Source organism: Melanotaenia boesemani, chromosome 5 (genome assembly GCF_017639745.1).
Source record: "Melanotaenia boesemani isolate fMelBoe1 chromosome 5, fMelBoe1.pri, whole genome shotgun sequence".
NCBI lineage: Eukaryota > Metazoa > Chordata > Actinopteri > Atheriniformes > Melanotaeniidae > Melanotaenia > Melanotaenia boesemani.
In genome coordinates this window covers 27,824,771-27,896,859 of record NC_055686.1, presented here as the reverse complement: position 1 = coordinate 27,896,859, position 72,089 = coordinate 27,824,771, and the positions used below count along the sequence as shown (strand labels likewise).

General features: G+C 38.0%; 2 protein-coding genes across 3 annotated transcripts; one reads left to right on the top strand and one right to left on the bottom strand.

The window, feature by feature from the left end:
* Positions 1-12,467: 12,467 nt before the first annotated feature.
* On the top strand, positions 12,468-17,255 carry LOC121639988 (protein translocase subunit SecA-like). Of its 2 annotated transcripts, XM_041985611.1 has the most exons (3): positions 12,468-12,519; positions 12,792-15,301; positions 15,392-17,255. In XM_041985611.1, exons 2-3 carry the CDS (start codon positions 12,809-12,811, stop codon positions 15,806-15,808), a joined length of 2,910 nt encoding a protein of 969 aa, XP_041841545.1. In that variant the 5' UTR covers positions 12,468-12,519; positions 12,792-12,808; the 3' UTR covers positions 15,809-17,255. The 2 variants fall into 2 exon arrangements, with proteins under 2 accessions (XP_041841545.1, XP_041841544.1); XM_041985610.1 differs by having other exon boundaries at positions 12,792-17,255.
* Positions 17,256-17,979: 724 nt separating this feature from the next.
* On the bottom strand, positions 17,980-62,966 carry ndrg2 (NDRG family member 2). The gene is made up of 16 exons (XM_041985709.1): positions 62,558-62,966; positions 30,701-30,787; positions 27,766-27,810; positions 26,768-26,873; positions 26,566-26,686; positions 25,952-26,014; positions 25,732-25,792; positions 24,094-24,180; positions 23,750-23,806; positions 23,564-23,667; positions 23,439-23,477; positions 23,301-23,352; positions 23,150-23,197; positions 23,026-23,061; positions 22,721-22,772; positions 17,980-20,959 (listed from the first exon to the last, which is right to left on the bottom strand). The coding sequence occupies exons 2-16, from the start codon at positions 30,773-30,775 to the stop codon at positions 20,796-20,798; spliced, it is 1,110 nt and encodes a 369-aa protein (XP_041841643.1). The 5' UTR covers positions 30,776-30,787; positions 62,558-62,966; the 3' UTR covers positions 17,980-20,795.
* Between the last annotated feature and the right edge of the window lie 9,123 nt (positions 62,967-72,089).

Genomic DNA, 72,089 nt, shown 5'->3' with positions numbered 1-72,089 from the left:
ATATGTCCTGGAGGGACATGGAATAGTTCCTGTGGATTACAGCTGCACAGGGGTTGTTGAAAACTTCAGGCAATGGACAGATGGTCTGCACCAGTTTCTGGAAATGAAACACGGGTCTAAGCTGAGTGATATGACAGCCATCACCAACTACATGTCCAGTGTTGGCTTGCTTCAGAAGTATGGAAGTCAGATCTACGGCATGTCTGGAACTCTTGGTCAACAAGCAGAGACCGAAACTTTGCAGAAAATCTATGAGGGAATCACAACCTGTCAGATACCTTCTTTCAAACGTAGAAAGCTGTTTGAGGTTAAAGGAATGATTGTGGAGAATGAAAATAAATGGATTGAGAAAATCTGTGATGTTGTTGTTGAACAAACAACACCAGCACCATATAGGGGTCAACGAGCTGTGCTGATCATCTGTGAGACAATCAAATGGGCAAAAACGTTGAACAGAGCTCTGGGAGATAAGGTCCCACACAAAAAGCTTTACATAAATAACAACATGGACAACAAAGAAATCTTTTCCAAACTTGAAGCAGGAGACATCATCATAGCCACAAACCTGGCAGGTCGTGGAACAGACCTTCAGATTTCCGACTCGGTAAAGGAAGCTGGAGGTTTGTTCGTTGTGCAGACCTTCCTACCCAGGAACGCTCGTGTGGAGGCTCAGGCCTTTGGTCGCGCTGCTAGACAAGGTTCTCCTGGGTCTGCTCAGCTCATTGTTTGTTCCAGGCATCTGTCAGAGCCATTTCAACTGCTGGTTTTAACAAGGAGACTTCAGTCTTTATTGGAAGATGTTACAGATGTCAGTTCATTTTTTAAAAATTTATTCATGATGCACTTGAGGCTGTACCAGAAAGGCTACAGTGATGAGCACAAAGAGGTGTCTTCGATGCTGTCGCTTATTTTGACTGAAAAGTCAGATTTAGCTATAACGATGGTGAAAACATTAAGAGATGACTCAGTGGCTGAAGATTTATCTAGGTACCTTGAGTGTCACATCCCAAACAAAAAGAAGCAGGAGCTCTTCTGTCAGTATTTGCAAATACTAAATAATCTGTACAAAGACTGCAGCAACAAGCCAGCAGAATCATATGTGGCTGCACTTAATGAATTTTGGGGAATGTGGCTGCTCACTAAATTCAATGAGAACGATTCCATCCAACGACTGAAAGAGATGCTGAAAGAAGACCTGAACAAAGCCATGCAAAAACTCAAGAAGGGAGAATCCCCTTCATCAAACCTGCACCACTACACTGCTTTTGGCAGTGAGCTACGAAAAAAGGGAAAGCTTTCAGAGAGCATCACCATGTACACCAAAGCAATAAAAGAAGACCACTGTTGGGCTGCAGCTGCATACTACAACCGAGCTTTTGTGATTTTAATCCAGCAAAACAGTCATCAAGATCCTGACTGCCTCAATCGAGCTCTGGAGGATTTGCAAAATGCCCTCAAGTCTGTTCAGCTCTACCTCGAACAGCTTGACATCACTTTCAGATGCGCCACACTTCAAACCAGTGATGTGACGAGATTTGACGCACACATTGCAGCTAGATATACAGTTTTGGAGTTTTTCAAAGCAAATATTCTGGAAGCAACACAGAAGGTACAGAGGTCTATAAACAGAGGTGGATTTGTGAAAGTGGAGGAGAGGTTGGTCTACTTCCTTGTTTCACTGGAGTATTTCTTGCCTTCGGCTTTACTTTCCCTGGAATCAGCAAGGGTCACTTTCTCCAGAGACCCTTTGAAGAGCCGCCAGCTCATTAGCCATCCATCCTTTGATGTTTTTACTGAACTCAGGAGTCTAGAAGCCATGGGCCTGACTCATATCTATGTGTTAGATACCATGTTCTCTCTGGCTGGCTTTATTTCAAGAATCGTGCGTTAATGTTGGAACGCAATGGCCTTTTACACCTGTGCAGAACAGTTCAGCAAGAAATTGTGCAAAAAGTAGAGTCATTATTAATTCACAGTCAACCACAGGTTTTTAACAACTGAAACTCTTTTAAAGACCCTTTTGCCTCCAAAGTTATTGTTAATGCAGTGTTTGAATATGTACATTTTCTTCATGTTTCAGTAAAATGTGCATTCCCCTATGAGGACAAATCTAGTTTGTCAGTTTATGAAACACTTTTACCACTTTGTTTGAATGATTATGTTCTTAATGTGTTTGCTTTGACTTACTGTATCTGATTTTTATACATATAGATCACCCATTTCATTGATATGCATACATGAATCATGCATACATTAATCATACATGTTTTCCTCAGACTTCAGACACAATGGTAAAGCATGGATTTTATGTTTCTTATGTATTCATTTATTGCTTTTTAATCTTGAGCAACAAAGAGGAATCATATCTTTGATTTTAATTTAATAATAATAATAGAATTTAATATTGTTTTGAAATAACATTTACTGGTGTATATGTGACACGGGTGGAGAGCGAGCAAGGTGTACAGAGGGAAACAACATCAAGTAGGGATTGAAAGAATTTGAATTCTTTCAACCCAATAAAATGATAAGGTCAATAATTAAACTACATTAAAAGAATGTTTGGCTTAGCATGACAAAAAGAAAACAAATAAAATCAAGACGGTCCAAATGAAGCAGCACTGTCCATAAAGTTCCTGCAAGTGCACCGTGGACTTCTAAAAAAGAAGAGAGTTCTGCCAGTACTCTGCGTCAGTGCACTCAACCACAACCGGCTTCTCTTGACAGGTGTTGCTAAAGATCCAATCAATACTTATGCAACAAACAGAGCCTCCTGCTCTGCCCCTGCATGTCTTTGACATAGCAACACTTTTCTTCTGCTGTGCAACTGCTTCTCTGCTGAACTCCAGTCCCTCATCCACACCTGGGTCTGCTGAAGACTACCACCACCCTCTTTTTCCCCGCTGTCGTATGTGCTCGCTCACAGGTTCCTCTTTATTTCCAGGTGCTGCCTTCTGGCTGGCTCTCTCTGGCTGCTGATAGTCCTATCACTTTGTCCCAGGTGTGAGTCATTTTTCTCAATCAGTCTGTAGGCTCAAAGTGAGTGAACCTGCATACAATTAAAACCAGGTGAAAACTAAACAAAAACCCATGCAATAAATAAAACCAAACCAGATAAAAACATGCAATTAACACAAATGAAAACTATATAAAAAAACACAATGCTCACTTCAACCCTGTCACATATATACTGGTTTATATTTGAATCTTTTTGTCCATTAGAACAGTATCATTTATATATGTATTGATTAAATATCCAGGGTGAATATTTTATTAAATCTCAACTTAATTTGATTTTGTGAAATAAAATAAAAATATAGGTTTCATTTTCAGACTGGTTGTTATTGACTGCTGATTTTAAATATAAGTGACTTGAATATATTAACTACATGCAGCGATAATATGATGAAGTTGTCAAATACCTTCATATTTATGAACAATGGATAAAAATTATGTGGGAATAATGGAAATAATATTTAAATCCAAGCTCATTCAATTATTTTAATTTACATAGCACTATTTTGAGAAAATTGCAAATCAAAGTGCTTACTGTAATGAAGCAAATCAACTCCAAGAAGAAATGGAACACAGAATAAATACATAATAAAAATAAGTGATCATAAAGACAAGTTGCGGATAATAGTAAAATAATAATAACCATTAATAAAATGATGAAACATAATTAAAACCAGCTTGATAGCAATTACTTTTAAACATCTACAATTAGTTTTTCTCAGTCACTTTGCTGCATTTCTCAGATCAGAATTGAAATTCTCAAAACTACCTGTTCAATCTTAACATCACTGTGTCACTTATCAAACTCAACAATAGATCTTCTCTCAACAACCCAGTTTCCACACGTGTATTCAGCTTGTTATAATTCTAGGCAGAGAGGAGTAGCAACTCTTTTAATAGAAGGTTAAATTTTGACATAGATAATACAATCATAGATCCAGACGGCAGATTTATAATAGTTACATTATCTATTAAAAATGTTAAGTTATGTATTGCAAATATATATGGTCCAAATGTAGATGATCCCTCCTTCTTTCACTCCCTCTTTGCCTCACTCTATGGTCACTCAGATAACACATTAATTGTAGGAGGTGATTTTAACATTATACTGGACAAACAAAGTACCACAGGAGCTCATCGAGTCTGGAAATCCTCAGAAACTGTAAAACAGTACATGAAGGATTTTGGTCTCTGTGATGTTTGGCGCTCTCACCATCCCACACTAAGAGAATACACCTTCTTCTCTTCAGTTCACCATTCCTATTCTAGATTAGATTATTTCTTAACTAGCAGCTCGCTGATGAATGACATGTCAGAAATCAGAATCCATCCTATTAGCATTAGTGATCACGCACCAGTATCATTCACTCTGAGAAGTAAGAGCAATAAACCAGCAACTAGAAACTGGAGATTTAATACGTCATTACTAAAAGATCCTGAGTTTATCAGCTACTTTAAAAGAGAATGGTCCTTATATCTAGAAAACAACGACTTGCCAGAAACTTCAGCATGTGTTCTTTGGGAAGCAGGAAAAGCAGTAATGAGAGGGAAAATAATTTCCTTCTCTTCTCATAAGAAAAAGAAGGAAACTTTGAGAATTTCAGAGTTAGAACTCAGAATTAAATCCTTAGAGGACACTTACCATGTGTCCCCAGAAGAACACACACTAAAGGCTATAAGGAAAGCTAAACTTGAACTTAATGAAATAATAGATAAAAATACGCAATTCTTGGTGCAAAGACTTCGCTTGGAGAATTTTGAGCATGACAACAAATCTGGAAGGTTCCTGGCTAATCAGTTAAAAACAAACAAGGAGAAAACAACCATCTCCTCTGTCAGAGAGCCAGAAGGAAACATCAGCCACGACCCTGACAAGATAAATAACACTTTCAAAGAATTCTATAAAACATTATATACATCACAACTAACTACAACGGATGACAATATTGATAAATTTCTTAGTAACATCAATCTTCCAAAATTAAAGCATGAAAATAAAATGGTCTTGGATTCCCCCCTTTCAGTCGGCGAACTCCATGAAGCTCTCCAGCATATGCCCAACAATAAAGTTCCAGGTCCAGATGGTTACCCAGCAGAATTCTACAAAGAATTCTGGACAATGCTGGAACCCACTTTCTACAATATGATATTAGAAATAAAGGAAAAACAAGAAATACCTTCAAATATGAACCTAGCCAATATTACTCTACTATTAAAACCAGGTAAAGACCCGACACTTCCATCCAGTTACCATCCAATTTCATTAATAAATGTAGATCTTAAGATAATCAGCAAAGCTTTGGCCAGAAGGATAGAAAAAATAACCCCTCTAATAATACATCCTGACCAAACAGACTTTATTAAAGGTAGACATTCCTCTACTAACATGCGTAGATTAATTAACATCATAGATTATTCTACTCTACATAATCTGGAATCCACAGTAATTTCTTTAGACGCAGAAAAAGCATTTGACCGAGTAAACTGAAAATTGTTATTTGCAACGTTAAACAAATTTGGGTTTGGGTCATCTTTCATAGACTGGATAAAAATATTATATAACAACCCAAATGCATGTGTGAAGACCAATGATCAAACTTCTCCAAGCTTCTGTTTGCAGAGAGGAACCAGACAGGGCTGCCCGCTTTCTCCATCACTCTTTGCTATTTTTATTGAACCCCTAGCTGCTGCCATAAGACAAAATAAAGAGATTAAAGGAATCCATGCCAAAAATATAGAACATAAGATAAGTCTTTATGCTGATGATGTATTACTTTTCCTCCAGAACTCACCAACATCTCTCCCCCAGACAGTCACACTTATTAACACATTCTCATCAATATCTGACTACTCTATTAACTGGTCCAAGATCATTGTTATGCCCATTAACTGTGACCTACAAAACACACACAATACTATAATACAGTCTGGAAACATTAGATATTTAGGCATAAACATTTCCCCCAGGTTATCAGAACTAACAAAGCTAAATTATGTCCAGCTACTTAAAGCAATAGAGGATGAGGCACTTACCCATATCACTCATAGGAAGGGTTACCACAGTTAAAATGATGGTTCTATCTAAAGTAAACCACCTGTTTTTAATGATACCCACTAAACCATCCTCCAGCTGGTTTAAATCACTGGACTCACATATATCAAAATATTTATGGAAAAACAAGCCATCATGTATCAGTCTAAAAACTTTACAACAGACTAAAGATACAGGCAGATTGGAGCTACCAACTTTAATCATGTTTTCTTAGCTAACAAGCTGCAGTATATCTCCAAATGGCTTAAACCTAGCAGTCTGGATGAACTATGGTTAGATGTAGAGCAAGCATTGTGTGAGGATCTGTTTATCTCTGACCTGCCATTCATCAGCTCAACCATCAAAACACATAAGTGTTTTAAAAGCATCGATATCAGTTCCTCTTTAGTGGCTTGGTGGGATTTTCTAAAAATAACCAAATCCTCACTTTTTCCATGTAAGTTTACACCCCTCTGGAACAACCCTGACATCCTGCAAAACAAAAAGCTTATCAATTTTACTCAATGGAAAAATAAAGGAATAAAACAGTTAGAACATATAATAGAAAATGGAAACTTCTTCTCATTTAATATTCTCACTTCACAATATGGAATCAGTAGCAAAAATCTTTTAGAATATGACCAGCTTAAATCTATTATATGTAAAAAATATACCATTAATCAATTAAACTTACAGCTACCTATTAGGGTGGCAGAATTCGTGAATCTCAATGCCCCAAAGCTATTATCAAAAACATATAGACTGTTATCTAAACTAGAAGACTCAATCTGTCTTCCAACTTCAAAATGGGAGGGTGACTTATCCAGTAACTTTAATAAAGATAAATGGTCACAAATATGTTTAAACACCTTTAAAATGACTAAGAATTCAAATATGCAACTGATACAATTCAAAATTCTGCACAGAACTCATTATACAGGACAAAGGATGTTCAGGATGGGTCTGTCACAATCAAACATCTGCCTGCACTGCAATGAAAACACACCTGACAACTATTTCCATGCCTTGTGGTCCTGCACACCTGTCCGCAGGTTCTGGCTTCAGGTATGTGTGGACATGTCAACATGGTTTAAATGTAATATGCTGCAAACCCCGCACTATGTCTACTAGGTGACTTGGGTGACATTAATATGGCAATTAACTCTGCACACATGATACGCACAGCATTATGCATCGCAAAAAAAACTATCCTTGTGAACTGGAAAACCAAAAATAATCTGTGTATTCAGCAGTTTAGGAATCTCTTAGTAGGCCACATCAGTAATGAGACAATGTCTGCCACCTCATAGAACCATGTAGCTGAATCTTGCTCCCTCTGGTCCCCTGTCCCCTTAGTTCCATCACTTCCTCATTGCTTTGGGGGTTGGAAAATGGCCAGGAGTGTTTGGTGGTTGCGGGAGATAAAGAATGCTATTATAGAGACCAAAACATCTTTGAAAACATTTAAAAAATTAGCATCTGAACCATTGACAGGGTGCTGAAAAGACACCAAATGAATATGAAGCAGCCGTAAACTGGTCCATTTGAAAGAAATGCTGAAGGAGCTGTGCTACCAGTATGTACAAGTTAAACAGAAATGAGCATGTAGTAACTGTACTTCACACTAAACAGTACTACATTGTAAAGTAATATACAGTATAGTAAAGACCCATTTATGCTTAATTAGCGATGTCCGCTTCATATGTTGTCATGCGTAGCTGTCCTCATACTTCCGTGCATGTTTTGCAAGTCAATTCCTCCCCTAGCAATCAGTGCTAAGTTTAGAGTTCATCCTGCGAGCCGATGTCAGTTTCAGACACTGTTTGGCAGCGATAATACACAGATGTGAAGTTGTTTCCAACCACCCAACACGCCCTAAACATAAAGTCTTTCTTCAACAGCTCGTGCAATTTCTACAGTTGTTCTCATTTTCATTCTTCTTTTGCTTTTTTTTTGTTCCCTTCCTGATCCTCTTCTTCTTCTGTGGTCTGTTTCTTTCGCTGGTCAAATGTCAGCTACATCACTTAGCGCTTCCCCTGCAAAATCTGGTGGTATTACTCCACCTTCTGCGTCAAGCGACAGTTAGCTAAGCTGAAAACCTGAAAATGGACCAAATTATGTCTGTAATTGACACAGGAGATGGACAAAGCTGTCCGTCCATCTGTATAATCGTCTTCTGCGTTTAGCTGGCTGTAGAAAAGAAGATGCAAAAAGTGCTGTTTATTTTGTATGTAACTCTATCTTTATGTAACTCTATCTTGTCCAAAATTACACAATAATGTATGTAATTTATAAAAATTCATTTAGTGTCTTCTGGATATATCTTAAAATAAAACTGGAAGCAAGTGAACCACCACACAACTTCATCTACATGGATAAAGCTGGCTTCAACCTAATGAAATGCAGAAAACCTGGTAGAGATTTTTGACATAGAGATACATTTGAAGTGCCAGGCCAATGGGAACATAACCATGGGTGCTGCCGTCTCTGAGAATGTACTTACATGGATTCCCATTATTGGGCCATACAAGATGGAACGTTTTGTTACCTTTTAGATAATCTCTACAGGGATCTCATCCCTGAAAAAGAGAGGCGTCAGATTGGATATGACATGCCAAAGTACCTGATAGTTGGGACAGCATCTGTTTTCATCACTTCAACATCATTAGGCAATAGTTTAGGACCCACAACAGGAAGCTAACCCTATTCCCCATTTCTTAGCCCCATCAAGGATTTTTTTCAGCATGGAGATGGAAAGTATATGATCACCACACAGTTGACCCTTCTGGGGAATCTGTGGCCCAACAGGAACATCAGGAGGTGTAAGACTGTAATTCCTGCAACACTACATGTACAGCTTTCCCTAAGAAATTTGTCCTATGTTCACATTTCTATTTTTGTTTTTTGTTGTTTTTTTGTTTTCCTTTGTGCTACACAGTGCTGTCTGTTTCTTTTTGTATTGCAATGACATGGTCGGTCAACAAATTGCATTACAAACAGTAAAAATCTTTTCTAGTCTCTTGCAATCAATCTCCCACACACATTAAGTTGTAACTTTTGATTTACAATAATTCAGCCCTCTAGAATATGCTGTTGTATTGACAACATGACTAAGCAATTTGGCGGTCTTATCCCAACACAATGACACAAGGACTTGTCATTCTGATGGCACAGACATGTTCATGAACACAGTTATTTACTTTTGAGAAATAAACTAAGGATTTTGAGTAAGAAACTGGATTTTGCAGGCAATTCAGTGTTTTGCTATTTGTACGAATCATTTTAAGAAATGCAATTTTGAAATGTAGAGGATGATTCAAGAAATGTACCAAAATGACTGAGAAAAACTGTATTAAATCATCTGGGCCACTACTTTGTTATATTCCATTTGATTTTATTTGCTATTAAATATTTAATTAATATATTAAATATTAATAAGTTCCTGACTGAAGATGTAAATGTTATCTACTGAATTATGAATAAATCACTTGTCACATGTTCAGAACACAAATATGAACAGCTAAGTCCAAAATGACCTTTAACAAGATAGATAAATATATACTGTAGATCAGTGGTAGGAGCTCTGGCATAAACACTGGCAAACAGCCCGATAATCCTTATGTGTGTACCAGGCTTAAGACAACTCTGGATAATTCACTAGGAAGTGATCATGTGTGTATTATCATTGCTCAGTGTTTTTTAAGTAGATGCTTTGTGACCAATTAAATTAAAATCACAAGGCTTTAGGAAAAAGAAAAAAAAGGCCTGTGCAAAACACACAATGACCAAGAAGTGCTAAAAATGTATAAAGAAAAGCTGACATTATGTTTAATTCTGCTCATCAGGAGACCAAATTTTAGGCTTCATTGTCTACCTACAGTGGTACTGTACTGTTAACAAGCTGTAGGATTTTCAAGAAAAGAAAAGCAAAACCAAACTGAAACAGCTGATTCTTGTCGGGGATTTCCGCAGGAAACAAAGTTTGCCATGATGCGGCACAATGTTTGCAAACAACCACGGCTGTGTCAAAATATCAAACATCAAAAGAAACGAAAGTAAGGGATGGCTGAGGACTTTATAATGACACAGGCTGCAATGTGTTGCACTTCAGTTAAAGGTTTGATTCTTAGTTTTTTTGTAGCCTAATTATTTTACTGTAACCTGCAACGTATATATTTCTCACATTTAAGTCAGCAATCTAGCAACAGATATTAAATATTCAAGTGATATGGGAAGAATGCTACAAGCTCTAATATATAGTACATGAGTCATTGTTTTTAATTGTTCTTATTAATAAAATATTAGGTTAATAAATAATAATTATAATAGTAATAATAATAATAATTTAGAATGTATTTCACATGTGCTACAGACCTAGAAATAAAAATAAAAAACAAAACAACAAAAACAAATAAAACACAAAACAAAAGTTAAATAAATTTAAAATGAATTAAAAAGGAGATTTAAAGATGATCTATGTAACATTCCAATTTCATTTCTGCATTCGTGACTTGTTTGGCTCAGAGAAATTTATTCTGGAGCTGTTGTTACCCAGCAGCATCTCAAGGTGGAGAAACTTCACTTCACAACTTTTTTCATCCAGGACGCCGTGTGACGTTACAGCTGAGTTGGCTTTACACATCGCGTCACATGCCAGCAATCGGATATAAACACAGCAGCCATTTTGGACGTGCACTGTGTCAAAGAAATGCAATAAGATTTGTCAGAGGAAAAGAGAAAAGGAAAGAGACAGAGCAAAAAATAAAGCCAGAATCAAGATGAGACTGTCTTTTACTGGCTGGAGAAAGCTCACAGTGCAGGTAGGATGCAAGATAGATGCCAAATTAGCCATCAATAGGGGCATGTCACTGAGAAAATCTACCAAAGTACCTCTGTAAACCAGACCTATACGAAAGTACTCTAAAAATCAAAGGTTCTGCTAAAAGAAAAGTCCTAAGTCCTTTCTTCAAATCAAATTATTTTTATTTATAAAGCACTTTTCCTGCCAAAGTCAACACAAAGTGCTTTACATGGTAAAAATATTTTTAAAGTAAAAACAAGCCTCCACACACCAAAGTAACATAACAATTAAAAACAAACAAGCAAAAAAAGAACACATTCGTTATTATCTCTCTCACCCCAGTCACACAGACATTCACACACATGCATAAACAGAGCAGTTAACCCCCCCGTTCCACACAAACTTACACAAACATTTCTTTAATCTCTCTGTGGATTGTGGAGCCCAAAGGGTGTCTGTGAGGGCATCTCATAGACGCAGGGAAAAAACACACATGCCCTGTGGTACTCAGCTTTGTCCAAGGAGTAAAGATGAGGTTTAAGTGAGAGGAGCGGGGCAGAGCAAATTGGAGTTTTGGGGATGAGTAGTTCCTTGAGGTATAGAAGGCTTCCATTTAGCCACTTGTGGGATTTAAAAGTGAGGTGTGGGTCCAAATTTTTTTACCAAGGTAGGAAACAGGGGGTATTATGACCTTATGGTGTCCTGTAACAGATGCTTTCAGTATATAAATTATTGGGTCATTTTTTACAGGCCGTTTGGTCCCGATGACAGCATGTCAGACCAGTCTATGCTGGGTGTTGAGCTTTGCCAGGCAGCACTATCATCGATTCTATTACCTTTACTGGCAAAGTCTAAAGATAAAACCAAGGGATGAAGGGTTTCCAAACTGGTCTACATAGGAAAGCATCTTTACTTTTTGCAGATGATGTGGTCTTGTTGGGCTTATAAAGTGAAGATCCAGTTGAGGTGGATCAGGCTTTTACTCAGAATGACTTCCAGATGGTGTCCAGTTGCAGAAAAAGGCCTTGAAGCAAACCCAGGACTCAATGGAGAATTTATATCTCTCATTTGGTTTGGGAACGCCTCAGTTTCCCCCCTAGAAGCAACAGAGGAGCTGGTTTGGGAGGGCATGATCTGGATTCTCTGCTCAGACTGCTAAATAATTGGACTCAGACCTTAAAAAGCAATAGAAAATTCTTCTATTATTAGAATATGTTGTAAAATAATTTAGAAATGAAGAAGTATGGATTTAAAATACTTCATGACCTTTTTGACAGCTGCTTATATTAAACTAGATAAAGCCTACAAAGGTGTTTGTTCTATTATTAGAAACAGGAGTAGGTAATAAAATATGTTTACATTAATAACGTTATCATTTTAAGAGATTGACAGAAGAATAAAATAAAAAAAAAATGCAGTACAGACTAGAACTGACATTAGATGGTTACCTAACATGTTTGATTGGCCCTTACATACAGTAAATAACTCCATTTATAATAAGTTAATATCGAAAGAAAGGAAAATCCCTTCAGGCGGTGCACAGGTACAGCTGGTGAAAGAGAAACTAAAACAAATGTTATATGAAAGGGAAAGGCACAGCGCAGGGGTGGCAGATGATCTCAGATATGGTAAAGGCATGCAACGTCTTTTACTTTTCTCATCCTCACATCAGGTAAGATGCACAATTTATGTAATATAAAAATAAGAAATAGGAAGCAACAAATGAAAACCTTTTTTGTTTTGTTTTGGAATTTTAATTTATTTTTGATTTTATTTTATTTTGATTGATTGATTAAATAAAAAAAAATAAATGCTGCTTGTTTTCTTAGATTTCAGTGCTGTAGCTAATTCTCATTCCCATTTCTAATATAGAGTTTTTTAAACGTGTAAAATTTCTTTCAAATGAACAATCCTAAAACCATTTTCCACTTGTTTTTTAACCAGTGACAGTTTTCTGCAAAATGGATGACTCAAACCCAAATCCTGGAGTCAAGCACATATTCAGATTTACATATTTACATACTTCTCTCAGGTTATTGTCTCCAAATGATGTGAAAAAGCTTCTCCAGAAGCTTCAAGCACTGGTTACAAATATCAAGTGGAGCCCAGAGGACGTGTCAGACTTGTTTGATGCTCTTTTGATCCGATTTGAATTGACGTCAACAAATGACAGATCCCATCTAATCAACTGGCTCATGCAAACGTTGCACTGCATTGAAGTAAACTTTATTACTTCCAGCTGGAGATCAAAATCAAGACAGACACTTCTTGAGCTGGTCCAAGACAAGACTGTAACAGATGAAGAGCTCAAGAATCACTTATCAAAAGATGAACAAAAGACACTGGACGAGATTATTCAGGAAATCCGACATGAAAAGTTAAACCAAGTTGATGAAAAGCTTTTAGATGATATAAAAGATATTGTGTCATCGGTTCATAAAAAGCTGACTGTACACAAGGATGGATCAAAGAAGAGTGAACTGAAACTAATCTTGCAGACGATCTGTGATGCAGTGGAAAAAACAGCCAAATACAGACCACGACTGACTCAGATGGTGAGCTGGTGTCTCATGGCTCTTTCCACAACGGGGCGGTTACTTCAGGTTGGCACAGGAGAAGGGAAGTCATGCATTGTGGCAATGTTTGCAGCATTCCGAGCTATGAAAGGAGAAAAAGTAGATATCATGTCGAGCTCACCAGTTCTAGCAGAGAGGGATTTGGATGACTGGAAAGAATTTTATAAGTTATTGAATATCAGCGTGGACTGCAACATCAACAAACTAGATGATGACTTAAAAAAGTGCTACCAGTGTCAAGTTGTTTATGGTACCGTGGAAGAGTTTGCTGGAGACTGGCTTAGACACCACTTCCAAAGGATGGGCATCCTGGGAAATAGGACGTACCAGTGTGCTATAGTGGATGAGGTGGATTCCTTGATGTTAGATAAAGGTCATCATGTTGTGTACATAAGCAGTGACATGCCTGCTTTGCAGCATCTCAACCCACTGCTGGCATTCATATGGGCCACAGTTAATCAGTACAGTAAGATCAACAGACAGACAACTGTAGGACGAAAATACCCATTTCATCAAGTTGTATCTAAACAGATTAAAGATGAAGGTATCGATGAGTTTTCAGTTCTTCAGATAGCAGAGGAAGCTGGTGTACTGGCCAAAGGATCAGTTAGGGAAATAAGAAGGAACCCAAGTCTTTTAATGGAAAAAATAGCAAACGTTCCTGCAGACAAGCTGGTTGAGTTCTTCAAAACAGTTGAGAGAAAATTCCCATCCTGCCACTTTGCTCTGCACTGCAAAAGCACAGATGGAGAAATAAAAGAACTGCACAAAAAACCACAAGGAGGAAATGAGCAGAGACAAGTATCCCTGCTGTTGGTCAACGGAGGTTTCTGCCAGTACATGTACACCGACAAAAACAGTGTGCTGAGAGCTGCAGAAGAAGAAATAAGAGGGGCTCTGCATTTTACACCATGCCAACTGAAGGACTCTGAAAGTAGCTGCTTCATCCCAGGATTCCTCTCAGATTTGGTTGAATCTAAACTAAAGGTTTGGATTGAAAATGCATTCCATGCACAAACCATGCAAATGGATCATGAATATGTCCTGGAGAGACATGGAATAGTTCCTGTGGATTACAGCTGCACAGGGGTTGTTGAAAACTTCATGCAGTGGACAGATGGTCTGCACCAGTTTCTGGAAATGAAACATGGGTTTAAGCTGAGTGTTATGACAGCCATCACCAACTACATGTCCAGTGTTGGCTTGCTTCAGAAGTATGGAAGTCAGATCTACGGCATGTCTGGAACTCTTGGTCAACAAGCAGAGACCGAAACTTTGCAGAAAATCTATGAGGGAATCACAACCTGTCAGATACCTTCTTTCAAACGTAGAAAGCTGTTTGAGGTTGAAGGAATGATTGTGGAGAATGAAAATAAATGGATTGAGAAAATCTGTGATGTTGTTGTTGAACAAACCAAACCAGCACCATATAGGGGTCAACGAGCTGTGCTGATCATCTGTGAGACAATCAAATGGGCAAAAACTGTCCACAGAGCTCTGGGAGATAAGGTCCCACACAAAAAGCTTTATATAAATAACAACATGGACAACAAAGCAATCTTTTCCAAGCATCTTGAAGCAGGAGACATCATCATAGCCACAAACCTGGCAGGTCGTGGAACAGACCTTCAGATTTCTGACTCGGTAAAGAAAGCTGGAGGTTTGTTCGTTGTGCAGACCTTCCTACCCAGGAACGCTCGTGTGGAGGCTCAGGCCTTTGGTCGCGCTGCTAGACAAGGTTCTCCTGGGTCTGCTCAGCTCATTGTTTGTTCCAGGCATCTGTCAGAGCTACATCAACTGCTGGTTTTAACAAGGAGACTTCAGTCTTTATTGGAAGATGTTACAGATGTCAGTTCATCTTTTCATAGTCTGTTCATGATGCACTTGAGGCTGTACCAGAAAGGCTACAGTGATGAGCACAAAGAGGTGTCTTCGATGCTGCCACTTATTTTGACTGAAAAGTCAGATTCAGCTATAATGATGGTGAAAACATTAAGAGATGACTCGGTGGCCAAAGAACTATCTACATACTTGGAGTGTATCCAAAATATAAAGAAGAAGGAGGAGCTCTTTGGTCTGTATTTGCAAATACTCAATGATCTGTACAAAGACTGCAGCAACAAGCCAGCAGAATCATATGTGGCTGCACTCAATGAATTTTGGGGAATGTGGCTCCTCACCAAATTTAACAAAGATTCCATCAGTCTACTAAAAATCAGGCTGAAAGACGACCTGAACAAAGCCATGCAAAAACTCAAGAAGGGAGAATCCCCCTTATCAAACCTGCACCACTACACTGCTTTGGGAAATGAGCTACGAAAAAAGGGAAAGCTTTCAGAGAGCATCACCATGTACACCAAAGCAATAAAAGAAGACCACTGTTAGGCTGCAGTTGCATACTACAACCGAGCTTTTGCAACATTAACCCAGCAAAACAGGCATCAGGATCCTGACTGCCTCAATCGAGCTCTGGAGGATTTGCAAAATGCCCTCAAGTCTGTTCAGCTCTACCTCGAACAGCTTGACATCACTTACAGAAACGTCACACAGCAAACGAATGGTTTGACAAGGTTTGACAAACATGTCATGGCCAGACACACAGTTCTGGTGTCTTTCAAAGCAAACATTTTTGAAGCTATACAAAGAACACAGAAGGCCATAGACAGAGGCGGATATGTAAAAGTGGAGGAACTATTAGTCTATTTCCTTGTCTCACTGGAGCATTTTCTGCCAGTGGCGGTCCTCTCAATGGAATCAGTGAGTGATATTTTGTCCAGAGACCCTTTGATAAGCTGCCAACTCATTAGCCACCCGTCCTTTGATGTGTTCATTGAAATCATGAGTCTCAAAGCTATGGGCCTGACTCATATCTACGTGTTAGATACCTCGTTCTCTCTGGCTGGTGTGTTTTCAAGAATAGCCAGGATTGTGCGTTAAGGTTTGAATTATGTGCCAGTTTAGCAAGAAATTGTGCAAGTAGAGTTAATATTCAGCAGTTTTCAAGTTTTTTTTTACACTTAAGGTCATTTTTAATGCAGCTTTTGAAGTAGTTTTTATTTTTTTAAATAAAACATGTAATCTTAAGTAGACTTAACCATTTATATCATCTGTTATAAAAATATTTATTACAATTACTCAGTTGAAATACTAATGTTACAGGACAAACAGCATTTTCTTTTTGTTCACATTTTTTTATTTGGTATGAGCACACACACAGACACGGACACTGTGTCCGATTTTAATACATTAAAAACTAGAGCTTCCATTTTTATTCATATGTAAACACAACTGTTTAAGTCATGCATACATGTTTATTACATTTTTATTGTATATCATGATGATATTTACAGTGCATTGTATATGTGATAAGGTAAAAAAGGAGAAAGTTACACAATGACAATACAATTTTAATTTTGTATTGAAATAAAGTTTACTGTAATTTTTAAAAAGTGTCTGAACATGATTAAGATTTCATAATTATATAACTCATTAAAATAATACAATTCATATAATCCTTTGTTGAAATGTTCTGACTAAATATATTTATATCTCAATGGAATAAGATTTTGTGAAATAAAATGTGCATTTGTTGTCATGAGACTGCTGGTTATTGACTACTGAGTTTTAATATATATGTGACTTAAATGTTTGCTGTAATAAAATTGTAGAACTGTGACCCACAACTCAACAATACCTTAATAAATAAATACTATAATAACTATTTTTATGGGCTGATCTTTAGAGCCAAAGCATCACACTCATAACAGATGACATAAAGGCTGTTGATTGGCTAAATGTTCATATATTTAGTGCCAAGGGTTGTAAATAAAAATAAATCCTCCTTGCACAATGCTTTACACAGTCTGTATCAACTCACCTTCTTCCCAGAATGCATCATGCTGCCATGTCTCTCCAAGGTAAGAGATGCATGTGAACCAAGTTATGCACATAATGTAAGACAAGGCTACCACTTCAGTTGCCAGTCTCTGGACAGTTTGCAATCACACAGCCCTCAATGCAGCAAACTATGATGTGTCATGGGTTCTTATTCAATACTGTTGAAATTAGTACAAACTTTTAAAGTAATTTGAGCCACAGTAGCTCTTTTATTTGAATAGGCGACACAGGGTGGTCTCTAGATACATATATAAACTTTAGCCTTCCATGAGCTTGTCCCTTGTTCACCGGTTTTTCTTCTTGAACCACTTCTGAAAGATCTGGACCTCTGAGGAGGACCAGCCCTCAAGATCTTCAGCTGTGGAGATGCCAGGAACCAGATGTCTTGCCATCACTTTGTGGTTGTTGGTTACTGGAAGTCATTTCATTGTACCTGTGTCCTGCACTTGTACAATGACAAATAAAGAATCTTGAATCTTGTTGTCGAAGTTCTTTACACTTTATTATTTATTTGTGTTTCCTGAACACCGACTATTAAGACAGCTAGATGCAAATGTAATGAAATAGTAAATGTTTTATGTTTCATCTAATCACATATCTCTAAAAATCCAGACACGAGGAAAGCAAATATCACAGAAGAAAGACAGGAGACACAAGAATCCGCTCAATCATTTATTAATATTTAAGTTTGCTTGACTTTTTTTAGGATGTCCATTGTGTTACACAGAGAAATTAGCCACACAAGTAAATCTGATTTTTATTCTCTTAGCATTTCATCTTTTTATTGGTAATTATATTACTATTCTCCCTTATAAGCGCTAATGCTAAAAAAGTTACACAAGAACTATCACACGGTTAACTAACTTGTGAGCACATTGGGACAGTAAACTAACACTTCACATAGATTTTAAAAAAGAAATGAAAAAACTAAAATAAAATAAAAACCTCAAGACTGTATAAGGGAAAAGAAAAAAGTAATCAAAGTAAAAATTAAGAGAAAAAAAAAAGACAAAATGGACAAGCGTTTACAATCACACCACCCTGTTCAACTCTCCAGAAAGAAGTACCACTCTGTTTTCCTTATTAACTATTATCACGGTTCTACATGTTCTTTATTTGGTAGACCTTCCCATGCCTGACTGTTTTTATTTCAACCAAACATTCTAGAAATCTAATGTGCCTGAAAAAGGAAAAGCATCCTGATTTGATGTCACAATGTTTTGTTTTCAGCAGCAAACTTATCGACCATTACCGACTCAAAACGTGGCCGTGCATCGCTTTGGCAGCTCGGAGGGGAGGGAACTTAAAACAGACTGCTGCCGCCATCGCCTCAATCTACAAGCTCCAATCCCAGGCACTCTGCTGACTTTCTTCTCACGCTCAGCAAAATCATCATCACTCAGTCTTACTAAAAAAAAGTTTGGGGAAAGGAGCACTGCATAGCATGTGCAAGAAACAGGCAACCTCCAGCTAATTTATTTAAATGATGCGCTCTTTATATTTTAAAAAAAAAACAACTAAAAAAAGTTGGATCAGAACACACTTATAAATGCACATGCTTGGATCCAAATATGGGTTCCTTTACAAATAGAGTTTAATGGCTACGTCACAGGGCAGTGGTAAGCTTTGTGTTAAAATCTTAACAATTCAGAGGAAGGTTAGTTTTACTAAGTCTTTATTTAGCTTCTGATGGCAGAATTTGGACCAAGAAAATAAAAAAAAACACCTACTGTTTGATGATTTTTGGCTACAACCATTTGGTTTAAAGTTCGAACATTCGTTCACATCTGCAGGCATTTCTGTACCTTGAGTGTGGTGGCAGTGAAGGGGCTGGTTCATTGTCATTGATTAGTCACAGGGGGTTTTGTTGGTCTCAACAATTATTACTACGCTATCCTTGTGGACCCTGTCCTTCCTCCCTCTTTGCTGCTTTGTTAATTGTGTTTACTGGATAAAAGCGCTCCCATTCACCCCCCATTTACCTCCTCATTCACACAACGATCACATTCAAACGCATTTGTCCCGACCTCACTGCACGAATAAAGCTGCTTCTTGGTGGAGAGGACTGTGTGTTCATTTCACCTCAGAGCGCACATAAACATAAAAGTATGCTGGCTGGGTTTGTTAGGAGGTGTTTATGCTTGGGCAAGGCTAAGAAACTACAACCCAGACGATGAACACAGTGATCCCTTCTGGCCCGGTCTAGCACTAAAAGTGCGATATCCAGACCAGCTAGAGAGGAGCACACAGGTCTGGATATCACAACACGTGGTGCAAGACAACCAGTGATATTGGAAGCACTTTATAATGCGCGACTAATGTTAATAATAGTGTGCCGGCTAGCTAAAACACATAAAAACCTCCTCTAAACTTTACCATTTCCGACCTTCGGAGCATCATTTTCCACTCACACATACACAAATTCATACAACGCGTAAGCAGAATATGAAAGTAAAACATTATCCAGTCAGTGTTCACATGGGCTGACACCAGGCATGCAATTTCCAAACAGTCCAGAAGGAGAAAAAAAATCCCCAAAAAACAGAGTTTCCTGCCTTAAAAAAAAAAAAGAAACACTAACTTATAGACTGGGGGCAAATGGAAGACATAAACAACCTGGCAACATCAAAGAGGAAGTAATCACTATAATGGCTCTCATTGGCTGTTACCACACGACGGCTCAACCAATCAGTAGCTTCAGCCCCTTGTTGAGACAGGTTACAAATTACAAAATAAAAATCCGACAAAAAAAAAAGAAAAGAAAAGAAAAGAAAAAGCTAAATTAAAAAAGTAGAAGACACACATCGTTGTAAGTATCGCTGCTATAGTATGATTTTTTTTTTTTATCTATGTAATTATTAAAGTCGTTATGTAATAAAGAGAAAAGTGTTACAGTTTTTTTTTTTTTTTCTATTAGAGTATCATCATCATTAGCTTCAATATCATCATCATCAACAAGAACATTTCAGAATTATTACTATTGGTTAACAGGAGGTGTGCGGCTTCTATATGCCACTCTGAATCTAGATTAAAGGGTTCAAATGGCTGACAGAGGCTCCAACAGAAGGAGGGAGGGAGGACTGTTATTGTTCTTCACCTCCTTTCTTTGTTGTATTTATTCTTGTCGTGCTTTTTAAAACCTGTGCTTTGCTGTAGAACAACCCGGTATACTTTTGTTTTCAGCTGGGGATGTAAAGAGAAGGACTGGACTTGCATGAGATGCAAACTTGTGGAGGTCAGCTCTATCTTCCACCAAAATCACTCCCATTTGTTTCCCTCCCTCCCTCCCTCTTACTGCATCTATTTCTATTCGGCTGTTGTGGGGAATGATGGGAGTCGTGTTGTGGCAAATAAGAAAGCCGTTCGTCATGCTCCTGCATTAATGTCGAGCTTCGCCTTTCCCTTTCTTTTGCTATCCCCTTCCTCTCTTTCCCACTCTCTCTCACTCTCTTTCTCTCTCTCTATTTTGTTTGCTTCAGCAGGACACCTCCATCGTTTGGGAGGGGCTGGGAGGCATCTGGCCGCCCTGCGAGCCCTGGGACAGGGTGCGGGAGCGAGAGCGGGAGCCATCCATGGAGTAGGAGGAGGAGAGGGAGGTGGTGCGGGAGCGAGACAGGCGGGTCATGCAAGAGGAAGCCACTGAGGAGGAAGAGAGACACAGACGAGAGCAAAAAGATTACATCAGATAAAATGATGGAAACAGCAAAGAATAGGGATGTCACAATTACTTGATTTCAGTTAAATGCTGTATTAAAACATTCCATAAAACTCTGTGTCTGAAACATATCAGCAGGTCATAATAACTCACACACGGAACAAAAACAAAGCTGTAAAACATTTGTGTTTGTTACTTCCTCTGCTGCTTTGTTTTCAGTCTGTGGTGAAAAACTTCAAACATAATGGACTTGGTGTGACGTTGCCACGATTTTTCATCAGTGTGAAATGGTCTGTAGAAAATTTTGTATTTCATTTGAGATATTTTAACTTGTTTCTTTATTCAGTTTCTCTGTTCCAGTATTATTCAGGTTTCAAATGACAGCTAACCTGCTAACAGGCAGCTGTAAGTCAAAAGCTAAATGCTCCTCCCTGGGTTTCAAAATTTCCTGCTCAGATTCAAAAGACATGTTTGAAAACACGTTTCCTATCAAATTTACAGAAAATAACCCTCTGAAAGTCCAGGTAGATGTCCCATAGTCTTCCCCATCTGCTTTCTCTGAGAGATACACAGAGTTAATACTTAATATTTATTCATTATTTACAGAGACGAGGGGATTTCTTCTTTTTTGGTTGGGAGTTTTTGTTTACTTCACTTTGTTCCTTTATTATGCTGGCATGAAAAAGTAGACATTTAAAGGAGTGTTCATGTGATTTAATACAGTGGTTCCCAACCTGGGGTCTGGTAACCCTAACCCAAAAAGCACAGGGGGTCCCTGAGGGTTTGAACATTCAGAGCCATTCTGATTAAAATCCACATATTGTCCCTATTTTAGGAAAAAAAGTAAGGCTCTGTCATGTTAATTTAACTTTGGCTTTATCAAAGGACAGGACTCAGTCAGAATACATTAATTCTGGTGAGAATCTCACTTTTTAAAAAGCATAAAACCAAGCATGTTTTTTACTTGGGGCAGGGGGTCCATGGCTTTTTAGCATTTGCATGAAGGACGTTCTCAAGAGAGATAGGTTGGGAACCACTGATTTAATACATTTGTAGAGATGTGAAACTAATGAATGCATAAATTCTGGATATTCTGATCATAATTATTTCTCTGACAATTACTGTACCAAGGAAATAAACAATTGTGACATCCCTGTTAAAGAACAGCAGTTTAATACATCTCTTAGAAATTTCAGCATTTCAAGCACACTTTTATTTGTTAATTGGCTAGATATCTCATATCACAGGCCAGAATATAATCTTTGTCTTCCAAGAGGCTCAAAAGCAATACAAACAGTGTTGGAACGATTTCGATGCTTGACTGGGTTTTCCCTGCTCATTTTAAAACATGAAGTATACAAAAGCAATACTGTGTCATTTTTTGTTTCAATTTCTATGTTTTTTTTTTTTTTGTTTTGTTTTGTTTTTGTTTTTCTTTCTTTATTTTCCAATAAGAATCAGAAAAAAATAGCTAACAAGGCATCTTAGTGTCATTTTAGATTAAAATAATTGTGTAAAATGGCTAAACATTCATTATTTTACAACACAATAATCTCAGTACAATAAGATTGACTCCATGTTGCATTTGTTTTTGTTTTTTTTAATAATGCACAAAATTGATCTATATTCCTAACTTGATCCATCTTTAGTCACCAAGATGGATTAAAATGAACATCAGTAAGAACCTGCATTAAAGCCTTGTGTCAGTGGTAAACAGAAACTCATGAATCATCATGTCAACTTACTGTATCCCATGCCCTGGATGAAATACTTGAAAGCCTCTGTCAGTTTAGCAGGCTGCAGATAAAACACAGCATCATGTCATTTGCTATTAAAGCAACAACCTATTCTTACCTGAACTAAATCATGGTGCACACTGGTGAACCCCAGAGGCAGCCAGTATTTTTTTTATTCATACCCAGACTACAGTCAAACTACATTGGGACTTAAAGAAAATGTCAGTCAGACTGTAATTAAATCATCTGGTGTTCATCATCCATCTTTATTACCAGTATTATGTGATATTTCAGTGACTTCCTGGTGTTGTTACCTGAGTGAGCTGAGGAAGACCGCCAGCATCAGCCATCTGTGACGAGACAGAAGACGAAGTGAGTCGAAGTGAAAGAACAGACAGTGCGAAACAGAGATGAAACAAAAACAGACATCATGTCCACCTTGAGGAATGAAGTTGTTGTTGGGTCCAGTTTGCTGTTGCACTCCACCTGGTGGTCACAGAGAGAGAGAGAGCACAATAAACCTCTGACCTGATGTGTAAAATAAATCAAAATGTCTAATAAAAATCATTAAAATACAAACAAAACTTACAGCAGCTTCCTCGTATGGGGCTTGATCACCCACCACCAACATCACTGGACACCTGAGGAGGACACGTTGCAAGTCAGTTGAGCAGCATTTAAAGATTTTATACGTTTAGTTATTTATTTTTTTTAAGGGTATAGTTACTTGAAAGTGTAGCTGCGATCAAGGTTCAAATCTCTGCGGCTGTGGGGACAAACAGATGATATTGGTTGCGGTTCAGTGGGGAGTATGTTTATGTTTCTGTACTCGTGTCCACAGGAGGGTTTCACCTGTTGTAAGTCTTCCAAAAGAGTTCTATGTTGACCAGATTTGAAGCTTTAGAGATGCGCTCTCTGTGACACTGCACTAAGTCTGTGTTTGATGACAGCTCCTCCTACAAAAGGGATTTAAAGCTCATTAGCAAGCTTAAAAAATTAACTAGAACTATTTTTCTTTTATCCAACATCATGTTGTACCTGGCTGAAAAGATGAGCCAGGATCTGCTCTGCAAGGGAGGAAGTCACAGAGCTGAGCTACAGTGGGAGACAAAAACAGAGATTAATTACACTATATTAAATGAGGAGCAGTGTAACTTAATATATAATAAACATTCACATAATCAATAGCACTGAAGGACACAAACCATGCATGAAGTTGCCTAATTTCATTTCCACAGCTAAAGTGAAATTGATGAAGAACTCCCATTAGGACTAATTGGATTAAAATACCAGGTTTCTGCACACATGACAGCACATTCCTGGCTCAAAAGAAAGACAGCAGCAAGTAAAGAAAGTTAAAAGACGATGCAGACATGCTGTACCTTCTGAGCAGCCCAGTCTATCCAGCCTCGAGCGTTGGTGTCAATGTTGACCAGAACCAGACCCTCCACTGAATCTGGATTTGCAAGCTGAAGACGTGATGTGTTAAAAAAGAAATGTGTCACATCCAGTTTTTTCACAATCAAACCGAAGAAGAAGTATTTAACATGTGAAAAACTTCAATGACAAACTATCCCTCATTTCTGGATTAAAGCTTTGTAAAGATGCTTAATTCTAATTATACAAACCCCAATTTTTAAAGGTTTTGCAGTTTAATCATAACAGACAAGCAGAAAGAAATATGTTGTCTTCACTGACTAACATATTTGTTTTTAGAGAAAAAAAAACTGATTTAAACATTTGGAGCAAGCATTATAACTTAGAACCTCACACTTGGCATTTTATTTGATGACAGGTAAGGGTGTCAGCATTGGGTATAAAAGAAACATCCATCATTGAATTAAACTTTTCATCTTGGATTAGTTTTTGCTCATCACTTTTAGTGCCAATTTGATCAAAGAATCATTAAAATGTGAAAACAGAATTATAAATTCTCAATCCAAGACTAAGAAGGCAGCTACATAAAATCATATTGTGAAAATATTTAGTGAGTCTGGAGGATAGCTCAGTGTGTAAAGATCAGCATAGAGATCCCTGTTGAATGGCATCACATTAAATCTCTGCAAGAGAACTGACTGTGCCACCATGATCAGTATAACCACGTGGGCTCAGGACTACACACTTCATCCAGAAAGGCAACCAAAGGCTGCATTAAACGATCTGGAAGCCATGTTTCAACTATGTGCAGACATGACGCATGACACCGAGTCTCTGGACACAAACTCATCTCAGTGGACACATATTCTGCTGTCAGATGAGTCCACATTTTAGCTGTTTATAAGGAAATATATATTATATATTATAAGGAAAAAAAAAAACAAAACAAAGAGCTGCAAAGTTAGCATCTGTAGTACATATCATGAGTGGCTTGCATTTTGGAGATGCAAATGCAACCATAAAGAAGACATATTTACCCAGTAGTGTCTAGCATTTTCATGCATTTCAATCCCAACTTCATTGTTTTAGTCTTCAAATGTCAATCTTTGTTCATACAGTATTTTCTACATGCAGAGAAGACGATCGGTGAATATGCTGAAAATAATTTACACTTGTTTGTTAGATAGTGATTCAAAATAATTAAGAATTACAGATTCAAGTTTATGCTGAATTTGAGAAAACTTTCTGTAAATGGGGTTTGCAATAAAATAGATACTGTTTTACTATTGTAATAATTACATTATCTGCAAGTTAATGCAGGATGTAACTCATTGGATGTATGCCAACTAAACAGTGTCAATTGTCTACTTTCTATAATTAACAGAAAACATTCCAGAAAGGACAAACAAGAATACAATAAAGCACTGCTAAATATTTTGGTCTCTTGAGCTGCCAATCAAAAGATAAAAGATTTCATTAATGTGATTCTCTTTTTATGAATTTGCATTCTTGCAACCAGGACTCGCTACCATATTCTGAAGTTGCTTAACTATTAAAACAACATCAAATATTGACAGCTGTTATTTTATGTTAAAAACATGCAGACAAACATGTGACAGCTTCTAACAAAAGATGATGCTCACTGTGAACTTGGAGAGGATGTACGCTCCTGCTCCCACACCCACTCCAATCACAGTACGGAAGCTGGCAGAGGGAGACAAGTTAAAACACGCATGTACACTTTTGCATGTAAACACGCTAACTGAACCTTTCCTTTTATTTAAAGCTTTACTGATATTCTGTGTGGGTTTTCAGCAGCAAAAACATGTTTGGGTTAAGTGAAATTAAATACAGTTAACTCACTTGAAAAACTGCAGCACAGCAGGGATCATCTCCGCTATGGTGTCCATGGAGGGATACTGGTAACTACAATAACAAAGAAAAACCAGTGAAGCGCCTTGACGTGAAAATGATGAAAATATTATGTATGGGTGGGAAAGTCTTCTGACCTGAGAGCTCCTCAAACTATTTGCAGTAACTAGGCTGGCGGATTTTCAGATTGATTTCAGTCAGCACCTATGCTGGCTGGTGATTTATTTTTTTTTATCCAGTAGGATTTAAAATGAGACCAAAAAGAAAACGAGTCGCAGAGGAGATACCGTGACAATGCATGTAATAAAATCCTCCTGAGCCACTAAAATAATCGCACAAGGAAGAGAGGTAATGAAGAACTGAGGGGAAGGAGGGGGTCCGTGGAGTGGAAAAAAGAAAAAATGAAGGTTTTGTTTAAACCTCTGACGAGGGCGCATTAAACAGCAGGCGGGGGTTAGATGTGAGAGATGGGACTGTTGAGTATGTAAAGGGGATTAATTTTAAGCCTGCACAGAAGATTGTTTCCATTTCAGAGAAATTTACTTAGAAGTAAGGCACGGTTAATGCAGGACGTCCTGCCTGTCCACATAAAGAGAACGTCATACCCCATGGGGTAGGCGGCAGCCCCCTCCTCTTGTCCTGGGGCATCAATATGAATCAGGGTGAAGTTCTTGACAATCTCCTGCATCTCCTCAAACTTGAACAGAGTAGAGAAGCAGCTCTTACCTACAGAGATGGTGAGGAAGAGTTAAGAGCAAATCAGAGACTGTGAAAAATAAAGAAAGTGGGATAGAGGAGGCTACTCACTGTCCAGACCCACGTCGTGGAAGGTGAGGATGGGGGGCCTGCGGGTGGTCCGTGTGCCGTGGAGAGTCACATGGAGAACGCCATGCGGGGTCTCAACGCTGTGCTCCTGGAGGAGAAAACACAAATCAAGCTTGACGTTTTCTTTCTAAATCTTTCATTTATTTATTACATAAATATTTCAGTTTTTTGTTGTACTTGTGTTTTTTTTTATTTAATTCAAAATAATTTATTTAATATTTTTTTAAACTACTTGTTTGACCTATATGTTTTATCTATTTATTTTTTTTACTTAAGCCATATTTCCTTATATTTTTTAAAATGTATTTGTTCTACTTGTGTTTTATATTCAAGTATTTATTTATTTAATTCAGATTTATTTATTTACTTAATTATCTATTAATTTATATATTTACTTACTATCTGACCATGTTTGAGAAAACAAAAAATGCCAACAAGTTCTAGAGTGATCTAAAACATGCGAGGAGGTGGAGGCGAGTAATTGTTTCGTCAGCTTTGAGTCCTCTACTGTCTTTCCAGGAACTGCTGTAGATTTCTTCCTGTAAGCCACTTCTTGAAGGACATATCTTTCAGAAACTGGAATCAGGTTTAGAAGTTGATTTTCAATTAACCTGCAATCAAACAAAGTCCAACTAGCTCTTCTCTAATTACAGCTGCCCAAACCATTATACCTCCTCTACCATGCTCTGGGCTGACTAAAAGACATGGCCTGGCCTGTGTAGATCTAGCAGGAGTTTCATTCATCTACTTCAACAACAGTCTCAGAATATAGCACCACTGGATGATGATGATGAGTTCCTCTCTGAATGACTGAGTTGCATCCTTTCTTCATTGAGGTGCTTCTTTACAAACATTTTTTTACATTTACTTGTCAGGTTCTCTTACCTCAAGAGTTGATCAATTTGAAAAGTCTTTTTAAATTAATTTCATGATATTTTTGTTTACTTAAATCTATTCAGTGGCCTGTGATGCAGTCTTACTTGTCCTTGATCCAGGAGTATCCTCGCAGCCAGTTCAGCAACATCCTGTAGGAACAGGGGAGTTGTTATTGGAAAGAAAAAAAAAAAACAACTGTTCCTCCAAACACCCAAACAATCAAAAAAAGGAGTTTTTCTCTTCAGACACAAAAGCAAAGGACTAAGCCTGCTACCCGGAAGATTATTTATTAGGAAGTAGAAGAGAAATAACACAGAACTCAATTTTTATAAAAAAAAAAAAAAAAAAAAAAAAGAGTAAATAAATAATATTCTGTTTGGTTTTAATCGGCTTCTTACAGAATGTGACTCAAATCTAGCAAACATTTGTGCATACAGTTAGAGGAGAAAGGGTTAGGGATAGAAATTCTTGAACAACGACCCAATTTTCATGCCACCACATTGAAATAAGACGTAATGTGCAGATTTTCAGGTTTAATTCAAGGGGTTGAAGTTAAACAAAAACATCCTCTATAGCAGGAGTGCCCAAGTTCGGTCCTCGAGATCTACCATCCTGCAACTTTTAGATGCAACCCTTCTCCAACTCTCTTGAATCAGATGTCATTTGCATGTCATTCAGCTCTGCAGAGGTCTGGTAACGAGCCAGTCATTTGATTCGGGTGTGTTGGAGAAGGGTTGCATCAAAAAGTTGCAGGATGGTAGATCTCGAGGACCGGACTTGGGCACCCCTGCTCTATAGCATTTAGGAACTGCAACCGTTTCTATGCAAAGTCCCTCATTTCAGGGGTTCAAAAGCATTTGGACAATTAACATTACTGTAAATACAATGTTTATTTTCAATACTGCAGCTGTTTGCTGTTGTTGCTTGTTGTTTTGTCACTCCTAACATTTCTACAATCTCTCTAAAGTAGTTGTTCTCTAACTTTCTGAGCCACAACCACTTAGATAATTTATGTCGGTGTTCACCACCCTCACCCCCACACGATGACTTGGTGAATAATGGTATGATATATGAGATGAGTCATCCTGTATCACAAATGTAATGCTGGAAAACCGTCAGAATCTTCCTAATAAAGAAAGATAAAATGTTGTTTTGTGGTTCAACGCTCTGACAAGGCACCTACATGCCCAAAATTTATTTCTTTCAGAGATAATGGCAAATTTCGATTTGTAATATGGCATGTGTACTAACTTTGTTGTTCATTTTTTTACACATCAAACATAAAGGTGCTAACTGCAAATATTTATCTCTTCAATAATGGTTTAATTTTGACAGCCATGGTGAAAATCCCAAATTAATTTTTATAAATGTAGACTATATAATTTTACAATTATTTGGCAGCCCCCTGAAAGCATCTCATGACCCCAGTTTACATTAACAGCTTCCAAATGCAAAAGCCACACCTGGAATCAACTCCAGACCTTTTACCTGCTTGATTAATGATGGTTGCATGGGGAAATAGCTTTAGAGTTAACTGTCCAGTTACTTGTGGTCTCTTTAAAAAAGGCATCTACGTATCAGAACATTAAATCTTTCCTCCAATTTGGATGTGAATACTATATAACCAAAGCTGAGAATCTGCGCTTTAAGCCCATATTGATAAGAAAACTGTATCTTGAATTTGTTTTGGCCAACATAAAATAACACAACTTGTGTCAATGTCAAAATATATATGGATCTGACTGTATTTGGGTTCCAATTGGGTTTTAAATGGCTGAAAAATAGGAAAACACAAAGAACGGTCCAAATGAACCATAATAGTCCTATGTGGACTGCCCAAATTGGTTTACTTACTCTATGAAGTGGGCCCCAGAGAATTTGTTCATTCACTATCAGTGAATTACCAATATCCTATTTGTGTGATTCACCTGGGACCAATATGGAACCTGTTGGCAAATTCCACACCAGACACATTTTTTCAGCCCTTTTATAAACTATATGGACCCCAGTATTGTAAAATGTTTCCTTGGAATCAAACTTGGCTTTTTCCACCATTTTGTATTCATCTATAAAAGAGAAAATCCTCAGCTTTTTTTTTTTGTGTGGAAGTAAATCATTGCATCCTAACTGATACCCATGGCAGCATTGTGAAGCATTACGTGGAGGAAGTTTGGCAGCGGGTTATAAGTGGGTCGCTCATTCAAGACTTTGGAATCATTTCATTCCGGCTAATGAATTGCTGACATGAAAAGCTCTTAGATAATTAGCGGTTTTGGAAGTTGTAGTGGAGGTGGGTGGAGAAAATGGGGGTCCTGAAGGTCTTGACTTTACACAGACTGAATGTAAGCGTCAATCTAAAGAGCTTAATTTGTTAAGATGAAAGGAAGTCTGGAAGTTATAATGTCAAAATATTTATTACAGGTTCTGTTTATTCCCATTCATTGCATACTTAATTAGAGTATGCCTTTTTACTTCTTTAGACTTTATAATCTTGCTTATGTTTGAGGCTGCAATTCCCTCTTTGCCCACCAGGTGCCAGCAGCTTGAAACAAGCAGCTCTGCTCTGCAGCGCTGCATCTGCACGGCAACACAGCCACAGCAGCGCAGAGGATCTGCTCTCACTCCCTCTGGGCTTTGACGTCAACCTGGTAGACATGAGCCAGCGCTGCAGCTGTGCACAAACACACACACTCAGGCTCACATTCGCAAACACACTGAGTTTCACATATGTGCTACGACCACGTCACATGTAGGATTTTCTCAGACTCCAAAGAGCAAACACTCGTGCATTCATGCGCACATGCACAGTCAGGACACATGGAAACACACATTAACCAGCTCTTGTTTTTCCCTCTTGGGACACACACACACACACACACATACAGGCTGCAATATACTCATAGTTAATATATGCTTTGTATGTTTCATTGTGTTTGGATGACACTGAAACAGTATATATGAGTTTTTGCACATGTAGCCTATATGGAAATAAGAGTGTGTGGAGAATGTTTTATATGTATGTGTGAAACCATCTCTGACCTTGGCAGGATCAGCCTGACCCGTGAGTAAAGGCTTGTCCTCTGTAATGGCGATTTCCTGCATTTCTGTCGTCATGATGCCACCTCCTGTAGATAAAAGACACAATGAATACATTTTATTTTCCCTCTCAGCTGACACAAATACTCTGCTGAGTACACTGCGATATGAGCACTCAAACAAACACTGTGGGCTACACACAAATTTGTGCACATATTCAGCGAGTGATTAAATACTGATGTTGTCCTTGGAGACCTTTTTTGGGCTGTGGGACCTTATGGAGGTTAATTAGTTTAGTGCTGGCAAAGAATAGCATAAAAGTATTTTTGGGAAGAAGAAAACAATTAAACTAAATAAATAAAGATGAACAAATGTATTTTTAAAAGCAAGTAATAGATTCATTACACATATGAAGCTAACAGTTCTGAGGTTAGGCTATATGAAATGACTAGCTAGCTAAGCAGCTAAGTGTACTAAAAAGACGGGAGATACTTGGCACCCTAAGTTAATATCAAAATTGAGTGTAATTTTTAGCACAAATTAAGCTAAATTGCATTGATTCAGTTAGATTGATTACACTGGCTAGGGTAGCAGTAAGCATGAATTATGCTGTCTATGCTATCAGTTAGCATGATTGTAACCTATCAGTATGAATCAAACTGGCTAATCTGTTAGTGTAGCTAGCATAATCAAGTTATCGGCTATAATGTTTATGCTGGCTAAGCTAATGTGAACCACTGTTAGCTAAAGCCTTATAAATGAGCATTCCTCCCTGTTGTTAAAATATAATCAGTTGGACATCAAAAACAGAACTAAATACACAAATAAAGAGGTTAAAACAATATCCAAGATAGCCATGGGCAAATAGCATTTAGGCTTTGGCTGTATCATTAGAAGTAAAGGTAAATCAGGCAGCTGCCATTTGTTTTCAGTGACTCTCAATCAGATTTCAGTCTCCATATTTAAAATGTCCACATTTAATATTTTAATGTGTTTTTAGAATTTTCTTAAGAGTAAAGTAAAATGTAATATTTAAAAGTAAATATTAAAAATAAACAAGGACTCTCTGTTACTGCGTCTATCTGATATCATTATACTCAATCTGACATTTAAATCTGAAATATGGGACCTTTTGACGTCACTTTTTGTGTATGTGAGTGTGTGCACCCATGCATAAAATGCTCTCATAAACCGATGACTGTATTCTATCTGCAGGATTGGCATTACATCAGAGGGGGGTAGTTATTGTATGTGTATGTCCGCTTGAGTGCATGTTTCTGTGCACGTGTGCACTCATTAGAAAATGAACAGCTGCCCTACGGGGATGCTGTGTGTCTCAAACGGAAATGATTAGTCACCAAAGAACCCCAACACATAAATGCAAACACTCACTGCTTCTATTGTTCACCATCAATCTCTACTGCCCCCTCTTTGCATTAATCTTTTTAATAGTCTTGCACATACAGAGTTTGTACTGTATCTGTATCTGTCTATATGGTAGTTTTGCTGGGTTTTAGAGTTAACTAAAAGGCATTCAGCTGAGAAATCTTCTGCCAGCTCTCCTTATTTGTTTTTTTCTTTTACTTGAAACTGTCGTCTTTGTAAGTGCTGCGATTTGTCTTCTTCAGGGTTTTCCTTTCAGAGAAAATTACATCTGTATGCTATGCTGTTGGTGCCGAAAGCAGAGCAGAGACATAATAATGAGAGCGAAAAGAACAAGAAAAAAAGAAAAAAAAAACCCAAAAAACAAAAAGTAATCATCTAGTGGTAGGAATCCAGCAGGGGTGGGAATCCATAGTATTTATTAGTATTTATTAGTAAACCCACTAGTATTTCAAGTATCATATATCCTAAACCAGGCATAGTAACACTTTCCTTGGTCACATGATCCATACAGTCCAGTCAAGTATGCTCACTTACGCAACATGCAATACTATATGGATGACCCATTTATGCATTTGGCACTATTTCAGTCTGCACATTCCAAGTTAAGCTTGAACTCTTTGCTGCAACATCCCCACCAGCGTAAAAAATGCAGTACATCATGAATTTAAGGTCTTTTACATGATACATTAAAATCACAAAAAGAAATATAGTCAATCTCAATGAACAGGAAAGAAACTGAGTGTTTAGGTATTTCATCTGAAGAATGAACATATTTGCTAGCTTATTTATTAGTTGGATTTCTTGGTGCTTATATACACGATATTAATCTTTCTCTTCAAATGACTAAAGTTGAGTATGTCACTAGGAATCAGTTACACAAGAGAAGAAACCGATGCTATGTTTTGAACATTTGTTTATGCTAAGTTCATGCAAAATTTTGTGCGTTTTCACAGAAGAGGGTTTTCATTTATAGAGAGGACAACATGACAGTCAAATTATTATAAAAACACTCAGAATATGAGTAGATAAGATAAACCAAAACAAAACCACAGATTGTGTCAGGAGACCAAAACAGTTCAAGGCAGACTTTGTTGTGCACACACACCTTATAATAAATTGCACATCTAGGTCATTTCTTACACACATTGTACAACAGTCATGTAAAAATATAAAGTTAACCTCTGTTAGTTGTATGATTTTATGCAACAGAGCATAATTAATTTAAAAACAGATTTTAAAACATCTGGTCCTTACCAGAGGCTTGTAGTACAACACTGGATTTCCTCCTACTGACTCTATCTCCTATTCGCATTTTGAGTAACTTCAGGTTTTCCATCTTTGACGCTGGTTCACTTTTTACAAAGAATCAACCACCATGGTAACTTAGGCTAAACGGCTAACCTGCTCTTGAGCAGGTTATGTTCTGGGTAAGAGATCAACAAGTATATAAGCACCACCTTCTGACCAATCAGTTCTCTTGGAAAATGGCTTGCCCATTCTTAGAACATCCTGTGGATGTTGATGCAGGGACTGTGAGAGGAGCACATAAGACAGAAAGAGTTTTTAGGGATGAATGCAATCTTTTTTTATGTCCCCGAAAGGTACTGATTTTTACTGGATGGAGTGTGTTACATTTGACAACTCATAGGCTGCAAACAATATCAAATAAAGTCAGCTGATTTTATTCATACAACAGACACAATGTGAAGAAATAAAGCCTTGTCAGTGACTGCGTTTAAGTAATTTTTGCACTTGTTCTTGACTTGTTCCTAAGTCCATTTAGCGCCACTCGAGTTGCATCTGAAATAATGAAATTAGGGCTGCAACTAATGACTATTCTGATAGTTGATTAGTCATCGAGTATTAAATCAACTAGTCGACCAATCGGATGTATCTCATAATTATTAAATGGCTCTTATTTCACTTTCAGCTTTGAAATCCTGCATGACGTGCCTCCTCTTTACATGTTCGAGCATTGCAGACGTACTTCCGTGGTACGCAAGGTCCGCTTTACAAATCTTAAATGTATTTAATTTATTTTATAAGTTTAACGTGAAGTTATTTAAGACTTTTGACGTCCTCTGCTGCCGTTTTGTTCCCTGGTCGGTCGCAATTTTTTTTCCCCTGGCAGACTTTAGTGCGCATGTGCAACTCTCAGCAGAGGTAGGAAAAAAAAAAGATGTCTCACTTTGTAGTTTTTTTTTTTTTATCTTCGCGCATGTGCAACTCTCAGAAATAAGGAAGAAGAGATGTCTCATGGTGTACGTTTTTTTTTTTTTTTCTGACTATAGTCAATGGGTAAATTTGTTGTCGACTATTTTTATTGTCGACTATTGTCAACTAATCATTGCAGCCCTACTCGAAATAACTCAAAAAAAAGGAAGGACACTGAGGAAGCACTCTGCCCGAAACGTGTGTGCCATATTAAAGGGAAATTGTGTGATCAGAGTGCTGTGTGTTTACATAGTCTGGTGAATTAATGTTGTATAATCTCATGAATTTACACATTAACAGAGTTGGCAATTTTCTGCCAGCACTACTTCCTGGCTGTTGCTGTGGCAACAGTTTTGCTTTTGGCCTGGATGATGTGTGCGAATTCTTCATATTTTTTAAGAATAATTGTCTGCTACTCCATGATAAAGTAGGCTGCTCTGCAGGGTTTCTCCATACCTGCAATTGGTCAGATGCTGCAAACACCACCCTTTTTATAAGAGCATGCACTGATCAAGATGGAAAACCCTGGGTTCAATTACTAAGTTGATAACCAGCTTTGTGGTACCGCTTATCGGGACTGCGAATGTCTGGGTAAGTAAAGACATTACATTAATGTCAATCCCACTTTGTAGTACAGGCATCAGACCTTTAAATCAGGTAAATAAAGTCTAGATTTCAGCACTGCATTTCAGGCTCTACAGGCCTCAGTCAAATTGTCCATTAATATTCACCACAGTTACTGTTATTTATCATAACAATTAGCAAAACAAAACAAAACAAAAAAAAAACAAGTATGACTTGTTTAGAAGGGCTATGAGGAGAGAATCTCTTCTCTATGAAACAACATGGCATCACTAGTTAAGAAAAGCTTTGCAAAATTACATCTGAAAAATCCAAAAGACTTCTGGGACAATTTTATTTGGACAGACAAGAAAAAAATCAGTGTGTTTGACCATAATGCACAGGGCCACATTTGGTAGGAAAAAAGAGCATGTCAGCAAAAACATCTCAACTGTGAAGCACGGTGGTGGAGGGCTGGTTATTTGGGTTTGTTTTGCAACCACAGGACTTGGACACATTGCAGTCATGAGTCAACCATGAACTCCTCTGCATATCAAAATATTCTAGAGTCAAACGTGAGGCAATCTGTCTGGAAACTAAAGATAGCCCTAAACTGGGACAATATAACAGGACAAAGATCCTGACCATACCATCAAATCTAAAACCAAATGGCAAAAAAGCAAGGAACCAAATTGTTGCAATGACCCACATGAAGTTGTAACAGGACCTTAACGAGAACTGACAGTAAATAAATGCAGCAAACCTCAATAAACGGAACCAATGTTAAGAAAGAGTGAACTGAAATTCTTTCACTATGAGGAAGGGAATTCCCCAGAAGGAAGGCACCATGACAACAAAATTCTCAGCTGTTCTTGTCTTCAATTCTGAGAAGGGACAGAAAAAGAAAAATGGTCTAGGAATAAGTCAAAGCTCTCTCTGCTTCTCAGCTCTCCTTTTACTGTCCATTGACTGTACTCTGTAGCCATAATCTCTACTATATACCCAGTAACTCTGTAAATTACTGTTAAACAGGTAATGCAGAAAGAGTGAAGATGCACTAAAAAAGTTATAAAAATGCAACAAAAATACTTTATTTACACCAAAGGAAAATTGCAAAAAAAAAAAAAAAAAAAAGGATGGAAAACCAAAACAAATTGCTAAAAGAAACTCGAAGCCTCAAAGAAACTGCAAAGATGTATAAAAAGTTCTGTTGTTCTTTTATTATTATTTGTGGCTGACAATTTCTTTCACATTCAATAAAATTGTTAAATATGCACCAATCAATATTTCTAACACTCAGTGCTTTATAAAAATCAAGTTAAATTAAATATATACTTTTGTATCACTGTGAAAATAAAATACAAAACTCAAATTTGAACTTGAACTTGGCCAACTGTGTGATTCTAGGGTTCACATTTAGCTTTCCAGCCAGATACGGATGTTTTTTTTTTTTTTTTCATAGTGCAGTAACATATGTTTAAAAGTATGTCATTAATAAACTATTAATACATTAATGAAACTCAGTAGAAACAAAAAGGACACTTTGTCTGAAGACTGATGCAACATCAAACTGTCAAGGTGTCAGACAAAACATCACTGTGCACTAATCATTATTTATACAGGTCTCATGTAACTTAACCATTATATGTAATGTGCTCTTTAACAAAAATACACTTCCACATACAGTTTGCTGACGTAACATTTAATCGGCCTAACTCCCTCCATCCATCTTTATCTCTGCCGCTGCCTCTCTGAGTCGGTGTGTTTTAGAGCATGTAATAACTACTAAACGGCACAGGAGGCACCGTCTGTCACCATGGAAAGAGAAATAAAAAGATGGAGAGATTTTCATGGAGAGCGGGGAGGGAGGGAGGCAGACAAACCATGGCAGGGAACATGTTGCTAAGAATGCATGCCTCGCTTCTCATTTGCCTCCTCTTCCACATTTCAGCTGTCAGACAACAGTTGTTCAGTTCATCTGCTGCAGTGAACAGGTTCCATGTCTCAGATGTCCGACTGTGTCAGATAACTGCTCCGGCTAAATTCATCAAACTAGTTTTCTGCACATTAATAATTATTCTGAGCTATAGCGTTTCATTTGTGCCATCCCGTTAGTAAGGCCGCCTCAATCCAACATGTCACTGTCTGTTTTTGTCAATCCTTTCTGTCAGTCTTTCTCCCCTCCCCCCTTTTTTCCCTCTTCATCCTGTTCTCTCCTGCTCTGTCGCGCTGACTCCATGTCTTCGTCCTTCAGTGTGTTGCAATGTCACCACACAGTAACTCTGGAGCCTCAGAGCTGCAGGTCTGCTGGTTTCCCCTGAAAAGATTCTGTGACCACTTGAATTTCTCAGGAAAATTATATATGCCGTGAAAATGAGTACCTGGCAAGCAAGATTTCTATTGTTTGCTGAAAGTGTTCATATATAATTAAACACATAAATCCCCTCAGGTTGGATGTTCAGAACCTTTCCTGTAGTTCTGAATCAGTATTATAATGCTTCCGTGTTGAGAGGAATGACTTTCGCCACCAAACTCCGGTTCATTTATGGTAATAAGCTTTTTTTTTTTTTTTTTCACCATGATCTTCAGAACTTTAGTAAAGAAATTAAACTGAATAAAAAAGCTTTACGTTTTATGGATAATATTTCTTATAGGATCAGCCTGACTAGTGGCAGGTAACCAATCATAATTGTGTTGAGGCCAGCCATAATTAACACTTAGTCAAATTGTCATAATTATTCAAGATAAACACGATGTTTGCATAATTGTCTTCAATTGCTGCAATTTCTATGGCAACAAGGAAATGAAACTAACAGAAATGTCCAGTTTTCACATGGTTTTATGACTTTTTAGTGATTTTAGTGATGAAACATCCATGTATGCCTTTGAAAAAACAAAAAACCTTTTAAGTAAGGCACATGTCAGATTTCAAAATGCAGCTTTACCTCATCTAGTGCCAAACTAACAAGAAAATAAAGCTGCAAATTTTAAACAATTTACTTTTCTTAAAGCAAGCAGCTGAACTATCAACGATTGATTTCTTGTCATAAAAACATTAAAGAACATTAACTTAAAAACAGTGGATGTTCTTCAATATCTATTCAAAAATGTTTCCACATAATAATGTCCACATGTTCAAATTACTTGGATTATGAATGAAGTAGTAAAATTATTTAGTAATTCTACTTTAAAGGACTGGCCCAATGAAATCCAAATCATTAAACACAGCAGATAAGCAGCAAATAATCCACTTTAATTTTACTAAATCAGTACAGTTTACTCTTTTCATTGTGGATATCAATTATACTGGTTTTACATAAACTATTTCTAAATTAACAAGACAAAGTGACTGGTCTCTGCAACTGACATTTGTCAAACTTTAAACTGTGGACATCTCTTTGACTTCTTGACTCCTTTATTTCAAAGAAGCTAAGGTAGTCCTGGCTGATCCTAGCTTCCACTTTGAGTGCTTCAGTCAGGTTACAGATCCAGACAGAAATTCTTCTATTCTGGTAGCTGTTGGTTTCCATGATCTCACTTTGCGAGGTTGCATTTTATGTACTTGTGCAATAATTTATTCATTGTGTTGCATTCATTGTTCCAATGGCCACTTTTTACTGTTGGCTGCACATCAAACTGCCCCTCAGAGAAAATACATCATTCTTTGACCTTGGGAAGCTGACTGAAATGGATTTTTATGACTACAGGATGTCAGCAAGCATACCTCTTACTCCATCATATTTAATGAGGGTCTACATGTTGGTGCAACCAGGTCTCTGTTCTTTACACTGCATGTCATGCCTAAAAGCTTAAAATCTTTTAAATCAACTACATTATTAATAATTTTATGTCTTTAAATGAAATCTGATTAAAAAAAAAACCCTTGCCCACTCCAGGTGTATGGATCTACTCAAATCTATATGTTTCTGTTTAGCTGCAGCTGGAAAAAGTATGAGCTCTAGTGTGTCTACACATTTTAACTGTTACGGATATTTTAAAGAAAACTAAAAAACAGGAAAAGTGATTCATGACCAATATCTGAGCAATACTAAAGGGAATCCCAGTCTTTATGTAGCAAAAATACTCAAACACTACTTTACAACAATTCAAAAGCAATATTGGCGAGTTTACTGTACTGTATGTTTATGACCATGAAAGCTACAAGTTGTCACAGGGGACTCTCCACAAAGAAAAGTAGCAAGAACTGAATCTGTGATCTGGTCTAAGGTCAGTTTGTTGCCGACCCGGCTGTTCCATGGTGTGATGCAAAAGGGAGCCAGCACATCGGGGATGTGAGCGACTGCAGCCGGGAGACTACCGGAAGAGAAGGCGGAGGTTGAGTTGTTGTTGTTAGCCACATTACGTGTGGAAGGGGGCTAAGTTAAGAGGGAGACATAGCCCTAATGCCCCAATACAAAGGACTTTCAATACAGCTACTCATCCCCTTGGGTCCCACTGTTCAAATTGTACAGTTCACTGCCTCTGAGCTGGTTGGAGTAAATAAATCTGTTAAACTAAGAAAGATCGGTTGTGTCCAGCCGACTTGGGCGGACACGAGTTATCAGCGTACGAGCCAAGTTTTCCCTGGAACCAGACGTGTCTGTACCACGGTTAGGAGCAGTAAGTCGGAAGGTAACAGCGTCAATAGCATCTGGGCAAAAACATAGTCCTAGGAAGCATCTAAGGTATCATCTACATCTGTGGAAGTGGACATGATCTCCTGCTCAGAAGGTGATGGTGGTGCATTTATGTTAGTCAACTGTGGAAACTAGAAAGCCACAAGACCAGAAGCAAATTCAGCATGCTAAACTGGCAGACAGTGCAAACAACGTGTTACTCTTTGATGATGCAAGAAAACGCATTCACCAACACTCAAGACAAGGCTGATCTTTTGCTTCGTGTATAAGGGTCTTAAATCTTCTCTCTCACTTTTCTATTTTGCTTTTGGATGACAGCAATCCTTTACACATACTTCAGTCATATAAAAAAAAATAAATAAAATAAAATAAAAAAATAGCTAAAAAGAAAAAAAAGTCTGAGAAGAAGTTACTGGGAGGATTCCCAATGGTAATGTATCTCTACAAATCCAATGGTGGATCACTGCTGAAGGAAAAGGCTTCTTTAATTTGTAGATATAAATGAAATCATCCACAAGCTGCTATCACAAGACAAATTTCTTTCACTCCATCTCCCCTCTTTATTTTAATCACCTTCTCTCACAGCTCTTCCCAACTCGCTCCATCCATCTTTCATCACACGTTCCATTCTCCTGCTTCTCGTTTCCTACCAGTCGCCGCTGCACCTCTTCAGTATGACTAAGTCTTTGTCTACCATCCTTTTCTCTGTCTCTCCCTTTTGTGAAAAGAAAAAAAAAAAAAAAAAGGGCAGACATTTCAACTGGCAGACGCCTTTCTTTTATCTGGTCGCGCTCTGGTGCCAGCAGTGTTTGCAGTTTGGACCTTCAGAGCTTGTACCCAGACCCAGACACAAACACAGCTGCCAAATGTAGGGCAGAGAGCATTAAGGTCACCTATACTGAGAATGTAGACCAAAATACCGAAAGGTCAAACCTGTGGATTTGGAGGACTTTCTTCAATGGGTGGAGGCATTGCTGTCGTGGGGTTTAGGACATGAGTAGCAAAAGGTCAGAATAAGAGGGGAGGGTTAATGCTTCATTCCTTCATATTTTTGTTTTTTCTTAAACCTCTTCAAAGTTCTTGATATTTAAGAAACAGTTGTTTGGGGACACCATACTTACATCAAATCTTGTGCCACAATATGACACAAAGTATGAGAATTGTTAAGCTAGTTAGAATCATTGCCTCTTGGTGGCAGAAATATATCATTTCATGGGATTAAGTAGTTTACAAAGTGTCCGAGTTTAAGCTTTTGTAATAGTTTTACTTTTGTAATATAGCCTTCCTTGTGTCTCCCTGAGTCTCCTCCAGGTTTCCTTGTCTCTCTCTCTCTGTCAATGCTTATATTGTGTGTCAGTTTAATCTTCTTCCTTTTCACTTTAACACTTTACTTGCATGTCTCCATTGATTTTACTTCCTGTGTTTGTGGGTTTTTGTTCTTTTTTTGATTGCCTGCTCTTCCCTCATGTTCTCCAATTAGTTTTCTCCCTTTGTTTGTTGTCCGTCTGTGTACTCTAGACCAGAGGTCTCCAACCCTGGTCCTCAAGGCCCATTATCCTGCAGGTATTAGATGTCTCCCTGCTGCAACCCACCTGATTCAAATTAATGGTCATTAACAGACTTGTGCAGAGCTTCTCAGAGAGTCGTTCAATTTAACTCAGGTGTGTTGCAGAAGGGAGACACCTAAGACCCGCAGGATAGTGGGCCTTGAGGACCAGGGTTGGGGACCTCTGCTCTAGACTACTCTTGGCTTGATCCTGTTTGGTTTTGTTGGGTTCTGTTCTTGTTGGACTCATATGTTTCCCTGAGCTATTCACCTAACTTCTGTGTTTGTTTCTTCTCCTGTCTGATCTTTGAATTTGTACTTATTTATTTATTTAGGTTACAAGTTTTTTGGCTGTGTATGCCTTGCAATTTGGCTCTGTTGGTACTAAAAGTCACCTAAATAGTTAGCTTAGTTGCTAACTAAGCTAGTTTCAGCTCAAGGACAAAGACTAAAGCAGTGACTTCTGGAAGTTAAAGCCTAAACAACTAGCTAAAATTTCTTAACTGGACAAAAGAACAGACAGGATTCAAACTCAGTCAAACTATATTATTACTTTTTCATTTTAGTTTTGTATGAAATACATATAGTATTTTCAAAATCATGCTGTATTCACTAAAACAAGGTAAACCATTTACTGTACAAGAAAACTTGTGTTAGCTAGCTGTAGCTTAGCATAAACGTCTGGTCTTCTTAGATTTAGTTCACGCTTGTAGTCTGGTTCCCTGGTTTAAAACAATGTAGAAATTAGTCCTAGTTCACTTTGACACTCCCACAGGCATTTTCTTTCACCAAACCAGCAGATGTCTCTTAAAAGACTTAAAATCATACTCATAAGTGGATGGTGTCTCCAAGGTATGCTTTGCTTTTTGATAAAGATTTTTTATTTTTATTTATTTATTTACCTTATGATTAAAGTTTCAGGTGTGAAAGATAACGTAGCCCACCTTCTGGACCAAATACCCAAAATAAATCAGATAAAATGGATTGATACAGGGTTGAAAACAATATTAGGATGGTTCTGGATTCTGGCTATTAGAGCCAGAACCATACAACAACTGACTTTCATCCTATGAAACAGAGCCTCACTTACATTAATGGTCACCCGGTACTATGCTGCAAAGACATGCGGGATGGGTTGCGGTCTTTGTCTTTTGTCTTTTCTATCACAGCATCAGTTTAGTGTGATTAGGACATCTGTTACGTTCAAACTGAATTAGTGTTAAGGCTTGTGCTAGCAGTTGGTACTGCTCATAGTAACGTCATAATAATGTAATCAAAGTGGACACTTACACTTGCCAAAGCAAATGGACTGTTTAAGAAAACACAGATCACATTGGCATTGGAAACATAATGTTCAAGTGTGTTATATTAAATGAGTTGGTGAGCTTACATAAAGCTGGCATAGACTTAAAACTGGTTACATTCTTGAGATCAAGGAAGAAACACAATATGAGATTTGCCAGTCCTGTAAGCATTCACCTCAGCAGGCAGAAATACAACAGCCTCTGTATCAGGTGTGCAGCTGGGACCTCTGACACCTCATAGACATGCTTCAACTGAGCTGAATTTTCCACACAGATGACTTTGCAATAGACTTATCTGACAGAGTTGCATGTAAACTGTGTTGCTGCTGTGGCGCAGGAAGTAGAGCTTCCCCCAGTCCACATGTTTAAATGTCTTGAGGCAAGAAAGTGATTCCAATATTCACCATGATGTCTTTTTGAGTAACACATTTTTAAGTTGGACTAAGGCTTGGACCTGGAGTAAATGTAATGTTAAAGTTACTGCAGATAAGAACTGTTATAGAAGCTCCATTCTGATGTTTCTACATTACAGTTTATTGATAGATGAAAATTTCAGACCTCTTTCCACCACTGCCTTAAGTGAAAGAAAATTGACTCCTGTAATAAACTGTATGCCAATTTGCTGTTAGTTTGTCAATAGCTTTAAAAGTGGACTTCTCCCAGGCTAACAATGTAGTTAGCACATTATTTTTCCTTACACTCCCTTATGTGCTTTAGAGACATTACATAAAAACACCTGGGTATGGTCAGAAGTAAAACAGTTCAACTAATAATGTGATAAAAAGTTGTTAAAAATTAGAAGATTTCCTGTTTTAAATTAGAAAATAGCAAAGATTTCCTACTTTGCATATTAAACAGATAAAGCCAATCTCACATTTAAAAACTGAGTGTTAATTTCCATCTTTAAATTTCACTATAAGTCCAAGTCACTGAGGATTTCACTCAATAGCAGTTAGATGTGCACGATGTGTGTGTGCAGACACCCAGATACACAGAGTAACATACTGTATGTATATGCAGGGAAGAGCCCCAGGTGTTGAAGATGCACCCACTCCCAAGACTGAATCTGACCCTCTGCTGAAGCAAATCATGATAGTATGCAGTGCTTCACTGCTGTCACACCTGGGTACCACTATGCTAGGTTTATACGTGCTGAGTGCCAAATGATGAGCAGCTCAGCATCCAAACTGTTTGCAGAGATACAAATTTCTTTTGTTTTTACAATTCAGTGCAGTCATATGAGTGATAAACACAACAAAATGAACTGATGTAATAAAAATGTAAGCTTCTTACCTGCAATTAGGATGTGATGTGGCTGATCAGGATTTATAAGGCCCAGTTGTATATTTGCAAACAGACATAAAAGATTAACAGCCAAGGCCAAATGACACTGATGTGACTGGGAAGCTTTCAGTCTGTATCCTTGATTGTCTTAATTATCTTCCTCAGCATGTATCAAGTGACACAGTGACACTGAGAAATCTTTCAAACCCTCACTTCATTAACAAAAATAAGTAAAGAAAAAGAAAAAGAAAGAAAACTGAGCAACAAATATTTGGGGAGAGAAAGGAGGCACAACAGTAGCCACCATTGAGACCCAGAGAGAAGCCAAGGCCCCCCTCGTTTCATTGCTGAGCCAAGATTTTGTGCATTCTCTGTCTCTCGGCAGATCGCTTTGGCCTCTTGTCTGCTTACATTCTCTGTGGTCCATCACTCAGCAGCTCAGCTCAGTCCTTTTTATTTTCAAGCCACATATTAGTCTCTCCATCATGACCTCACCTCCACTCAGGCTTCCATTCTCTTTCTGTCTCTGGAGGTAAGTCCACACTTTGACCAAAGTACAAGGGCAGATCGTGGTAGAACATACATTGTGATGATACATTAGATCATGTTAGAAAGCACATTAGTTAATAGAACATTAACTGTTCTGATAACTGACTGGCAGCTAAAGAAATTTATTTAATCTATTCAGAATTTAGCTTCATAATTGCAGCAAAGTGAATAAAGAGCCAATTATTGCAGCAAAGCATCACAGCTAAACTTGTACCTGTTGAATGATGCACTTCTATTGAGATGTGCTGTGAGGTTCGTTACAATAGTACATTAATAAGCAGTAGAATAATGTTGGATACATGGTACTTGGCTCTATTAAAACTGCAGATTTTAAGCAGATTTTAAGCACAAAAATACCTTTGTGGATAATACTTGCAATAATAAAACAATCATAATATGTAGCAAATAAGATGTAAATTATTTTGACCTCTGTAATGCTTTGCTAATTATCTTTGATTTATGTAATCATAGTTAAAATTTATGATATTTAAGATTCAATATTTTTGACAGGCATTACAGTGATGCTGCTATTTTCTAGAGAAATGTTCCTTACTAACACTTTAGATCGTACTTTTTCCCACAGAAATGTTATATCAGCAGGATTGGGCCGAGTTATAGTGCAACGCACATTTTTATAAACCAAGATTACAGTTTTGTACAAAGTACAAAAGTCCATCCATCCATCCATCCATCCATCCATCCATCCATCCATCCATCCATCCATCCATCCACCCATCCATCCATCCATCCATCCATCCATCCACCCATCCACCCATCCACCCATCCATCCATCCATCCATCTATCCATCCATCCGAGTACACCCTTCAACACATACAAACGAACTACCACTCACACTCAAAATACAATGGTGATTACTATAATTTAAATTTGACAAACAGTACTAACAAAATTTAATTTCTTCACCTGGTTGGAAGTGTAATGTTGCATGTAATATAAACACCATCAATATTATTCACGTGGGCATAAGAGGCTTATGTCAAAAATATGCAGTGGATTAACAGAACTATTAGATAATTTCCTACTAATGTTTGGTTTTGGTGTTTCTTTTGTATAAACAATCAAAAGCAACACAAATTAATCCTGTTTGAACAATTGTTTCATAAGATTGGGAATGGCCATTATATGTAAAGTGTCCAGTGTGATAACATCTGCTGTGGATATATAAATACCCAGAGGTTGCTGTTGTGGAAGACAGCTGTGTTTGGGTTCCAGTCATTTCGGTGCAATTTCATTCAGCTGTTTCAATTCCCCAGTGGTGGTTCACACTTTAGCACGTCTTCAAAGAGTTACACCCCTGTTCTGCCATGCTAAGACAGCAGTTACATTCATTTCTGGCTTTAAGGCGAAACAACAATCCCCTCATTACACCCTCACCTTTTAGGGAGTATAAAGGTGGCTCTTTTACAGTGTTGTGTAGTAACGCGTTACTAGCAGTGATGTGCGTGAAGCAGGATAGGTACACGGACTTCTCATACAAATAAAGGTAAGAGCACAAACAGATGCCTTTTCTTTTTTAAAAAAGAAAAAAATGAATATTTGAAAAGAAAAATGTGTCTTTAAGTGAATTAGAACACATGAAGGGAGCAAATTTGCTCCATTCGTCATCTCTTGCTGCTATAAAAGAAAGGTTCTTTCTAGCCCAGATGTTCCTGTCTGTGTGTTTGTGTTGATGTGACCCTATGGCATGTTACTCCATTACTTGCTAAATGAATACTTTTTGGCTGGCAGCTATGAGCTTCTTCCTGTTTACAGCGCATGCAGGACGACACGCGCAGTGTTGCAAAGTTCTTCTGTTGGGCTTGTTCTTCTGTGAGGTCGCTTGAAAATATCGTCACTCGTGGGTTGAGGCTTCCTGTGCTTCTTTTGTGAAGCCCTCCTGATTCTCTCGCAGCTGTCCACAAAGCAGTAACCCCGGGATGGGGAACATAAATGTGAATGCGGCAGTTCTTTTTTCCAGGAACTTGTGTCCACAGCCCCGTTTCCTTGGTTACTGCGGGCATCCAAACTGGCGCGCCCTTACCTTCACACACACACGCAACTTCACTTGACGTAGAGAAAGTGACAAATAACTAAGAAAATTTGTAAATAAAAAGAGAAAGATGGAGGCTCCAGCCTAGATTTAACTTTTCAGCAGCTGTTATATAACTTTTTTTTCCATTTCTATTTTTTCAAATAATCTGCTGACCTATGTTAAATCACTTAGTGTTAAAAAATGACTTTGTGTTTGTTTTTGTTTTATATTTCTTACAACATTGTATCCTAATTAAATTATACAGATTTTAATGGGAGAGTTTTTAAGAATGTTATTTTACAAAAGTAACTAAAAAGTTACTTTTAACAGTAATTTATTACTTTTTGGTGTAAGTAATCATCAATGTAACAGTTACTTTTTGAATGGACTGTAGCTAGTAACTATAGCTAGTAACTAGCACAACACTGCACTTTTGAATAAGCAGTTTTAAAAGTGCTAAAGGGAGAAGTAGCACAAATGCTAGTTGTCTATATAGTGATACAACTCGCTGAGAATTGCCAATGACCAGTTATGCCATCAAAAAGTAATCTCTGACAGCAATTTGCCCTAAATCGAACCAGCTGTACCTTTCAAATGGTAACTGGTTAGCCTCACTTGTTAGCTTCCATTTTTCAAGGGCAGCACAAACTTAGGACTATGGTGAATACTACTGAGACCAGCGGTTTAACTCCAGATAAAACATGACAGAATCAATATTGTATATACTTGCTGAAAAATGTGTGCCAGTGTCTAAAAGCTAAAGGTCTGTTAATTGTAAACATATAAACTTTTGACGAGTAAAATATGATTGTTCAAGATGTGCACTTTGAGAGTTTGTGAGTGGTGGATTTATTTCTTTTAAGCTTAAATTGCAGTTCAAATGTCAAAAATGAAAGTAAGTGATATTATACATTAAGCCAACTTAATTAAATTTAATAGCCAGAACAAAAACATGAACTTCCAAGAAGTCTAATGTACTGGAAAGGACAACAAATGCTGATGAAAGGCAAGCATGTGTTGTTTCTTTTCCAGTTCTCTCTATTCATGGATGAAATTCAGATTCCTTCAACTGACAGGCTTTTATTTTGTTCACTCCATACTCGGGCTGTGAGCATGAATTAGAACAAGGACTTAATTATCTTTAATAATAAAACAACTGGACAAAAAGTAACCTGCCGTTCAGTATACCAGTGAATGTTTATTCAGCATGTAAATAAATAAATAAAAAGGCCATAGAGATTTAGACAGCTGAATCGATTGGTTTGATCTAGGTCACCAGTACACAGACAGACTCACAAAAAGCCACGCAATCACACACACATCTACTGAGTGCCCTTCAAACTAGGGTAAATTGATATAGCTGAGCCACTGGCTAAAAGCTGAAAGAGATAAACAGCTTGGTGATGGAGCATTTATGGCCACTGCATTTAAACAAATTAGGAGTTTCCCTGCAGGCAAAGAAAGACACTCCTTAGTAATATTAGTGGAACATACAGTTTTATTCCCAATCTCTCTCCAGATGGTATCAGTCAATGGTTTGTGATACCCAAAGGAGGCAAATACACAATATTTTAATCCCATAAAAAATATAGAAATTTAACTTGTTAAATTGTCCAAAAATTCAATACAAGATAATGCCGTCTTGAAATTAACATTTATGAACGGCAGCAAAATTTAGCATGTTTAGCATGTTGATCATTTACATAATAGTCTAGCTCTTCAGGCTATAGCTAGGTAATATAGGATTATTAGCCTGTGTTAGCTAATTAACTAGTTAACACAAGTTAGTTACCCTCCTAACATTGCTTCAGACTGTTGAAGAAGAGCTAATAACGTCTAGTTTATATTAGCTAATTAGTTATAACAGGGTTTCCCACAAGTAGACCAATGTGTGGTGCAGCGCCATAGATTCAACTCCAAAGCTCTACAGCTTCATATGAATTCTGCATTATGATCTAGAAAATAGTAGAGATGATGCACATCAATGTATAAAAGTACATTACATGCTGCATTTACTGACCTTTGGAAATCTGACCCTAGGGAAGGTCAGTTAACATTAAATATGTGTAAGCATTGGCTTGCTCTTTCTGTGAATGCAGTAAAAACTGTCATGTTTCAGTCACAGCCATGAAGGTGATCAATCATGAATAATTAATTTGTAAACTGTGATTAAAAGTTTAATCATTTGACAGCCCTAAAAAATTGTTCCGTTCATTCATATTGCTATTTCTCCACATCATTTTTGCTCACACACACACGCACAGAGAGAGAGAGGGAGAGAGAGAGAGAGAGAGAGAGAGAGAGAGGTGAGCTGGAAACAGATTAATTCTCTTCATTATCGCTCCTCTTAAAGAACTTACTTTAAATGATTAAGACTGAGCTGAACAATTTCAAATGTTTCTTGTAGCTTTAACATAGTCTCAGCAGGTGACTCTGAATAACAATAGATAAGCATACAGGTATAAATTTAATACAGCAGGTCAGAAAGCGTGTGTTTGTAGGCCCTGCGCTGCACACACTTTGCATACATCCTGGTGACCGACTCTACCGAGCACCACGACACTGGAATCCCTCACCGGTGCCGGGGAAATTGGGCTGCACGATATTAGGAAAACATGCAATATGCAATGACACTGGTGAAAGTTGTGATGAAGATATGATCTGCGGTTAATAAAATAAATAAATAAATAAATTTTTTTTTCATTTAGGGCTCCACTGCAAAAACTCATGCACAGACATCTACTGAACGTTATAGCTTGTGCTGAAAAACGCTAGTAGCTTGTTTTAGCTAACGCTAGATTTTAGTTACTCTTCTTATTAAAAATAATTATGTCAGAAACACAAACAGATCATGTACTATGGTGTCCTTCAGCCTGAACACTAGAGATAAAGTAGAAAATTGACAGCCTTTGCAAAAGTTTGAAGATGTTTCTTTACCAACTTTTTTAAAGTTATAAAGGAGATTTGTTTTATATACCAGTGTTGTTTGTTAAAAGCAGTTTCTGTCAGATGAAGCAGAGACTAATATGAACAACAGACTAGCGTTTATAACGCCAGTTAAGATGCCCTCATCAGTAATAGTGGACCACTGTCTAACGTCATCAGTCCAGATAGCCACAGTGCTGTCCTTGTCAGATACGAGTAATTAGGACCAACAATAAAGGCGGCGCCACAACACACAAAATGCCTCCAATCTGCTTGAAATGCTGTCCAAAAGATTTTGGAAACAACCTCAGACATTTGTTTCTTGCAGCCACCAGAGCATCAGAGCAGTTGGATGAAGTCTGATTGACAGTTAGCTTGTTTTCAGACTGCAAACGACTGCCGCCAACTTCATGTATTTTAGCAAAAATAAATAAATAAATAAATAAAGGACATCAATCTATGATCAAAATCAGCATTTAAATATTCTTGTCAGTTTAAGATAGTAGAAAAGACTCCGTGTTTGCAACAAACTGTGGTGTAAAGGCTTTTAATTGCAATGACATGGGTGGAAAATAGCAATATGAGAGATAAATATAACCATACTTTTAGCCATATTACATTGCAACCTTCGTTCACAAGCTCTCTTCAACTATGACATTTACAATGTTCTTATAGTTGCTAAAGGCATCTAGGATCATCTACCAGGTCACATGATGTGCATTAGGTGAGTCACACAAAGATTGGCTCCCTGCGATTGTGTCATTAGCCGTCACTGGTCTGTCACAATATACTTGGTTTGCTGTTTCTCTGTCTCTATTAATAGCCATCATGAGAGGAAAGTGGTATACTGTTTCCTAAAAAACACAATTAGGGTCATTGCTTCATTACTGCAAATGCTGAGCAGAATCATGCACAGTGTGGGACATCAAATCACGTTGGTGAGTGTTACAGACTCATAGATGAAAATTTAATGAGGGACTGATAGTCTTTGTGGTTGACTGTGCAGATAAATGATGTATAGGGGCATAATAGATTGGATACTCAAAGACTAAATACACAGTGTATAGTTCCTCCCTCAGAGTCTGACTCAGAGCTGCTAGCAGATAAAGATTAAGTGACGAAGACTGAATGATACACTGCTATTATTACAGCAGATACCAGCTAACAGTGATTAGTATAGTCTGTAAATAGGAGCAGAAATCAGGAAATGTCTCTCCTTGCTATGGTTATTATAATTATTGATTCTTTTTCAGTGTCTGTGGTGACAGCAGGCTCACAGTGATCCAACACAGGACACAGGAAATGTTGTTAATGTACTCAAGTCAGTATCCTGAGCTCCACTCATCCTGATTAGGACTGAAATGTTAGGAGTTACGATTAATTCGATGAATTTTCTGGTTAAACCAGAGTGTATTTGCAGAAAGTTCTCTTTTTAAAAAAAATATAGCTGGTCAACAAAGTGTTTTTTGCTATGGCCAAAAATGAAAAACAAGCATAGCTAAGGACCCCAAATTATGATGATAATGTTTAGGAAGGTAAAACCAAAGACAATTTACTAATAAACGACTGAAATGGTCGAGACTTTTAGACGGGATGCTGAGTTCAGAGGTTGATTGAACATCTGGGCCCGCACTACAAACCAAGTTAAACATGCCTAAAGGGCCTTACCTTATCTTAGTCAGACCAAGTCAGCCCAGGTTATCTAAAAAAAACAGAAAACACTGACCCCAAATTGCCAATCAGAATTTGTTTCATAGTTCAGGGTCCTGGCCAGACACAGACCTTGGCCATTAATTTGTTCAATATGCAGAATCTAAAGCAAAAGAAGTTAAAAACAAAGTCTAATTCACATCATTACAATTTCTCAAATCTTTTTACTTTTAACTTCTTTAAATGGAAGATAATCCATGTTAAACAAATCTCAGTTTGCATGAAAACAGTGTTTCAGGTCGCTGCTATTACAAACCTGCCCATGAGTGCCCTACAGCTTTATATACAGTGACGGCATCTCTTGTTGCTAGGGGATTTGTGACACCGCTGCACTCAGTCTACTTCTTATCCAAACACCTCACATGCATATTGTACATGTTTGCGTTGTTCCTTTTTTTCACCCTGTTTAGCCCTTCCTCTGCCCGACAAATCTATTGACAAACACCCCTGATTATGTAACACCCACATTGTGAAGCATCGCCTCTGACAGACTGGATGCACATTTGGACACAATCAGGTTGGGGAGTAAAATCTGCACCACACACTTCAGTTAGAAAAAAAGACAGAAAGAAAATACATCTATAAACACTTGACTCCACACATCCACCTTAGAAATATGAATGAAGTTTTGGGCAGAGTGTATGGCTATAAATAGGATGTTGTGAAGGCCCGTTTGGACTCGTGGGAACAGACAAAGCATTGTGTTGCCTGGCCTATCTGTAACTGGCCTCAAGCCATCAGCCACAGGACTGATCTGCCCCCCCCTCCTCTCTCAAACACAGCCCACATGCTTAAATACGAAGCCTGCTGTAATTTCATACACCTACATAGCATAAAATCCATACGCACTGACCCAGATGCTAACACTCTCATGCTCACACACACCTACACAGGATATAAAAAGCTGAAATCCATATTCTTACTCAGACTCATAGGTCCTAGACGCTACGATTGGCCAAAACAAATATAAATTCTGATGTGAAACAAGAACAAATGTTACTCACATAGCTAGAAATTATTTAGACCAGACTGATCTTAAACACCTACGCAGCAAACACCGTTCCATGCTGTCTCGGTCACCAGCTAATATGCTCTTCTTCACTGTGCAGACAGTAAAAATACAACTGAGCTCATATTATAAAACCCACATAAGTGAACACTGCAAACAGAAACATTGGGAATCATATCAAAGAAAGTGGCATGGCTTAAAAGTTTGAAAGTGGCATGGCTTAAAGGTCCCATAATATGCAAAATTCACTTTCCATCCTTAAAAGATGGACGAAGCCTCCGTGCCGTCACCCGTAGGTTTCGTCGCCATTTTGGCAGCGTCACGCATGTCGTCCTGGAAAATCCAAAACTGGGCAAAGAGGTGGAGCAGAGAGGGAGACTGTGAAGGTGGGGGTGGATGACACCCATCAAACTCTGAGCTGCCTGTAGCTAAGAGCTAACCGAGCTAACCTGGAGCTAAAGATAGTTAACCAGCTAATGGAGGTAGGCGGGCTAAGGCTATGGCGCACTGTTAGCTGCCTAAAAACCTGTGCTACACTCTCCCTTCTTGCCGTGGAAATTGGATATCAATTGTCAGTCAAAAGGACACGTCCCTAATTATGCTGAATTTCAAGATTAAATAAATCTAAACGGATGACTTAGGCAAAAATTTAGCCCCTCCCAATTGTCATATTGGGTGGGGGGTGACCTATTCATCCTAAAATGTTTTTGTACCGGGCTTTAAACATGTTTATTTCTGCTGTGAAGTTGGTCTTTTTAACACGGGAGTCTATGGGGATTGACTCTGTTTTGGAGCCAGCCCCTAGTAGATGAGGGTTGAACTGCAATTTTTTGCTTTTCCACATAACCTTCACATTTTACCGGCAGATGTTGCCGCTCAGTCAACCCTTCAAAATCACCGAGCAGGTGCCAGTGAAAGCCGGATCCTCTCCAAGAGAGGGGCGTGGACAGGCACCACTCGTGAACATTTAAAGGTTCAGACACAGAAACAGCCTGTTCTCATTAGAGCTCACTGGAGCCGCATTTGGAATGGCTGAAATTAAGAACCAAAGCTGAATTTAGGGTGATACACTTTGAAAACTCTGAAATCCGTATTAAATTGTTGAAAAAATGTATAATATGGGACCTTTTAGAAGCACAGCTAGTGTTGTAGGAGTATTTCTCCCATTTTCTGGGCTATAAAGATACAGTAGATCTATTGAGAAGAATCCATATAAATCTATTTTTCTTTCAAAATGTGTGTTTCTGTCCACTTCTGTCCAAGAGACTGTAACCTGCTCTATTAACAGAAGTGGGTGAAATCCTCTTACACAGCAACAAGTGCAGGTTTGAGTGGTGAAAACATTTTAACTGTGGTTTCCTGCAATTAAAACTTTTCTTCTTTTTTTTTCTGTTAGTGAGGATGAGACCACATATCTAAATGTTTATTCTGAATTTTCGACACTTTTTCCGGTTATGGTGGCCAGGCTTTTAACACACCAAGTTGAATTTACAACCAACACAGAAGAATCTGTGTTTCTGTTCTTCCAACAGCCAGAAGTGCAAAACTATACACACCTATTAATAGCAGCTGCACTCAGATGGGCTGCACAGGATCTGGGCCATATAAATAAAGGACGAGAAGGCTTCTTCTACATTTTTACACAAAACAAGTAAATTAGTTTTAAAATATCAAAATTAGGATTCAAAATATCTTTTTTCAAAAAGAAAAATGATCTGTTGTACAAATAATAGATCATTTGTACGTCACCAAATAAACAAATAAATGCTTTAATTGCAAGACTTTGGTTTTAGTATGGACGTTTTACCAGTTCATACCGTTTTTTATTTTGTTTTGAGATGATTTGTCTTGTGCTGCCACCCCAGTTTAAATAGTTAAAGCAATGCCGATTGTGGGGAAGTGGGGAACTTTTCCACTGCTGCACCACTAAACATGCTTGCAGCAGAGCTCCTGTGTTATCATGTTAAGCTGTGAAAATGAGAAAGTTAAGAAAGTGAAGCTTCCACAGACATTTAAGTTAAACAAAACAGAAGAATTTTTGCCATCTATGTTATCTGGAGGTACTTTGGTTAAAAAAGATTAGACTTGGAAACAACTTTTACTGCAGCTGCTGTCGAGTTAATGTGATCAGCAAAGGTGGCAACAGGAGTCATTTGATGCACCATCTAAGCTGCAAACATGCTTTCGAGTACAAAGAATGTATGAAACTAAGACTGTCACTCTGCACATCCTTAGATAAACTCTTATTACTATTACTCATTGGATAATAATAGTTGTTATTACATCGTATGGATAAAAATTATAATATAAGGTTAATTATTTTGAGTTTTATATAGTTATGAGCTTTATTGTAGTGGGTTGTTGCTTGTTTATTGGTATTCACTTGTTTGAATTTGACTGTTTTTTATTTGTTTAGCTGTCCTGGGACCAGAGATGGAAATTAGCGGTTAAATTAGTGGTTAAATCTGGTACAATGCATCTTTTCTCCTCTGAGACAAATGATTTTTTGTGCATGGTCCCTGACCTTTATAAAAAAAATAAATAAATAAAAAGAGAGAGAGAGAGAGAGAGAGAGAGAGACAGAGAGAGCAGGGAATGACATGCAGCAAAAAGCCCCAAGTAGGAAAGGCCTCACTGAGGAGCTGTAGCTTCTGTACACTGGGTAGCTGCTCAGCCAGTTCAGCTACACGCTGCTGCTACTGCAATAATTCTCTTTAAATCAGTGGAAAATGTGGCTAACCCCCAGTCATGTGCGAATATATATATATATATATATATATATATATATATATATATAAATAAATAATTTTACTGATACAATCCAGCCAAACTGTAGTTCAAGGTAGGGCTGGGTGAATCGATCCAAATATCGATAGCAAGGCCAGTATCGGTATCATTCGTTACCAGCATGATGAAATCAATATTTCTTTCTGCAAAGGACTGCACAGGCAGAAAGACAAAAAATGTGAATAAGAGCCAACCAATAGCAGGTTTTGCTTTTGTTTATTATCATTCTAATCATGATCAATAATTAAAGGTAAAATTATTAAATGACTGTGAAATTTCAAACAAAAAGTATCAATATCGTACTGGTATCTGCGATACTTGCCCTGGATTTATCTGGTATCAGATCAATACCAAAATTTGCAGCATTACCCTGCCCTATTTCAGGTTGTGTGGGTAAGCTTAGAAGTACAGAAACGAGAAACATGCCAAGACAAGAACCAAACTGCATGGCTCCCTGGAGTCATTCAGTACATGTAGTCTAGACTTTTGTGGTCAAATATTTGAGGGCAGGTTATCATACTGGCTCCTTCTAAATCTAAGGTATGTACTAAACACACATTGTTCAATTAGATTAACATACCACATGCGCCCTGCACTTTTCATTAAAAAAAAAGAGCTTCTCGTCTTGTTGGAGACATTGTTTGGAGACCTTATTAGTGTCATAACGTTGCTGTTGGCTCCTCCTAAATGAGACATTTTATGTTTTAGCTGTTAAGTCCAACTTCATTTAAAATATGTTTGATGTATGCAGAAAATCGCTAAAATTATTCAGCAGAATTAGATGAGAGCAGAGTCCGGTGATCACTCCCTGTGGGGCTTTACTACAAGCAACGTTCATGTACTTGTAGTAATTTAATACACTAACTGGGCATCTGCAACATCTAACACTTTTTAGTACTTCAACTGCAAATGAAAACCCATCGCTAAAGTCAACAATAAGCAAAAACTCACAATCTAAAGAGACAATTACACCCACAGAAACACACATCAGCTCCATGGCACTTCCAGCACTGAAACACCACTTACCACCGCTACACTTCACATTTAATCAGAGCTTGGTATCGTAGCTACACTGAAATGTATCAGAAAAGCAGCGTGTACACCCAACAGCTGGCATTCCAGGCACTTCGACAGGCACGCTGACAGTCCCGTCAGCAAGACTATTTCTGAGCTGACAAGACCACAACAAAATTTAGTCTTCTGATATTCTAGGACCTGAATCCACCTCTGAAGCAACAGGAGTCAAGTTATAGCTGTTGACCGACCTAGTTTACTGCATATCCACACACCCATCTTCCTTTCAAAACTGTGTCCAGTGTCTGCTTTTTCACAGAAGGAAAACATGCTCAGTCTAAGCCGATGGGACATAGAGAAAATTTAATAGAAAAGTTAATGCTGTAAATTAGCTCCTTTATTTAATACTTTTCAGTAATCAGATTTCGAGTTGCCAGATGTGAATCCAGCTTCTCTTGTGTTTCAGATCAGAAATAAGCCATGACTTGGTTTTGCTAATATAAAATAGGTCAAGCATATCATCATTCCCTGTCATCAACACTGATGGGTCAGCAAACACTGCAGGGGTAAATGTTAATACTGGTGCAGTAAACAAGTAAGGTGACTTTATAAATATCAGTAGCCAAGGAAGTAAATCTGCTCTTTGGCTAATGCAGTTAATATGTATGCTCACTCTTACAAAACATATGGAACATGTTTCCCAATTTCTTTTAATATCCAGTCACATTTTTTTCTTTACTTTTATTTTAGTTTTACACATGTCGAGTTTAACATTTATCTCACAATGTCAAGTGTGTTAAATAATGCTTTATAAAAAACACTTTCATAGACCAAGTCCATGTTGGGAACCCTGCGAATGTCAGAGTTGACCCTGCCTGGAGAGCAAAAGGTCAAGCTGTCACTGGCTATTTGAATGAGCACTGGTAAAGGCCAATGATGGCACAGATAGTCATCAATGAGGTCAGGCTGGTCAATAGTTACCAACAAGCACAATGGTGCTGAGACAATGCAACATGAGTGCTAAGGTTTAAAAAAAAACCACAGTTATTGTTAATTTTCTTTTATCTAAATAAGGGGAAAACATGTACAAACTGTTATTGTTTTTTAATGATTTCTTTGCTTCTATAGTTTGAGTTCTAAAATGGATTTCTAAATGTGTGTCATTCCCATCAGAGGAGACAGTACCAAACTCATCCGCCACACTGCAATGATGTCAACGAGTTTATCTCCTTGGATTACTGGACTGGCCAAAGCACAAACACTCAGGGATGGTTGCATCAGAGCAAAGGGCAACCGTTTCAGCTGAGGAGTTTATTTTGGGCCCTGACAGATGTGTATGACATGACTCCAGACAGAAAAAAGACTCAACAAATCACCGCTGTGACAAATCATCAGCCCAGCTCACTGAAAGTAACACGGACGTCGCTATGCTCTGGGTCAGATAGAAGGTAGCTGGTCACCTTTTCTGGTCACGTAACTGAGGGAAAATGTAAGCAAATAGCAAATCCTCAAAAGTACTTGAAAGAGCATATATTTCACAGTTTAACTTAAATCACATACATTGAAAGTTGACTTGATTCTTGTGTTTTTTAAGCAATTTGAAGACATAAGGTCCATAATACTACTGACCTCATCAATCTCTTCTTACATCCAGATATAGGAGTCTCACAGCTTCAGGCTCCGTTCACACTGCAGCTCAGTTCAGATTCAGATGACAGTTTTAACGGCACGAATCCGATTTTTTAAATACCGACCAAGGCCATATACAACAAGGAACACTCAAAGGAATAAATTGATGGAGGTAATGTTTGAAAGCTACTGATAGTTGTATCATAAAACATATATTTGGGTGGCACATTTGACTACAGAATTTTATTTGACATTAGGTAATTTACAGTCTCATTGTGAAGTAATGTATTTTGTTTCAATATCAGTGTCTCCTTTTTACTGCATTATCAGAGGTGAACAGCAGAAAAAGTCACATAAAGTAGAGCATAACAAATAAGCTAAAAGTCTACTTTAGCAGCAGTTATATAAATTCCTTCAGAAGGAGGACTAACTTTCTTTGGTTGGTCATTTATCAACATGCTGCCCCTTAAAGGCTTTCACTTTTTCATATAAATGCAAATCAGTTACCTAGGAGGTTGATCCTGTGATGAGATATACTATTTACTTGCAATGGCAGCAGTCCCAGTAGATGGGGCTCTATGCTACCTATATATATCCCAAAAAGAAAGGACTAGTAATGTCCACAGTGTGTGTTTTTTTTCCCTGAATTTTGAGTTTTATTATGTAAATTCATTGTTTTTTTTTGTTTTTTTTTCTAGGATGAACGTGCCTGGTCAGGTGGTGGATGTGTAAACTAATTCAGTTTAGAACATATTTTCATATACGTTGAATTTTTCCCCCCAGGGTAATACTGTTAGACAGACTGCACCTATTTTGCAATACTTCACCAAAAACTGATGCAGCTAAGTTTCAAATTTCTTAATTTTTCATACAACTTAGCAGGTGAGACTTGGGCAAAGTAACTGCAAATCAGGATGGAAAGCACTTAGATTGGAAGGAAATTGCATCTACATATGAGAAAAATTCCAAAACATTCTGCATTTTACAACTGATTCCAATTTTATTGTCAAATTCTGCAGCTTTGTTAATGTTTTCCGCATCATGGAATTCCCAAAGTTTCAATATTCTTCCAGAAAACAACCATGTTTTTTTTCAGCTAAATAATCTCAAGTATTCCTCTGAAAAGTAGCTCTTATTCCAATTTAACCCACCATTGGTTGTCTAAGTATCCTCATTAACTTCTGCCGTCTTGACATTGATATGTAAATAATAGAAAATCCAACCTCATAAGATTGTTTTCATGACTTATCACCAAACCAACAGGGTGTCCATTCTGACAAGGCGACGACATGTTAAGTTGCGGCCAGAAGAACAGAAATAAAGCATGTCTAATAGAGATCATATATTACTAATCCATATTAGAACAGGCCTTAGTTGTATGTCAGCGATCCACAAGGCTGATTCTGCAGCTCAGCATCTGTAGACACTGATAACATTAATATAAAAATGCACCGAAGAACAATTTGTTCTCATGACCTCAATAAATAAGCCATGCTTTAAAGCAGATTAGACGGCCAGAAATCCTTTGAAGTCGACAGACATGTCTTCCTACCAACACACTCAGCTTTTAAAATGACAGAGGCACAATAAAGATGCTTTGTCTAACCCAGGGACACACTGCAGAGAGAAAAGTATGATAACTTAATGGAGCAACAGTAATAAACCAGCAATGTTACAATATTCACTTAAAATAAGAAGTTAAAAAAATGATTTGTAAATAAATGAGTTACTGTTAAATTATTTATTTCCTTGCATGTAAGCAGGGTTTTAAGGCTGCAACAGTTGCACCACCGCTTATGATATACACTCATATACAGTCTGCATTACGAATCATACTCCCTGAAGAATAACTGGCAAATGTAACCGCCTGATATATTTAGTTGAGTAAACATGAGGAATCTGGTGTAATTTGCTGTAAATACTAAGAAATTTCCCCTATGTTTCACATGCTTGTGCAACTTCCACTTGGTTGTGTTTTTTTTTTTTTTACAACACATGATAAGTACGTTAACGTTCATCATTATTCAGTATTTCAAAAATGTTGCACAAACACAAGCATCTTGTGGCAAAGTCCTCTGTTTTTTGTTTTTTTTTTCATTTTTTTTCACCCTTTAAGTATCTTATCCTCACAAAAGTGTTAGTTCTGTCTATGGGTTTAAGAGAGACATGGCAAATGCAAACACTGAGAGATCCAGGCAAAAGTAGCAAACGGTTAACAACTAAAGCTTGGCATGCACATATTCCCTCTTTTATCTGCTGTGGTTTTCATATGCATATCTCTGGTGCTCTCTTTAGTACCAAAAGTAGAGTGTTTAAACTTGTTTATACATGGGTACATGTGCTAGGACAAGCTGATTAAATCAATTTTCCAATGCTAGGAGTAAGATGTTTACGCTCAGTGCTCTGAGGGGTTTCAGTGTATTTAGGATCGGACCAGAAACTACCGCTAACTCTCATGGGATAAGCCTGTAACTATGGCAACATGAAGGTATAGCGCTACACTGTATCTTCACAACATCAGCATCACGCAGCAGTCTTTAGAGTGAGCTACCAGTGGTCTTACAGACAGGTGAAAGCAAAAAAAAAATCTTGCTGGCTTATTTGTGTACACATGGTGCTGCTGTCAATGTCAGAGTCAGACATGAAAGTTTGTTTTTGGAAAAAAAAAAAAAAAAAAAAGTTCTGGGCAGCAGCTGCTTTAAAAGTAAGAGTGGTTTCCTTACAGTAATGATGCAAACTTTATATAAACTGCATAAAAGAAAATATATTTTCACATGGATCTAAAAAAACAGCACGTTCGCTACTTTGGTCCTCACCAACTGCTCCAAACAAACCGTATCTGTGGAAGCGGACCAGCGTGAATGCACCTTAGCTGCCCATCAGAGTTCAGTTCATTCACACTCCCCTCAAAAACAGACTGAGCAAATGAGAAGTTAGAGCTTGATTAAGAAGTACTGGTGTAAATGCACCCTAAGATACGTTTCTATCAATAAATGTAGCTGCATAACCAGAAGGTAGCAGCACAGCCTGTGGTGCTCATTGTAATTCAAATTTGTTCTAACTGGAAACAAATATAAATACAAACAATGTGGGGGACATCCACAAGAGATAAATGGAGCGAGCTCTTCTTCAGGAAATACCACCATCTCTGGGAATGTCTTCTTATATCTGTGAATATATTGTTTGTTTGTTCAGGCCTAAAGCAGCTGATGAGACAAATTTCATTACCTGTCAGGCAGGATTTGTAAAGTTGCTCCCATTTTCCTTTTAAGGAGGTAAAGAGCACCTCAAGTGTTTTTCTGCAACAGTGGAGGGTTTGGGTTATGTTTTCTTCAATTTTTATCATTTCCTTTCTAAATGCAAATTAAAAAGAACTCATAACAATCAGAGCTTAAGCCAATAAACTTTTGACTACTGCAGAGTGGTACAAAATGCCACTTACACACTTTTTATTTTAAACTATTTTAAAAATTACTTGGGATTTTCTTCTCCATGTGCAGCATAGTTAGGTGGGCTTCCTGTTCATCAAAACATATAAAAACAGTGATATTAGAACAAAACGTGGTTTCAAAGAAAACATGACAGCGTCAAAATGGCAAGGCAGACGCCTCAGCAGATAAAGATAAACCTCGATTAAGATTTGGGCGGATTGACCCTTTAATACACACCCAGCAGTATTATTTTTCAGGAAGGAAGTTGTCATTGCTGCCACACAGTCTGGTCAGTATGTGGATATATGGAGTCGTGGCTGGTGGAGTTAACACCACACCCAACCACCACACTCCTGTGTGTGGCTACCAATCTATCATTTCTGCCACGGCTCGTGCATTAGCAGGTGCGCGCCTGCGTCCTCGTGCTACATTAAATTTCCAAATCTTAGCGTTGACCAATTCTAGAGAAGATTTTTAAAAAAACATCTACTTCAGTAAAAAAAAAATAAGAATGAAAGAAAGAAAGAAAGAAAGAAAGAAAGAAAGAAAGAAAGAAAGAAAGAAAGAAAGAAAGAAAAAGAAAAAAAAAAAAGCTCATGCAAGTGTGCGCGTGTACGCTTATCAGCAGGAGCTCCACTTCACTTAAAGAGCAGTGAGGCCCCGAGTCTCCAACTGCGGTTATGACTCACAGGATATGCGCGCGAGCTGGTTTGCTAGAGTGCGCGCGTGCGCCTTGCGCAACGGTGAAAACCTGTCTGAAGAGCGGTGTGGAGCCAGATGAGTGTGTGTATGTGTGTGTCCTTGGTCTGGCACGACACACAGAATCAAAACATTCCTCCTCGCGCGCCTGAATCAGCTAAATCTATAAGACACCCAATAGCACACAAAAGATGCTGTTTTTACACATTTTCAAGGTATTTATTTGCCCATAATTTCCCAGATGTTTTTTTTATACAAGTTACTACTGGGCCCGTACACGCACACATCGGGGACACACCTCCATTTGACATTGGCACATATTAGGCAATGGGGCGGCAGAGCAACAGCACCCCCTCCTCATGAGTCCTTGACTAACTCCCCCACCTCCTCCTCTTCCTCTTCTATTAGAAAAAGGAAAAAAAAACAGTCTTTCTACAACGTAAATAAACGACATTGCACCGTAAAACCAGCAGCGCTGCAGCCCTAACTGTTTAAAAACAGCACAAAGGGGAGGGATGGATGCGCCTTTAGCTAAGAGGTAATAAAGACGTGGCGAAAAGAACAGCTCATGCGACTCAAGTTCATGCGAAACGAACATGTCAATACTGGCCTATATTCTCCCTGCATCAGATTTAAGTCATGCCATTGAACTGTCATGCCTATTGTAGAAAAGAGAGGAGGGTGGTGGAGAGGGGGGGCAACAAAGAGCCGCTGGCTGTGCCACATGTGCGCGTCCATAACACGCACTCTTTCTTAACGTGTGTCACAAGCTCTATCGTACTCAAAACACCTTGCATTTCTACGTTAAAGCGGATACTGAAATGTTCCTTTTTCTTAAATGAGTTGAATGTGTGCGGTTATTGTGAAGCGCGTGGATTATCTACGGCTACCCTTTACATAATGTAATAATAATGCGATGGACCACCTTGCATCCGTTTTGTATTTTCAACACCAAGCTCCTGCGAGTGGAAAGAGGACAAAACCCTTTCTAATATATAGTTTCAATGCTATTGAATTGAATGCACAAGATAATCCCTGACTTTCTGGAAGAAACACTGAGCAAAAAAAAACTTAAAATAAATAGCTGATCTGTTTTGCATGAAGAAAAGAAAAAAGGGAAAAGGGGGGTAACTAACTCACCTTTTTTATGAACAGACAGCAACCAAAGATCTTCGTGCAAATTCAGACTTCTAAATATATAGCAAGTCTCCTCCACTTGCGCAATGTCTTCTTGCTCTCCAACCTGTCCCTCTTGTTTTCCCGCTAATCTGTTATTTCACTTTTTCCCCACCTCCTTTATTTTCCTCTGTGCCTTCTTCCTCTCAGTCGCCCCGTGTTTGCTTTTTTTCCTCTTCTCTCTTTTCTCCAGCAGGAAGAAAATTCAGCAACCAGAAAAAATATAGCGGTCAATCAAAAGGCAAGATGGAGCCTTGGAGTTTGTAGGGGAATCAAAAAGTTATTTGTAGATTAATCGACAATGAATCAAAGCAAAAAGGTTTGCTTAACTCCCAGATATTTTAAATCATATTTGATAGGCGCTGCGACGGCTGAAGTCCGACACCAGACAAAACGCTGCTGTGGTATTGGGAGAAAATAGTTTATCACACTTTTTGGTTCCCCCCTCCTCGTAGTATCCAGGTTGGTACAGTCCGCCCTTGTTGAGCTTGTGGAGCAGAGCCGGGCGAGAGACGGTTCCCGCCTGGGTTTCCAGTCAGTAGGTAAACAAACGTACCTGGAGTAAAACTAAATAGAGCTCGGAGATGAAAAGTAACGGGTGTTTTCTGCCGCTATGAGCCCAACAATGAGACTTCAAACCTGAAGCGGTGGTCTGGGACCTCAGCGGTGTCTCCAGCGGGTGTTTCTGGTCCTCTGGAAAAATAAAAGTTGTTGCCAGTCGCAAGCATTTCCTTCTCAAAACATTAAAAACCTTTTTATAATGTAAAGTTAAACAGAATTCTGTGAAAATCAGTTTTAAAAAGTTCAAAATATGTTTATATTTAGGACTAAAGTAAATATGCACAGGTTATTTGACTGTTTCTTGCAGGGGAGATGGCCATTTCCACTATCACACAAAATCAAGAGCTGCACAAAACGCTGCTCACTTTTAACTGACGACTGTCACTTGTAACAAGAAAAATAAATTTAGAGCATAATTTGTAACATCTATGGCCAAAGATAAAAACTAATATAGACTAATACATCACATTTTCTTTCCTTTAAATGTCTTTATTTAATTTCTTGTGTCCCCACTCACAACAAACTATTAATTTCTTGTTATCAGACATGAGCTACAACTAAGCTATAATTTCATACACCTTCATGAAAATGAATATAAACCTTCTCTATTTTGATAAGATAAAATTCTTATCCTTACCAGGTCTTACAATCAGGTCAAACCTAGCACAGATGAACAATGGCACATGAGTTCACCTTGTGCTAATTCAATGAACTAAAACTAAGCCAAAATGCAGAAGCAGTATGTGAAAAACCTTACCACTTCCTTAGGACTTATAATGGTAGGTAGTAGCAAAGTATTGATAATTAAATGCAGCTGATTAAATAAATATCACCAGGTGTGAGCTAAGTTATTAAAACTCAGGTTTTGTCAGCACAGCTGAAGCATTTAGGAATGCTAAAACAATGCCAAGGGCAATTTTCTTTAGAAAAATGAAACCAAAGTGGAGATATTTGGTCATTATTTACAGGAAGTTTGAAGAAAACTAAATGCTAAACTAAATTTTCTACAAATGGGGTCAGAAAAAAATGCACGAGAAAAATAATTGGTACAAAAAACTAACGTCCTGCTTAACTATTACTGGGGCTCTCGGGGTCGGAGAGAATTTGATTGGCTCGACATGACTTGCACTGGGTTAGAGCCTCTGATTAGCTTTATGTCAAATGTCCACTTTCATTGTTTAAAAGGAAAAAAAGGCCTATGCAATTGCATGTTCAGCATTTAGAGCAGCCATCAGTGTCATCTGTCAGCTTCAAATCTCAGATAAGCTCAGTTAAGTCAATGCACAGACTGAAAATGAAAACAAGGATGATTTTTTTAAAAAAGGGAAACAGACATGCAGCTAATTATGAAGATCCCATAGCAGTCTTATTGGTGAGTATTCCATCAGCTTTAAATATTACACTTGGTCTGTAATTACATAAAAAGGAACCAGTATGAAAGATGGTTTGTGTGACGTAAGGTTAATAATATGTAAATACCTAATTTACAGTATTTACATGTTATGTGCATACCATAAATTCTAACATAACACTTTAATTACACATATAACTTTAAACATTTATCCACAAAGTGGTCTACATTTATAAATCTCTATATAGAAGCTACAATGAACTCTTTCATACAGAAGAAGAAGGAACGATAGGCATGATACATCTAATCCAGCTGAGTCTGTACTGCGTAGTTGAGACAGAGTGGAGCTGCTGAGAATGATGGTTATGTAAGTCGGGTCATAGTTTCCCCAAGTGACATGCATCATATTGTATTGCCATTGGATGACCAAATAGTTTCCTGTGTGTGTTTCCCAGCAACATTTAGACTGGACAACAACATTACTGCAATATTCCTCTGAGGATTAATAATGAATGTGTGGTTCCACATGGTGATAATAATATTTAAAAGGATTTTTTTATAGATGTATTGGTGTAATGATCAGGCTTTTGATGGCAAATGTTTGGGTTTTTACTGTGCATGTGTATATACTTGATGTATATACATATGTGCATACTGTAGTTTGTAGCTTAATCTCTTTGCAGTCCTATTTCAACCAGCTTACATAATGATCCCTTGCTTCTGTCAAGCTGTAGTGAGCCACATATCTGTTCCACCAGAACACATTGGTGCACATTTAAATAAGGAATCATGCCACTGGATTCAGCCCAAATCGACACATACAGTAAAAATGTCCTCACACTTCACTTGAAAAAAAAAAAAAAAAGCCAACTTGTCCTGCTGTGCTTAAACTTTACATGTTCATTTCGGAGAAAAAAGCAGCATTTTGTTCAGATGACTTGTAATTTGTTACATTATTAGCTACATTAAAAGCTGAGATAGCACCTGCAGAGAACTACAGACATGCTCAGAAGCAGCTGTAATTGGTGCAGTTGTATATATCAGTGGTCATTGCTTATCTTGGCCTCGCAGCTGTGCATCCCGGTAGGATTAAAGCGCATGCAGTTGACCTAACACACCCTACCAGCATAAGCGGTAGATATCTGGTTGTGTAAACGAGAAGTGAATCAGCATCCTCAACAGGCGTAGTTTGTGTTGATATTTCTGCCTTAATGTAACAATGTTCTTAAAATAGTGGACCCTCTGTTTGTGTGTGCTGTAAATCAGACCCTCCTGTGTTGTAGCAGCAGGTTTGGTCACACTTTCATACTTGTGGGAGTAAATCACTGAAATACAGTTTGAAATGTGTGAAGGGTCAGATTTTCCTCTGCTGATTAGACCATGTGTTTTTAAGCCACAAAGCCCTGGTTTTCCCAGATCTACAAAGGGCTTAAAGGGCTAATATCGCCTACTGTTTGGTTAGAGTAACTGATGACGCAGAAGCTTACTCCAGGATGTGTCAGTGGACAGTTGCATTACCACTGTGTGTGGTCACAGGTGAAGAATAATTACATTTGAACATCTAAAGAAGGGTCTAACCAATATTTTCAGCTAAAGTCATTTCTAATTAGCCGGTTAGCTTTACACTGACTGATTTTAAAGTTCTTTTAGTAGTTTATAAATGTCTTAATGGTCTTGGTTCCTCTTATTTATCCGACTTGCTTTTAAATTATGAACCCTCGCGGACCCTGAGGTCCTCTGGTAGCGGTCTATTAGTTGTTCCAAGGGTGAGGACGGAGACATATGGTGAGGTTTCTTTCCGTTGTTACGGCCCTCGTCTGTGGAACAGCCTGCCAGAGAACCACAGGCCTGCAGAGACTGTTGATGTTTTTAAAAAGAGGCTTAAGACCTACCTTTTTAGCTTAGCTTTTAACAAAATTTTATTTGATCTTTTTTTTATTTTATATCTTGTTATTTTATTTTCATTTAATTTTACTCAACTGTATTTATTTTATTTATCTGTTTATTTATTTATTTACTTACTCTTAGCTTATTGTTTCTTAAGGTTATTTAATATTTGTTTTAACTCTAGTGTTTCCTCATGGGGCTCTGCCTGCTCAGTTTGGGGGTTGTTGCTGCGGTGATTGCCCTTGTCTGGGTCGCTGGGGCCCTATACTGCAGCCTTATGGCTGTTGTGTGGGCCCCAGTCTGCCCTGATCAGGGTGGTTGTTGTGATGGCGGCCTCTGTAGGACATGGGTGGACTGGCTCCTGGTGTGGATGGATCCCTATGATATTGTTTCCTCACAGCAACATCAAGCCAGTTCGTTATCACTTTCAGTGTTTTATACTACTTTTAGTACAGAGAAAGAAATCAAGGAGTTGTGTGATGAATGGGGGGGGGGGGGGGGGGGGGTATCTACTTTGTGTGTATATATGTATGTTCCTGCTTGTTTCTTTTTGTTTTAATGTGCATAAATTGATTTTTCATGTAAAGCTCTTTGTGTTGCCCCAGCATGGAAAGTGCTTTATAAATAAAGTTTGATTGATTGATTGACTGAAAACTGGTTAACTTTTAACACAGCTCATGGTCAAAACTAATGAAATTTGTTTATCGGTACATTTCCAGTTTACTCTTAAACTCAACATCTTGTTTGTATAAACTACACATAAATGTCAGTGTTAAGATAATGCTTTTTTTGGGATGTATCTGCTAGTTGCTAACAGGCTAATCTACATGAGTAAGTGTATATGAATATGTGGAATCTGTGGGTACCATATAAAATTTTGGTACTGGACAACTTCTGGTTTGTGTTTTTAGCGTGTTTGTAGGGTTAGTCTGATCGACATTCATTGGCAACTTGGCCACCTTAATGAACTCTATGTCCAGGCCTTACTGAGGTTTCTCTTTTTCAAGCAGAGGAACAAATTTCACAACATCTGGCACACATAGGTGTTTTTAGAATAGTGTTTTGCTGGATCTTAAACCCTGACCTGCTTGTCTTAGAAGGCCCTGTTAGCAGGATTTAGCTTAGGTTTAACTTGCTCTGATAGAGTAACAACATAAGTCTTCCTGCAATGACAAAGCCCTAATAGGTTAGTTAAAATACTGGGGGCTGAGACTATTTTTCTCTGCATGATTGGTGATCTTTCTATTTGAGATTGAATAAAAAAGAAAACTGAGAGGTATTGAAAGTGTTCCCTTTCAGGGCAAAAACACAAACCCTGCCTTTCGGATACCCTGAGGCCGAACCAGAACTTGCTGGTCTAGGAACACAGGACCGGCTGGACGAGCCTGTTAGGGACAAAGAAGCCTGAATGTATGTGCTCCCATTGTTGTTTGATGAATGAATTTCTGTGAAATTCCTCTTGGTAGTCGTTCTCTTAGCTGAGTTAAGACATAACATCCATTTTAAACTACATTTCTCAAAACCATAAAGAATCAGCCTCCAACTTGACCTATGTGTTACCTGAAACAACCCCAGACTTTAAACAAGCCAACCCTGCCCACGATCAAGCATGTCTATTCTACCAAGACATCATGGCGGATTGAAGTTTTTCCTTGACCACATCTATTACATCAACCATTCTTGAATATACACCATCAGTGTGTGTGGTCTATAGGGAATTGTTGCACAGTTCATGCCAGCCAGAGCTGGTAAAAACACACGTAGCTTCAAGTATAAACATGTAGTTGCTTTTGTACCACTGACAATGGAAAGGTTAGCAGGACGAATAAATTATGCCCATCTACTGTAATGCTATACAAAAACAGACAAGAAGCCTAGAAAACAATCAGCCTGGAAAAGGTTTTGTTTGTTTTCTGATAAAATATTGGCTGCTGAGAGACAAAGACAAGCCAACAGCTCCATGTTGAGCAGGATGTGACATTACAGAGAGCCTAACTGGCACCGCATGTGGCCTAACATTCAAACAACACCTGACACTCAAATTTCTAAAGGACCCCGTGGTGCCAGGGTCAGCTTACTTTTAATTTTTTATCAGGAATGAATTTTACATTTTGCTAAACACTTTACACCTGGCCCAGACTGTTGATTGTGCAGGATGCTGCCACCACCCACCCGTCCATTATAATCAAGTTCCCCCTCTGTGTTGATCAAATACCAGGCTGAATGGTGTAATTCACCATAGTGCTATTAAAGTGATGAGATTTCAGCTTAACCATGATTGAACTGTGGGGAGACGCAGAGTTACTGGAGGTTCAGGTTGTCGGTCATTTAATCAGCCAGAGGGTAAGGAAAAGTATCTGTCACATTTTCTGTTTCAGTACAAATCCATCTGCTGGGTGTATGGAATAAAACTTGTATGCTGATTGGTAAGTTTATATCAGACCAGCCAGACAACATCTGGAGGTGCACTTGCACTGAGACTTTATTAGAGCCAGGTCAGAGCAGTATAAACAAATTAACTAAGACTGTATATCAATCTAGGTGTACATTTTTTTCTGTTTAGGAACAACTTTTGTGGGAATTAACCCCTTTGAGAAATAGCTTGTGTCTTGTGTTGAGATCCAAATTACTCCAACATCTTTATGGCTTCGTCTGTTTGCTATTTGGTGCAGTCAGAAATTTAAATGGCCTTTTACATTTTGTCCTTTTTTCCTCCAAGAAATACTCTTAAACTGTCTTTATGCAACAAGTCTCCCAGTCAAATCAATGAAAGCTTTGCTCACTCTGAAACAGAGGTAGGTAACTCTGATCCTTGAGGGCTGCTGTCCTGCAGGTTTTAAATTTTTCTGTTTCAACCCAGCTGATTCATTGAATCAGTCATTGCACAGAACTTGACAAGCCGTTAGATCCATTTGATTTTAATCAGGGAGACATCTCAAATCCAGTGAAGTTAGCACTTTTAAGAACCATACATGGTCAATAGTCATGAAAGCAGCCACATGTAATTACTTAGTTCTTTTTTATTATTATTATTTTATTTTTTCACTTTCACTTTGTTCTTCAAGGACAGTTGGAACAAACTCCGATGGATGCCTCTTTCTTTTCTTTGACTGATCATGTGAAATGATTATAATTAGAAAGCAAAAGTGAGTGCACTTGCACAGGCGACAAACATTGCACTGCAAGTATGTTATTATCTTAGAATGTCAAACGCCAACTGGCTACCATTTATGCTGGTGGAAGTCCTCTTTTCATCATTATCTGACAAAAAATGGGAAAAAAACAAGGCAAAAAGAAAAAACAAACCCAGTAGGAGATGGGTAAATTACACAAGGACAGAAGATAAAAATAGGAGGGAACGCTAGAAGCTTTGAGAGCATCCTTATTTTACAGGGTGAACTGACATTGAGTAAGTCATGTGGTCTTAATGATACTGGCTTTTCTAAGCTTGTGGTAATTTATAGGGATGTGCAAACATGTAGTGCTAACAAAGAAATTAGACTTCATACATTAGTGTTTGTCATCATTTTGGCATTATTACCAAGCTGTCACAACTTAGTGTTTGGAGGATATATTTCCTATTTTATCTGCACACATCCCATGAAATGGGATGCAGCTTGAGCTAAATGCTTTGAACAGCTTTTTTTTTTTCTTAATGCAACATGTTACCTTTCCGAATTCTTTAGTTTATTTATATCTGATGCTTCAACAATCAAGCAAATCAATCAGAATTACCAGGAAAGCTTTTATTACTCCAATCCTCCTTCTCTTCATTAGTTACTTCAAAATCTAAAAACTCTTTATATAAAGATCTCAATAACCAATCTCTACCACATCCTAAAGATTGCTTACTTTCAGATAACAGGTTTCAAAGAGTTCCTAATAGTAAAATAGGAAAGATCTTCAGTTATCAGGCTCCTCTCATGTGGAACTGGCTCCCAGTTTGGGTTCGGAGGCAGATTTGTCTTGTTAACCCCAAACTGAAGAAGAAACATGGTCATCCTTCCTGAGCCTAACTCTGTCATTGTTACCCTATAGATGCTCAGGGAGGGGATTCCTTTGCTACTGGCATTACATTAATACAAAAACTGTATGATAAATTAGACTTAGTTGGATTATTATTGTAATTGGTTTGAATTGGATTTGACCTCATTGAACTTGTATTGAACTTGGTTACTCCCTGAGAAAAGTGCTCTCAGACGACTGTTGTTGTAAATATGAGCTATAAATAAAGAGAATTGAAGTAAATTATCTCCAGTTGAGTTTACACAAATAAAATGTCGTTGATTTAGTCTTGAATGGCTATATGTGCATGTTGTTTAAGGCTCAAAAGAACAAGGTTTTGCAGAAAAGATTATATTCTTAGAAACACATCTAAGACTTCATCTCATTTATGGGGGTCATTTTATGATTGATTCACACTTTTTAGTGAGAAGATGCTGAACTCTGTGGAAGTAATAATACACATCAATTCACCTGTGTTTTCAGAGTGATAATTAAGTTCACAGTTAGTCACTTTCTTATTGGAAAACATTTTATTTTCTGCTCATTTGAGCCCAAAGGTAAACCCCACTGGCATTATTTCTACATTGTTATTTCAGCGTTTTATGTTCTCTTTTATGATTTTGCTTCTTTTTTTGTCAGTGCAGAAAGTCTTTTGCAGCATAGCCCTACAGCATTGTCAAATTAAGCCTTTACGCTGACATGCAAACTCGCCTCAGCCTCTGGTTCTGTATAAATCTGCCTCCTGCTGCTTAGGCTTTCTCCAACACACACTTTTACACACAAACCTAGACATAAATGCATCACTATTTCACTTTGATGAAGGGCAAGTAGATTTGTTTGATGCTTGAAGTAAAAAGAACATCAGATATAGCTCCCTATGCGGCGCAGACCTCCTCTTTGGAGCCGTCTGAGAGAGTGAAGAGGCTTTGGTAAGATATTAGTTTTATAAGAGGAAGCACCAAGCGAGGGGGAGGAAAAGGAGATGTAGAGAAGTTGCTGCTTCTTCTGGATTAGCCTATACGGTACCACGTTAAAGTTTTGTCTGATTTCTATTTCAGGTGATTGACAGGTTACTGAAGAAGGACAAAAATGTCTTTCCATGCACACATGGCTCACCAGTGTCAGTACACCAAGGTTTTTCTAATTGCTCATCCTTTAAAGTATTGACATTTGAATAAACATTTTTAGAAAGGATTTTGTTCATGTTCAAGTACAATTGCTAATGTTATGCTAGGCTAGCCTAATGTTAGCATGAAGCTATGTAATAGTTCCAACTTAGTAAAATGTTAGCACTAGATTAGTTTTAAAGGTCCCATATTATGCAAAATTCACTTTCTAAAGGTTTCCTAACAGGGATTTATGTCATCATAGCCTGTGTATGTGGCCCAAAAAGGAAAAAATCCTGTCTCCTCTCTCACTTGCTTGCTCCACTTTTTAACAAATGTACCCAACAGGTGAGTCTGAGATCTTTCCCTTTGTGACATCATGAAAAGAAATAACCACTACCCCTGGTAGTGGATACTGCCACTGACCCCCCCCCCCCCCCGGCTAGCTGAGCCTACCCTCTAAAATCACAGAGCGGGTGCCAGTGAAAGCCAGATCCTCTCACAGAGAGGGGCGTGGCGTGGGCGTGGACAGGCACCACTCATGAACATTTAAATGTTCAAACACAGAAACAGCCCGTTCTACACAGA

Coding starts and splice junctions, on each gene's coding strand:
- LOC121639988 (XM_041985610.1), top strand. CDS start 12,809: ATGGATGACTCAAACCCAAATCCTGGAGTCAAGCACATATTCAGATTT.
- ndrg2 (XM_041985709.1), bottom strand. CDS start 30,775: ATGACGACAGAAATGCAGGAAATCGCCATTACAGAGGACAAGCCTTTA. Junction 26,015..26,565: donor GCTGCCGCCTACCCCATGGG/GTATGACGTTCT, acceptor TTGTTATTGTAG/TTACCAGTATCCCTCCATGG. Junction 23,062..23,149: donor CAACAACTTCATTCCTCAAG/GTGGACATGATG, acceptor GTCTCGTCACAG/ATGGCTGATGCTGGCGGTCT.